We start from the raw sequence: 64,571 nt of genomic DNA, 5'->3' as shown, positions 1-64,571 counted from the left end.
CACTCCCCAACGGCGACATGTCCTTCGATACCGCACCTTGACCGACGGTAAGCCGCCAAAGTGGGCAGAACACCTGCTAGTGACTTGTGAAATTCTCGACATCGTTGATTGTCCGTTTCATAATAAGATGAAGAAACCTTAATCATAAATTTATTAATTGCAACCTTGCTTATATATATTCAGTGTTTGGTGTTTAATTGTACCACCCTAAAAAAAAAGTTTTTTATTGAAAAATGTAAGTATTTTTTTAAGGGGTTTAAAAAAGATGTTGCTTAGTGGTTGGTTGTCATACTTTTAGTTTTTTCCAACTACTAAAAGGTTGGTTGGGATTCATTGAATCGGAGAAGTAAATCAAGTACGAGGAGTTGTATTGTTTCAGTAGACTAGAATCATAGCATAGTTCATTACTCAGACTTGAGATTCCACACTCATGGTTCAGAGGGTAGATTTTAACATCCTAAAAATTCAGTATCAAATTGAAGATTGTGAAAGTTCTTCAAAAACTAAAAAAGGGGCTTTAAAGTGACTGGTAGACTTGATTCATATTTTTTTGGTTTCCTTCTTACTGAAACCAAAACTACTAAGGATCGGTTGAGATCCATCGGACCAAGAGCTCGAGTGCAATGTGGGAGTTGGTCCAGTCATTTGATTAATTATCATCCCGATGAGACCATGGTGAAGCCAGGATATTTTAGGTGAAAGGCACTTGAGTTCTTTGCCATTGATATGAGATTATATTTTGCAAAGAGAACTAATTTTGGTTCTTAATTACTTGGACAGTGCAAGTGTTAGATGGATTCAAGCTGATCTTTATAGCAAGAGAAACCTTTCTTCAAGAGCTAAGCGACCAAATAATTAAAGTAGAACACACTCTTATGAGAAATGAGAAATGAAAATGCAAGTTGCTATCGTGGATTAACCATTAAACCCTAATATTTTTCTCGATTTTCTTCAAGAGCAAGCCTTTTGTTAATATGTTTTCAGGAATCCGTGGAATGGAATCTCCATTCCGGGATAAAGATTCCCTTGTTTGCCGAAAGGAAAGTAGTTTGCTGGGTTTCTTTTTTTAATTTGTTTAATCTTACAGCAGTATGTCCACCTAAGAGACAATAAATCTATCCTAGGTTCTTCGTCCCACAGCCTGGGGAGGGACGAAATTTCCGGATTTTTTTTTTCTAGAATTGGGACCAACTACCAAGCACCTTGTTAAGTAAAAGAGACAAAGCAACCGGCGACCTAATCGCCACCTATCGGTCAAACAATCTCATTAAGAATTTACGTAAGTTTTTATTACACATCCTCGCTATTCGTCTCTTGGCACCTTCTCTTCGCAGAGTCTGCCGCTCGTCTTATGCAGAGAGATGTTCATTTTGTCATTCGGCTGCGGCGGCATCCTCATTCTGAGGGTGATGGTTGCCGTTCTGTCCTTTAACTTTTTTCTCACCCCTGTTATTTCGTTTTTTGTGAGTTGCATTGTATATTTCTTCTTTTGCTTCTATTTTGCGGTTTGTTATTATCACTAGGGGACTTCTTGTCCCCAATTTTTGTATCTAGAGATTTTTTGGCCCCAAATTTTGATATACATTATGAGTTTATGGGCTCTCTCTCTCTCTCTCTTTCTATATATATATATATATATATATATATATATATATATATATTATCGACTTTGCCATTCCAAAGTATAGAGCTTGTTTTTGCTGTCTAAGGTGTCGTTCTCGCCACACTTCAACTTACATGTTGTCGCTTTATTTTTATTGATGCTTTAACAATTTGAAATGAAAACTGACCGTCTAACAACTTTGCTCAAACCATTGCGCCAACCCCTCAGACACAAATTGGCTTTGTCCCAGATGGTTTACAAAGCCGCTCCCATATGAATGCAGTGACTGCTTTGGGACTCACTTCCACCTTCCCACAAAAAATCAGCCAGAGGAATTCTTGTTTTCCTCAAGTCATCACCATCGTTGGAATCAAGAAAGCCCGACGGGCAAAGTTTGATTACGAAAGCTTTCCAAGAGGCTAAACGCTTCATAGTTTTTTTGCGTCAAAGGGAGGTATGCACTGTTCGATTGTGGCGATTACATTGGTAAATGTACTTTAGACTTGTAATTAACCACAAAAAATATTGGGAGATTTTAAAATTTTTCCAAATTATTTGATGCTGTTTTTGAGTTTTTATAGTTTAGAAATTTGCATATTTTTTAAAGTGTATGGTTTTTGGAGGGAGTTCGACTAATGGAGAGTACAAGGATATTCTTATCACCAAGTGTAGTCACAAAAAATGTTGAAAAACTCCGTCGAAAAAAGGCAAAAAACACTTTTTTAATGCCAAAATTAAAAAAAAAAGTGAAACAAACGATTTTTGGATGTTTTTTTTCTAGTTTTAACCAAAAAATTAATAATCATCGCCGTTTGGAAAATAAAGAATTTCATAGTCATAGATATGTTCTTTTAGCAATATTGTGAACATCCTATTTTTATGCAATATTGAACCCTCACATGCTTTTCTAACTGTTGCTAATTTAAAGTTCAAGTGTTTTTCATCATTTAAAACAGTAAGATTTTCATAGTGTTCAACGTGCCTCTTGCAGTGTTGAGACCTGGCTTGCTTTTTCTTTTGCCCAAAAATTTTAGCCAGGAATTTTCATACATAGTTAGGAAAGAGCAAAGAAAAACGGAAAATGTAATTGAATTCATACATATTTCAATAACCATGTAAGCTTAGATAATGTATTCAGCACTCCGTCAATATACAATGTTCACCTTAGTGAGGAATTTTTTCTATTTTAAGAGATTTTTAAAAAATGGAGGTGGGTTTCTATTTATAATTTTAAGCACATAGAAATCTCGGTCCTTGGTGCCGATCCAGCTTTGGACCCTGGGGATAAAAGGAAGTGCGGGCTTCAGCTCTAATTGGAGTGGTGAGATTAATCTTCCTGCTCACCCGATTTTAAGAAAATTTTAAGTGGATTGTTGTGTTTGGTAAAATTTTAGAGTTGTGCCTATGAAAATATTAAATGTGGGCAGAGGACTTCTTAATAAAAAAATTTCAGAAGGCCCTCACGAAATTTTTCGTATTTCAAGGGCATCTAGTACTTTTTGGCCTGCATATTAGCCCATGATATCTTATAATTCGAATCGAATTTTCTTGGTACCTGATCTTCGTCCAGTGGATAAGTTTGCCGATGTAGGCAGATCCTTTTAGGGCATTTAATTACTCCGGATTTAAAATCCATGGATCTGATGTGGTGTGTTTTTGTTAGTATGGCAAAAAATCCACGATTCATCAAACTAAAGATCTTAGGTCAGGCTTAAGATAATTATTTTAAGTTTTCACATCTAGAAAATGTTGGATTTAAGGTCGGACGGGAATGGTCTTCTTCCTTTTATATTCACAGTTTTGAAATCCTAAAGGTTTCAAATCAAACGCCTCCTTAAATTTAAGATCTGGTTGAACCTAAAAAAAATTATCGTGAAAAAAGGTAATACGAGCTGTTCATAAGCCTGAAATGCTTTCTTCGCGAATCACGATCAGATAAAGAGATTAACCAACCCATTTCATTTGAATTGTAAAAGTAATCAATGAAATAATGGCTTTTCTCCAGATGGAACGTCCGACTGAAGATTGATCGGACGGTTAAGAGTTGTTGTATTGGATAGAATAGTTAGATAGCGTAAGGAGAAACGTTTTCTAAATATATGTATGAAAAAGGAGAGTTATGGGTTAGGGTTATGTAGTTATACCTAACTTGTAGAGCATCTATGGGAAGATCTCGTCATAAACGACCGGCGAGTTGCTCAACGGAACATGAGGTATGTGGAGGAGATCACACGCTTTGTCCCCAATGCTTCGTAAACCAAACAAGAAAACTTTCACATCAGGATTTTGGTGCCATTTCATACATCATAAAAGAAACACACGCAGGTACAAACACAATGCTTATCTATCAAATAAGTCGGAAATTTTGCTACATTGTTACGTCAATAGTAAAAATACGGTCAAGATGCCAAAGCACTCCAAGTTTTGACCCTGTACCTTGCATTCCCCCGAACGAAATGTTTTTCCTGGATCGGATATTTTTTTCTTTAGTAGATGATGCTACAAATAAATTTAACATACAAACAGGGTAGATACTAAGCATCTAATCAATCGGCGACAGCAAAACTCCACACAACGTGCATTTGTGCATTTCTATGTGAAATCACGAGCGAAATGAAACATGACACATCAATAAACTGCAAATCACATTTATTTTTATCACTGTATAACACCGACAAATTCGACCTTAACTCGTTATATCAATCCAGTAGTTCCGTGTGCCGAATTTGTCAGCTCGCCGTCCAAATAGCGTAGTTGTCTACAGACACAAGCCATGAAAAATAACTACTTGAATAAACTAATACTGAGCGGGACAGAAACAAACACCAGGCTGCATCCGCTTCAGGTTAGGTACGCAACACTCATCGGAACCACTCCAACAATCTGAAACTTGGACAAACAGGCTTCGCACAGTACGATCGTTGCAATCAGCAAGAGAATAGCTTTTGTGCATAAAAGCTGGTCATGCTACAGCAGTCAGGCTCCCTCGATTCCAATAACCTGAATCGGATCCAAATCCTACGTTGCATTATTTAGTTGACACCCACACGCGTCATTTACATAAAATCCCACCTGAACCAGAAAAACCATCTTCCCTCTCGTCCTCCTCCAGCACCTCCTTCTCTCTGATCATCTTTCAGCAGAAGAGATGATTAAGCAATCCTTCAAGTGGACTTCATTGACACATAAGCACTCTCCTGCAATCACCTGCTCCCCAAATCCATCCAGAAAATGTGCCGCCTGACAGGCGCGCCTCTCACTCAGAGATGACACCAACGCGTCTGCAGCAAAGGCTTTTTACGCTAAAATCGCCAAATGGCAGGCCTTGCCAGAAAAACAGATGCTTCGACCTACACCTGTAACCGTGCAACCATGACTGCCAAAGCCAAATTGCATGCAGGTACCACCCCCAACAAGGACCTCCGCAACGAACCAACACCCGCATACAATCAAAATCCAACGACTACAAGCCCAGCTGGGAACACCTGGAATGTGCTTTTCACATCCGCCTTTCGACTAGATCAGGAACAATTGCGCTTAATGTGCTTTCACCCAAAACCCTCACAGGTCGACGGTATATTACAAAGACATAAGTGCCAACATGCTCCATCAGCAGATATTACTATTTTCTTACATACCAACACTCAGTTTATTCTTCATAGCCAATACTCCGACGGGGGGAAATAACGCTTGACTTTTCGACCAAGTTATTGAAACGCAGTATACCCATTTTTATGGTTTTTCGTTTTTTCCATTTTTTCCATTTTTGTATTCACTCTGCTCCAACGATGACAGACCTGCACGGCAGATAGACACGCAACGGTTGGAACGGACCCTGGGGAAATCCACTTCGTTGTCAATCGCCAGAAACAAAAGTTTTGTCGATTTAACCAATATAGATCGAACAGCTACACTTCAGCTCTCCTGCATGAAAGAGAAGAAATTCAAAGGTGAAATTCTGAGTGACAGCAACACAATTTCATTACGTGTAAACAGAGGAAAATAGTGCAGTACCTGGCTTGGTGTAGAACGACTCCACCATATGCTGCTTCTCTTCACCCTCGTCACCCTCTTGTCCGTACTCAAAGAGCAGCCACCAACAACTTGGGCACAGGAGATCCAGGGAGAAGGTCTCCTCGTACTCGCCGTCTTTCACGCACCTTCCACAATGCACACAACGAGCAATGCAGAACGTGCATGCGCGACACGCTTTGTCCGCAGGTCGCTTCGTGTTACAGCCCTCGTCAGGGCAGTCGTAAACAAGCCTCACATTCTCACAAATCGGGCATATCTCGATATCAAGCTTGCGGCCGTCGTCATGGGAGACAGGAGAACAACCAAGGTGGTAGTACTGAGGTTTGAGAACCTCACTTGCTCCCCGAGTATCAACATCCAACAGTGGTAACAATTCTTCATACTGTTCATGGGTCATACCATACAGATCACCAAGCCTGAGCTGCTTCAGTCCATGATCAGTAAAAGATTTGAAGGACTTTAAGCTATCGATGACTCCCTCAACCGTTAATCGAGCGCAACCTGGAATGCTTATCTGCAAGAGAACAACCCCATTTGACCCTTTAATGAAACGAAACTTGAAAAATTAACATAGAAAATATGGCAAATAAGTAAAATTTTAAGTACAGTCAAATTAACGTCTGCATCTGCTTTGTATATCACACGTGTATGATACCAAAAGTAGTGAACAGAATGAAGACCAAATATCAAATAACAGTCGTCCAACAAAAACTTGAATGCGTGAAACTATAGGCATAGTTCTGGGACGCTCGCCAGCAACTTCAACTACTCAAAGAATTCCAGACGGTCAAAGGGACAATCTTTTTAAAAGACGAGACCACCGTCCAAAACTGACAAAACGACCTACCAAATGGCATTACATGTGAATAATGGGAAAAAAAACAGGTTGAGCAAGAACAGGATACTGCCACAGATGCTAATAATTGTTAACAATCAAATCTGAAGTGAAGGAAATGGTACAAGATACGGACCTTTGTTAGTCTTGGATTTCTTTCCAGGACGCGTTTCAGACCAGCATCTGTGATCCCCAAGCAATCAACCAGAGTCAAACACTGCAAATTGCCTTGAGCTTTGTCGGTCAGACGAACTAGAATATCGTCAGTCAGTCTCTTACTCAGTGGGTGACCCACATGTATTCGACGCCATAAAAGGGAATCGCTCTGCACAGCGTGATGGAGGCTTCTGCAAACCCCATCAACCGACAATAGATCCTGAAGGCCAAGATATCCCAAAGCAAAATAAATGGCCTCGTGAGGAGACCCACCATCACTATTAGATGGACCGGCACTGCATTCATCCGTCTCTGTGATCCTACAGCAATCACTAGGTAGATTCTCTATCCAGCATTGGTCATCCAGCAAGCCCTCATTCCTTCCTTGCGATACCAATGAGTTGAGGCCACGACCATAATCGACGAAATCCTCCGGAAAAGCCAGTCCGCCCATCCCAAATGCGGGGGAATGTGCATTAACAGGAGAACCCCCAGGTGGGGATTGGCATCGAACTGCAGTATCCCAAAGAAAATTCAGACCAGCGAAGAGCTGATAATCCCCTTCGATGACATCAAGACCATCGTCTCCAAAGATCATTGATCCCATTCTAACAAGCCCTTCAAGATCACCGTCGGACTTCCCTTCCAAATCCTCGAACCATCCGGAAACCGCTGTCAGAGCAGCAACTTCAAGATCGAAATCAATCTCGGTGTCGGAGAAGACGTCATCGTGATCCATCTCGGACGAAGCCGAGCAGCTAGAACAGCCAGAATTATAGCTTTCGATCCCAAATGGATCGGAAGGCAATATGTCAAGGATATCATCGTGTAGGTAATTCGCAAGATTGCTGACCTCCTTTCCCGGTTCCATTGCTTCCCCAGGAAATAGATTCGCGAATCTTCCGTGGCAGTCGCCGTAGTACCTTTCCGATGAAAGGAGACCGTTTGCAGTCCAAATCGAGGGAAAAAGATCGTCAGCAGCAGGGCCCCGATTGGAGGAAAACAGGGAACGAGGAGGAAAATTTAGAGTCATCCTCCAATGTATGATTGATTCCTTCCTCTCTCTCCCCCCTCCCTCTCTTTCCTCTGCTGTATCTGAAACCCTAGAATGCCAACCCTCTGCGACAACAGAGATCGAGTGCACCAGGAGGAAGAATGGAAAAGAAGAAACAAGAGCCGAAGATGGAGAATGATGTGATGAGTGGGAAACAAAGGGGGATAAAGAACAACTCTTCCGATCCTCCGCGCCAAGAACAACCTCCTCGAGAGAAAAAACACCCAACTTTTTCTCGCAGAACCCTCGGCGACGAAACCTAAATCCCACGCCAAGGCCAAAGAATAAAAGAAACAGAAACCCTAACTACGCCAACCCAGCGAGATTCACAAACCCTATAAGATCAGCCACAAGAAAACCTAATTTTTTGGATGTCCGGGAAAAAATATAAAAACACCAAAAAATCGTCAGCAGGTTCTCTTGCAAAAAAATGGAAACTACTCCTCCCACACCCCCGCCTCTCTCAAAAAAAAAAAAGAACTATTTCCTTTTTCTCTTTCTTTCTGGTCAACAAACCACAGCCAAACGAAACAACGATCTATATGTGCAAGTATATCAAATTCGACACAAACCTTTCACCGATTTTCCCCCTTTTTTCCTCCTCTCCAAACCGAAACAACGAGATACAAAGCGAAGGGAACGAGTAAAAGAAGAATCACACCGGCGAACCGGCAAAAAAGAAACAGCGAAGATTGGAAAACAAAAACATCCGACCTTTCGCGATCCTATCGCGAACGACAGCAATTGACGACGTGCCTCCAACCCAACTCCTCCAATTCCGATCTGATTCGATCACAGATGGAGAAAGACAGAGAAAGGGAACCCGGTGTGGCGAACGAGAAACAAGGAGCGACAGACAAGAGAATGGAGAAATGATGGAAGGGGGACTAGGGTTAGGGTTCACGATTAGGAGTTTCGGGGTTCAGAAGCTAAAATAGGGGAGAGACGCAGAGAGAGAGAGAGGGAGGGAACGAAGGAGGGAGCGAGAGCGAGGAGGGAAGAGAAATTTCTGGGAGGAGGAGGAACTAGGGCGTGGAGGAGAGGCAGAGACGACCCCTTGTTTTCTTCACCCTTCCTTCTTATATATATATATATATATATATTATATTTCTTCCCTCTTCAACCATTTCGTACGATATTTTTTCATTTCTGTTTAAGAGGCTAAGAGCCTTTCAAATGAGGAAAGCGTGAGGGGGGCATCTGAAATAGACGTAAATGGCGGGAGTAGAACTGAAAGTTCGACAAGGGCTCTCGAGTGGTTGGCTGGGGTCCGTTGATTTCGACACGTGTCGGTTCCTGGGGCCTCCTCCTTTTGGGACGTGGCAGTCGATTCGAAAGCCGCGAAGAGGGAGTCAGGGAGGAGGTTTCGGGTTTGAGAGGGAAACCAAAAAGACCGCTTCCTCCCCGCCCGAATTACCCGCCAAAATCCAATTCCCGCGAATTCCTTCCCTCCCCTTCCCCGCCCCGGCGCCCGCCCAACCATGGGAGAGAATGACGGAGAGCCAAATTTTGTTTATATGCAAATTCAATTAACATATATAACAATTTAATTATTGGATATTATTAGCTTATGTAATTTTTTTTCTATTCAATTAAAATAATAAAAATATCTCATTAGCCCGTTTTATGTATAAAAACCAGTATTTTATGGTGTTAAAAGAAGTCGCTTTTTCTAATTTCACTTTCTTCTTTATAGATGGATCGGAGCATTCTTATATGGCGTCATAAATAAAAACCTTTTAGTTTGCTATCATTAATTATATTTACCTGCACATCAATCTAAAATAGCAAAAGTAGTGAAAAAAAAGATAAATGTCTCTCCATCTAGAGACTGGATAAACGATTAACCCAATTAGTAATTGGTTAGTAAATATTTATCTTCTAAATAACAACCACATTCATAATTGTTTTTTATTAATTAAAGTTCTTCTCTTATTTCCAAATTTTATATTTTTTTTAGTATACATAAGATTCAGCTTACTGTTTTTTGTCGAGCATAAATATATATATATAGTTGACGAGTAAATAGTTAGTGAGTTTTTTTTGCCTTTTTGCTGATGTTATTTCATTGGATATCTAGTTTGTCCATAATTCCAACTTGCAATTACTTTACTTTTATCGCCGATTTGTGGCCCTTTTAATTAAAACATGTTAAAAACCCTTAATAAGCGCCACATCTCTTTCCTTTATTTGTCCATAATAAAAGATTATGATATTTGTATGAAACATAAAAATACTATGATTATACGCATTTCTGCGTAAGATCCAAATCCACCAACAAAATTGTCTGGTCAAACACGTGAAATGGACCGGTTCCCCAGCTTTCTCAGGTTTGGATCTAAAGGCCCATATCCATTAAACAGTAGCTTGTTCCTATTCTTTTGGGAAATTTGATTCGTCCGATTTGATGAAATCAGACTCAATTTCCGAAACTGAACTCAAATGGTAAGATTCAACGTTAGTTGTAATCGGGATGGATATTTACCAGTTCTCAGTATCAGATTTTGGTTTGAATTCGTATCCGACTAATGAACATATCCGTTTGTGCTACCAGATCCGAAAACGAATTTGAAATCGAGAACAACATTAGAATGCATCCGACCCATTTGGATTCCTGCATACTCTGCAAGCCTGTAGACATAAACTGTACGAATAGTCTATGTTCATTGGGATAATCCACCAATTTCGAAGGTTTGGATCTTAAAAGATCCAGATACAAATAGTTTGGTAAATGAAACTTGGATAAGCGGAGAGACGGACTGAACTTCGTTCTGGATAAACGGTGGGGTCCAAGATCTGGCTTTCGTCCAACGCCATCTCACAAGTATAGGAACCATTGGTCGTATCCGGATAAAGCGTCCAGTTCTGCCCTCTCATCTGGTGGGGCCCAGAACAGCTCTACACTGGGGATATAAATATTTCAGTTGCCCACCGGAGCAATTCAGAACCGGCCATCATTTTGTGAATATTTTTGGGGTAGTCCGTGAACTTTTTTTTTTTCCAAATTTGCATGCTAAATTAAAATATTATAAAATTGTGTGTCAAGCTTGCCTTGATAGGTAACTACAAACCTCATGGCAAATTTATATCAAATAATCAACTATTTACATATTTGTTATTATTAGTTATCCGTCATTAATTTATAATTACTCGTAGAATTTAAAGGTCGTTTGACAACAATACATACTATTTTTGGAAAAATAAAACAATAAAACTTGCAACAGTTATATATATATATATATATATAGAGAGAGAGAAAGAGAGATGTTAATTAGTTGTAGTGTGGGGCTGAGGTTAGGTCTAGCTATGGCTGGTTAGCTAGGAAGCTGGTCACGTGTACAACGAACCGCTTTTTTCCTGTGGACTGCGCCGAGCCAAACTGCAAAATTTGGTGAAACGGCAACAAAGGTCGTGTTGATACAAATTGCAAGGGCGTGCACTGGTCGAGCCCAAATTGGCACACTCCACACTTCGCCAAGCCTGACCCGATGAGATCGTTTAGACTTAGATTCAGGCTTAGTCGTTAATCTGATCGGCCTTATTTCTCAATCTAATGCGGTTTTCTGTAAAAATACATACGTGCATACATACACACATATTGATAGGCTGCTGGGTTAGACCTAGTTGCTGCAAACCTTGACAGAATAAACTGACCCCTCGCTGGGTGCCGGTCCTACAGGGGTTAGTCCGCGGCGGCGACAAGCATTAGTTGGACTGGCTGTTTAGACTGGGCGCGGAATTGACTGGAGCCCATGAGGGTGGTTGTTCGACGCTCACACCCTTCTTTGACTTCCGCCCTAAGGATTGGAAGGTTAAGTTACTTGGTGCACAAGGTTTTGATTGTTTGGTTAACCGGCAAACTACGTGGAGGGGAAGTAAGAAGGTCCCAGTTGGGTTCTGGATGGACCTTTTTGTGCACGGAAGCCCACATGATCGTTAGCCGTCGTATTATTGGAGGAATTGACAAACAACCCCTCAAGTATTGATAAATTTATGCATGCATCCTAAGTTCGAGAAATTCGAAATATTTGCTTGCAAATGAGTTAACAAGCACACGCTTCGTAAGGAAAGTTTTAATTTCAAGTTTATGTTTTGTCAATGTTTTTAAAAACATTATTTTCTATAAAGTTTGGGTAGAAACATATTTATGTCTTATATGTTATGGTTCATAATACGATACCATAAACATAAAACGACCAAAATGCCCTTGGATTTAAATTATGGGAAAATTCATCAGCTATGTCTGGAAGTTATTAAGTACACCATTGTTAACTTTATAGGTTGGAACAATTAGATGCAGTTTTCTAAGATTACAATTATCATTTTATTTTACCTTTCATGTTTTTACAATTTTTATTTTTTTTAAAAAGAAGTGGGTCTTTACGTACAAGTTAAAGCACATAAGAAGCTGTTTGATGCAAACACATATCTAAACTCGAAAGGAAGTGAAGCTTCGGATGTGGAATGATTAGGGGACGTTTGATTAAGGATCAAAAACATGTAGAGGAGGGGAATTGGTGCGGATTTCTCCTCCTCCATCAAACGCCGAAAAACTTTACCCGTGAAATGGATGGTTTTTTGGTTTAAACTCACCGGGCAAGGTTCCTCATCATCCAGCAGCAGAATTGCGCCATCTTCAGCGCTGTGCATCCTCCTACCTCGGCGACCTTCCGTCCTCAGCAGGCATACATCCACAGGTACGGAGCTTGATCTTCGCGGTGCTGATAGTGGAAACCGTCTTCTCTCTCACCCTCTCTCTGTCGTTCCCCCTTCTTTGTGCGCCCAAAATGTATGCCCAAAACCGTCTTATTCCTTTTATCTTTCCCCCCCTTTTTTGCATTTTTCTCTCAGTTTTCGAGTTGTGGACTTGCTCTTTCTCGTAATGCGTTGATGAAGGGGAGAAGGTAGATCATACAATGTTTTTCATCTACAGTTGCTTCCGAACCATTGTGGACTTGCTATTTCTTGATGTTAAAATGCACAAAAACAGTGAGCTATTCCAAGTGGTAACCATGCGTTAGACGCCCATTTTGGTGATCGCAGCTCCAATCTATGTAGGCCTAAAAATACAGCGTTATTGGCCATTGTATCACTTGTATGGTTATTTAACATTCTCAATTGGTAGATGCAAGAGATTCTCTGACTCCTGTTGTAGCGAGAGATAATATTCTTGATGCTTGGTGCCTGTGCTTCAAAGATGTGCTTTTTTCTGTTGCTTCTTCTGTTTTTAGTATGTTTAGTAGTGTGCGTGTGTATATATATATATATATATATATATATATATATATATATATATAGAACGATTGGAGTCCCTCCCTCTCTTTTGATTATTGGTGTCCCAATGAACAACAGCCCTCTTGTTCATGGAGATGACGAATGGGGATAATTTGGTGGTGGAATAGAAAAATCAATATTGAAATTTGATCAGATAACTTGATCTTACCCTGCTATCACTACAAGCGAACGAACCTAGTTGCTCAGGATGTGATGCAAGTGCAATGATGCTGTGGTAAATACTCATTTAACGATCATAATCTATAAGGAGTTACTATGGGAGTTACGTGCAATAAAATGAATATAAGCACCTTTGTCAAATCACTAAGTTTGTGCTATTGGCCTGTAAGATGGAAATGTTCACCATAGGAGATGTTATACATTTTGACATACTAAATCTTCATATGGATATGTTGGTGGATCTGCAGCAAGAATAATGGGCTATAATGAATTGATAGATGGGCACAGAAACACATAGAAAATCTTGTTAGACCAAAAGAAATCCAGTCCATCAGTCCATTTGCTGATTACTTCTCAGCATCGTCCTATGCTTTTCCTTTCCTAGATATCTTGTTTCTACTTTATGATGTTGTGCTACTTCTGTTCTTGACAAATCACAATGGAAAGACGTATGTGAGGCTTGTCTTTTGGCTATTCTTTATGTTATAATATTAACATAACAGTAATGTCCAGGAAATGGGACTCCTTAGCATCATTAGGAAGATCAAGAGGAGGGAAAAAGAAATGCGCATCCTTATTGTGTAAGATGTGACTTGGCAAGTTACCTTACTTTCAATATATGCCTCATCATTTCACAAATGCTTTTACTTTTTGTCGTCCTATAATAAATCCAATGTGGGCATTCTTTTCAGGGGCCTCGATAATTCTGGCAAGACGACAATTGTTTTGCGAATAAATGGTGAAGATACGAGCGTTATCAGTCCCACTTTGGGTTTCAATATCAAAACCATCAAATACCAAAGGTACTTTTGGTTGGATCCCTTTTTTATACCATCAAACATCTCAACATGCAAACAGAATATTGGCAATCTTCTTTTTAAATCCTACTGCGCAAATTCCCAAGTATGACAGATACATTTAGACTATCATGTTTGAAAAGAATAAATGGCTCTTGGTTGATTGGATTAAGACCACTCTGTCTCAGTTTTATCTTGTTTAGGATCTAAAGTTAAGATTAATATTTGAGGTCTTGCACAGCAAGTGGATCCTTCTTCATATGTCAACTTTTATAGGTGGAAAAATAGAGTAGTGGGATGATAAACCATGCACATAAGGTCCAAGTTACAGGTACTTCAGTAAGGTCCATGTACCCGTGTCGCCATACCCGTATCCAAAATAGGTACTTTGACACTTGGGTACCTATAGATCCAAACTGCTTAATTTTACTTTGATTTAATTTTTTCGACATTGCTTTTTATTCTATTATTTGGATGTGAAAATTCGATTGATGTTCATATTTGACTAGGGGGCTGCTTGGTTGTCCATATGTTTAAAGTTTTTCATAGGTTTTCTATTTTATTTATTTGTTTATGTTGATGTATATTCTTTATTTTGATACATATTTTTTAAGTATTTCTTCTTATTTATATATATATATACAGCCGTACCCCCGCACTCAAGTTTTTTGAAAATGGTCAGTACCCGTACCCGCAGCGGCACCCGTACAAGTACCTATGTGACATAGACATATAGATATGTATATGTATGTTATGCATGATGCGCACACATACATATACATATCTATACGTATGTGTGTGTGTGTGTGTGTGTGTATATATATATATATATATATATATATATATATATATATATATATATAGAGAGAGAGAGAGAGAGAGAGAGAGAGAGAGAGAGAGAGAGAGAGAGAGAGAGAGAGACCTGTGCAGAGTCTGCAGTGATTTGTGTGCTTTCCCAACCTGAAGACACCTTCTCAGACCCCACAATGGACTACTTATCTTCAGAAGATATGGTTTGTTGTGTGGGAGATGCTACAAAGATGATAGGTTCTTTGTACTTGTGGGACAGAATTCGTTTCTGAAGCTGCTGGTCTTCATGTTTGATGTCAATAACTTCATCTGCACTCCTCGTCCTCTCCCTGCCATCCAGAAGAAGGTTTAGACGGCAGTGGTCTAGATATTTTGTGACTTTGCCACCTTGGTGAAGAAGAATTTGGAGGATCAGGATAAAAAGGAAGAGATTCCCTGGTTACCATTACTTTGGTGAAGAAAATTCTTCTGCAAGAAGCAGATTCGTTGACTCGAAGTCTCCAAAGCAGCAGTCCTGCCAGAGATCAATTGGTGGAGCTGCTATAATGAGCACTCAAATGAGAAGAATGAGTTGTGAGAGCTTCCCCAAGTTGATTGTTAGTAAGAAGAATGAGAGTCTGGTCGATGCATTGGTTGAAACAAAGGTTAAATAGAGGTTAAGGTTTGCTGAAGCTCTGCATTTAAGGAAATGTGCACCTTAAAATTCTGCTTTAGTGCTGTATGTGGCTGTTTTATCTGTCATCACAAGAATGTACTTGGTGGATAGAAATTAAAAATTGCACCTCAAAATCCTCTATAAATTGCTGCACTTAAGTAAATAATGCATGCATTTAAGTTCTTGAGTTGCATGATTATCTTTCAATCAATTATGAAATCTCCTATTAGAAAACCACTTGTAATTGTATATAGTCTCTAATTATGCTTGTAATGGTCTTTCTCCTTATTTCAGGTGCTCCCTGTGTAAAGATAAGGGAGCTCCTTGTGAGGATACCAGGCATGTTCAGGACTATTGCCTAAACATTTGGGATATTGGTGGACAGAAGACGATTCGATCCTATTGGAGAAATTACTTTGAACAGACTGATGGTTTAGTATGGGTGGTCGACAGTTCGGATGATCGCCGATTAAATGACTGCAGATTGGAGTTGCATAATCTTTTGAAAGAGGAGGTCTCTCTCTCTCTCCCCCTCCCCCAAAACACCCCACATTACCCCCTGTGTGCATACACACTTCACAAGAAATAATACACAAAAGGGAAGTTTCATACTGGGATTTGCTAATTAATACCAACCAAGCATTTCAACAAGAGAGGCAATGTCCAAAATAGTGATGGTTTTATCTGTATGTTATTTTATTTGTGTATGTGAGTGCCTGTGAGCCTATGTGATGATGGTCCCTGTTGTATGCCTATGTATTTTTCTGATGATGTCTATTACTTCTCTGAGTTGGCAAGTTACTTGTGACAGAGATTAGCAGGTGCTTCCTTACTGATATTGGCAAATAAACAGGACATACAAGGGGCACTTAGTCCAACAGAGATAACTAAGGTACCAGAAATATACTATTGGATTGAAGGCAATTTTTCAGTTGCAGCTGCATTATCTTGTTCTCTGAATCATGGGTTTCAACCCCATCAAGTTACATCCCCCAGCTTGGGCACCTTTAGTTGGCTGCCAAAATTTTAATCAATGAAAGTGCACCGACTATGCGGGACAATATGATGATTTTCATTTAAACTACATTTGGTTCTGGTCCTGCCTTGTTGTAATCCATTACTGCTTTGCAGATGTTGAAGCTGGAGGATTTGGACACAAACAGGCATTGGAAAATTTTTGGTTGCAGCGCTTACACTGGGGAAGGTTTGCTTGAGGCCTTCAACTGGCTAGTTGGGGACATTGCCTCTCGAATTTACGTTCTTGAATGAATTTTGGATCCATGAACTGATGCCCTTGTCAGTGCTGCATTTTTTTAATCTTAGCATCGTTAGATGCGTGTACCTTTTTGTGTATGGAATCATGCTTGAAATGGAAAATGAAATTCAACTAAGACCAGTGCACGCTATTATTTGTGTATGTTTTTCACTTGTCTGCCTTATGAATGGTGGACTGGCTACACTGGATTATAACCAGATAAGACAGGACCCGGGGAAACATGTGGGTCCTCCGCCTTTGAAACAAGCTTCGCAAGGCAAGTTCTTGTCCAGGGTGGTGGTCTGAGTCGTAACACCATTGGAGCAAGTTGTCTGGTTCTGTTGCAATTTGCATAACCATTTAACAACAAACGGTATGGTGTGGTTAGTGCCGATTATTATTTTGATTATTTCGACATAACTGTCAAATACTAGCTGTGCTGCTCTGCTCAAGGACAATGCGGAAACATATTTGACTTGCACATTCCATCTAACAGGGGTGACTTGATCTTGGCGTCGTTGGTTTGAAAGGAGCAACTAGAACATATTGGTTACAGCAAAGAACTGGAACATGGAGTAAAGCAGGACTGAACAACTTGGATATTAGCGAATTATTTAAACTTGATCATTGTCATTATTTTCCTCCCTCCTCGTTATTGTCGTTATTCCCTGAACTATAATTTATGGAACGAACATGAAAAGTCAATGCTGCGACACCTGATTTATTTGTTATTGTTTCTTCTCTAGTTATCTTTAAGACTTTGTCGATCCAAAGGCCACTTAAACCTTGTCCCGACTGACATTGAGCATGAAGGTGACGCGGGCTTGGGGAGCCAGAGACTCAAACTTTTTAACTGAAAGCTCTCATTTTTGTTTGGTGTTCGGTTGACATATAACCTTGAAAGATCTTCACATCTGTATGTATGAAATTTATGATTTCTCAATCAAAAGGTCGAGAAACGGTGCCCATGTTTTCTCCTCATATACTGCTTCGCTTGTATCGGGTGTCTTCTTTTCAACTAAAGTTTCACATCCAGATGTGGCCAGCGTGAAACCATATTTCATGGAAAAGCCTTGCTATCAAGAAATGGTGTTTGAACTGCAATTAAGTGAAAATAGCTTGCATCCCGAGCTTTTCGGAAGTTCTTCCTCATATTTTCAAGCATGTAAACTTTCTTTTCTTTTTGCTACTGTGTTCTCAGAAAGCCTTTCTGCTTGGTTCTTAGTAATATATTCTCACGAAGCCAAGAGCTAGCAGAGACCATTATGGTGACTGCGTTCAAGGAGGCAGCTGCTGATGTACGTTGCATGAAAAATTGTGTTTCTGCATGATGCGCTGAAGCACCCACAGGCACATATATACAAACAAAGATGATGTATATATAGATGACCACATGACAAATTGAACAGAATGTTGGTGGGAAAAACAAACTGGCAACCTCTACGAAGACCAAACTCTCACGCTAGCTAGCTGATCAAACTTATTCTACAACTACTTGCAGTGGGATGAAAATGATCTGCCTACATTTACATAAAACACTGAGTGACCAGTCACAGGGTGGGTGGTATCCAGATATAGCCATGGGTCTGCACGTATCCAGCTTTCTTGAGTAGGTTATCCGCCTCATCTGGGCCGCGGCTCCCCACTTTATAGGGAATTGGCTTGATTTCTCCATCATCAATTCTATGTAGCAAAGGGGTGAATATCTCCCAGGCCGCCTGAAAAAGAAAATCGCTTACTATTTTTGCTTCTTGTCCACAATGAAATCATAGTCCAATTAAATGAAAGGAGGAGCACAACTTACCTTTAGCTCATCCCTGCGGACAAAATGTTGCTGGTCACCTCTTATTCTGCAAATACCAGAAAATCAAGTTAGCCGCTTGTGACATCTCAAACCTGTATACCAAAAAAAAAAAAAAGGAAACTTTGAAGTGTAAATGAAATATCGACTCGTTCAGGTGACTGGCAAATATTGTATACGGAGCGTGAGCCCTAGGGCTATTGAATTGAACAGCAACTCAAGAATATTATAATGAAGATTCATACAGTAAAAGAGAAAGTTCTTTTCTGGTTGTAACCAGTGTACATCCTTTGCAGGACACACACCAAGCATATATCCTAAGAGATAACAACTTAACCTGATTTCATCTCACCTATCATGAAAGCAATTATAGTAACTAGAAGCAAGGTCGGCATGAAACTCTTTGATGATCTGTTTGATTTTATAATGGATATGTAACTTGGTAAATCTTACTATGTGACATAGGAAAAGGAAAGAGAAAAGCTGAATCAGTTCCATTTTTAACCAGTCAATCAAGCTACGTGAAATTTCACATTGGGTTGTTCCATTTCCTTGTTTTGTTAAAAAACAATAAAGATCCTAAATGAGATATTGATAAGAGTAGAATGCAAAAGTCAACAGCATACGTATCCAAAATTAGCCGCTCATATGCCTCAGGAATTACAACTTCTTGATAACGTTGCCCGTAAGATAAGTCTAGCTCACTTAAGATAGTTGACATTTCCAGTCCAGGCCGCTTTACCTGTACAAATGGAACAATACATCAAAAGCTATGTTAAGAACCCACATACTCTTATTGATGTTCCACGAGCAAATAAGATTACTAGGATAATAGAAAGGTAAAGTCTAACTCAGAAAAAAACCATTTATCGAGTCCAATGTTAACATAAATCCGTTGTGGAACCTCAGATCAGACATAGAGCTTGTTGGATGGATGTAGTGCAACATGAAAAATGAATGGCAGAGTACAAAATATGTCAAGATTCAGACGCTAAATGATCTTATATAAAAGTGATTTTAAATAGTTTGTCAATGTCACAATACAATCACAAATACCAAATGATGTGATCATTAGGTAGGAGAAAGTCCCTTATCATTTTTTCCTGATTCTGAACTGCAAAAGGGTTCTTGGACAATGCTAGAAACAGAAAGCCAACCAATAAAATGGAGAAGAAATTCCCGGTAGCCAAGAGGACCAATGAGATCCAGCGTGTAAATATTACTGCTCTACATATCGGGATGAAGAAGATCGTATAATAGTTTACCAATTTATTTTATTGCATAAAACAGGGAGACAATAAGCTGGTGGGCAAGTCTTTTAAGCCCAGAAAATTATCCCATTCTTCCCTTGTCTAATGAGGCTCACAGGCTGAAATTTTGTAATATCAATGGGCATCATTTACCAGGTAACTAAATACCATAGCTAGCGAAGATTTGCAAGTTATAGAAACCATCAAGAAGTTGCTGCTTAGATCCTCACGTCCTTTTCGTTAAGTGCCACCAGTCTTGAAGCTAAATCAAGGGAAAGGAAAACCTAAGGTAACAGGCTTAGCCACTAAAGGATATTTAACCAGCAAAGAAAAATTCAACGTAAGAATGCATAAACCTATCTATGTTGTTGACTTGATATGGATCTAGACTTCAACCTCACGGAGGCCCATTATTCATAGCTCAAACAAGCAATTCGATAATGTATTCTCAGCACAATGAAATGAAAAAGCACATTGTGTACTGAGAACATATACAAAAAAGTAGCTAGGAAATACAGGGACACTTTGACAAGCCACCAGAATTTAGGAAACACCAGAAGTGACAAAAATTTAAAACAGTGGCTACCATAAAGACCTCTTGACACGTTTTCCCATATGAACCTTCCATAATTACTTGCGTGCATTTATCCATTCTACTTTATAATAATGCTACATCAGAAGAAATAATATCAAATAAAAATTTGACAATGCATCAGGTAAGCAATTGTTACTGATGGTTCAGAGTAGCATCAGCTTCCAACATGGCAAATGCTTGACAGGGTAGAAATGCTCTTAAGATTGAGCACTTACAGTTAATTTCATGTACATTGCCTCAGAAGGTTGAAGTCGAATGACAAATTCATTTCTGCCTTGCTTTTTGCCTGCATAAACCAAACATCACAAACCCCTCACAAAAGTGAAGAAATATATTCCTAAAAGAGAAACCAATAAAGGGTAAGATCACAGTGCAGATATAGAAGAGGAGATGTCAGTGTTTAGCTCATATTCAAACTGATAGATAAGACCAAAACCATTTGCTTCATTAATTTCAGAAAAAACTAAAAAAACATCTTTGATAAATAGAACCTTCCAATCTGTTCAAATTCCCAATATGATGCCATAAGATTCATAGTTGAAAGAAAAGTAAATGAACCAGCTTGCATGAATTAAAGGCATGCTATCATGATGCAACTAATGTAAAATATGTATAGTATGAAAGGCAAGATCATGAAAATAAACAAATTAAGTCCTGACTAAATCAATTTGCACATCTCAAACAGTTTTAATAAAACTTACAAACACTGACCTTATGATTAATGTTATAATATAGCCAACGCATTGAGAACTTCAAACGAGAAACAGTAGTATAAAAAAATAATACCAAAACCAAACTAGAATTACAGTCATAAACATGAAAGAGTGCATACTTTTCTACAAAGAAAAGAAGTTACTTTCTGGAAAGGAAGATCGGAGAATGAGGAAAATTAAAGGGAGAGAGAGCGCACACACACACACACAGAGAGAGAGAGAGAGAGACAGAGGTTTCGGAAACAAAAAAAAAGGAGTTAGCAAAGTTGTAGGAAAGATGGCACAAAGCCATTAGAGTACTAGGAAGGGAGCAAAAAGAATTTTCATAATAGAAAAAAATGCAATTGGCCCATAAAAATGGGTCTTTGTCGTACTATATGATAGAGATTCCAATGCACTAAATTGAACGCCTTCTTAAGGTCCAACCCATGAGAGGTAAGAACCTCACCACTGGGAAGCATCCATACGCTTCAAGTGGTCCCAGTTCCAATGCTTCATTGGTATTATCAGGACTCAACATCTCATCAGCCACAATCAAGGCAGCCATGATTTTCTATTTAATTTATGAATGTGACAAGTATAGATTATAATATAGAACTCCAACGCACAGTTGAAACTTCATAATGGTTTAATACATCAAGCATATAAAATATCAAGTAGCAAGAAATCAGGAGCAAACCAAGCCAGCTAAATCATGAAAAATGAAAGAATGTTAAAGAATCATACTCTTAAAGATGTCACCAGGCACATCCTTGAATTGGACGCGTATTTCTGCTTTCCTTGAGTTAAGTGCTTTTCCTGCTTTAAGTATAAACGGAACACCTGCAAAAATTTAAAATGGTTTTGTTAACAAACCTCAAAGGTACAGTAAATATGTCTACAGAAACAGATTCATTTAGTATCATTCAAAGAACGGGAATGACAAGTATAGAAACAGAACAAGTTAAGCATCATGCAGCCATGTGCTCAAAGTTGAAGTTCAAGAAAAACACATTCAACCTTCCATTTTTGAAAGACACAGAAATGGATGCGTTTACTCGCAGATACATCCATGCCACAAACATAGAGATATAAATAAAGACAATTAGAAAGATCAAAGTTTGCAAGTTCTAACTTGTACTTGAGTGTACATTTCTCAGGCCACTTTGCTGTCATATGAAGGTGGAGAATACAAAGGTAGTGCAGATCCAGATGACCTTGGTTGATAATCTGAAGGTAGACACAGACGGTTGTGCACGAGTAAATTCCATGTGCACACTCTTACCCTTCAAATGTCACATCACCATCGTACTCAACCATAAAAAGACCTAATAACTTCAACATTTAAAAACTTTTTGTCATGAGAACTGATACTGTTAATTCTTTTGTTAGACCTATAAAAAGATTTTCATTAGTGGTTGAGTAGAAAAGGCAAATGTCATTGACTAAAATTGTTCAAAATTCACGTGAGTTTGTGATATATTTGAACAAAAACCTTGTGAGTCACTAAATTGTTTCATGCTTAAATCTCACTATTAAAACCTTGTGAGTCACTAAATTGTTTCATGCTTAAATCTCACTATTCATGATTTTAGGAGTTCATAAGATATGGACCATGGTTATAATCAAACCAGAATGGGGGACAGCGTAGAACTATAGGTCATAAACTGAATGTAAATTTTGGAAAAATCAGTACAAAGTGAAAAATCTCCAAGAAGCATAATTTTAGAAAGAAATCAGCAAAATTGCAATAGCGGCCCATCACAGCAGGTCAAATAGGTAGTTGGCATATACCGATTCTTAGGTGCAAATTGAAGTGCAGGATAATATAAGAATTTGGTACAAAATATTGGGATAGTAGAAAAGTGCAATATATATAAGCTAAAGATCCTACATGCATCTGGATCCTACCACCCAGTTTTATCTGGCCACTGGGGCCTACTCTATGAGGTTTTTCACAACTCCAACCATAGGAATGAACTCTGCATGTCCAATAACACAGGAAAAAGAGTGAAGCTTATAAGGGTTCAAAAGTGACAGTCTTAGGTCGGTCAGCTTATAAAATCCCATCTGCACAGTAAAAAATGTTGATATTCATTTGTTCTCTAAATTTTTGGACATCCAAGTGTACAAAATATTTTGTAAGTAACATATAATCTAATATATACCTGTACTTTGGACTTTTTTGTAATTTTTTATTTTATTTTTTGTCTTGTATTCACTTTCTGTTTTGCATCCATCTTCATTTTTTTATTTTTTGTAGGAAATGTTGGAGTCCCCAAATTTTTTAGCCATTGGGTCCTCTAACTACTTATTACTCTCTTATTTAAAGCCTCTTGTAACATACTTCTTGTGTGACACTGTTATACCGCCCCTGCATTCTCTTTAACAAAGTTTCATTTTCATTCAGTCGTATGATTCTTTGTTGGGCCTTGGTGCCTCTTTGTGAGTTGCTTGCTGCTATGTTACCAGTTTAGTTTGAGTGCCTTGGTGCACTCATTCCTGACAGATTTCTCATTGAGAACTATAGGTTTGTATCTATACTGTAAGATTGTCTGCACTATTTAAAGGATTCTGAAAGATCCTGGTTTCCTAACACCAAGTTCATCTATGACATCAGATTTATGCAAAAGAGGGGGAGGGGGGGGGGGAGAGGGGAACTAGGAGGCAAAGTCCAAGGGTCCTGACACACACAATATATATATATATATATATATAGACCTCTTTAATGTGTTACACTGTTATACACGTGCTGCAATCAATGACAGACATATGTTTATATGAAGCCAAAAGGAAAAAAAAAAAAAAAGATAAATCCACACCTTCCCATCTTTCGTTGTGTAATCGGAGAATGACAGTCGCAAAAGTTGGGGTATTTGAGTTCTTTGAAACTGTTGGATCATCCTTATATCCCTCATATTGTCCAAGAACAACATCATCATCCTCTATAGGCGTGACTGCTCGAAGAACCTGGATTACATCAACAGAATAATTAGAGAGTGAACAAGACAAATTGGTTGAATCTTGACTCCTTATGACTGACAGAGTACAGCAGTAACTTGCACACCTTTACTTTCTCATCCCGAATATGCTCAGGTTTAAGAGACACAGGCTTCTCCATTGCAACTAAACAAAGAATCTGAGAAGAGTGGCAACAGCAAAAATGGTTAACTTTAATAAACTTGAACTTCACTGACAGGCATATGAACAAAGACAATAAAATACAAGATATCTTAACGGGCACTAAAGAAAGCATAACAGATTATAGCAAGACCATATCTGAAGATTAGCAGCCAAATGAGGAAACGTACAAACTGTTGAAATATAAGTTATATAACCAATCTTCTGATATTCAGTTACTACCATATTCTTCACAGGCCACTATAACTTTTCCCCCCGAGTTATTTTCACTTTCATATTGAACATTTTTCCTTCAACTTATTACCGAAAATTTCAGCAAACACATCATTTGACTAAAAAATGATGAATGTTAAGTCTGCATGTGGGTGCTGGTGTCAAAGAAGGGCATTCCTGATTTCAAATGTAAAACTGATCTTTGAAACTTTTCTACATAAACCAGTATGGTCCTTGTTATCCAAAATGAAAAGCCTTTTACATTGGGAGCAGTAAGTTTCCTGCTTGATTGTTAAAATTTAAACGCTTTTCAAACAGGAGAACCAAACTTGCATCTTAGCTCAATTTTAGAGAACATAAGCATAAGAACTTAGAATAGAAAATAAAAAGGGATTCTAATTGTGAGATACTTATGAAGCAGTAGCTGGAAGTTGATTCATTCAAAAGACAAATATCAAAGGAGGACAACAATACGTCAACTCTATAAATTAGCAAAGACCCTTTCCAGAAATTTTCCAATCATTCAACAATGAAGTAGATTATCATGAAAAATATTCTCCACAATTCTGTAGTTCATACAAGTCATATGTACCTGCAGCAAATGATTCTGAATGATATCCCGGATAATTCTGCAAAAGAATAAAAAATGTGAAGAAGTATTTGAAGGCATAGCCTCTCCTAACTTTTCCAACATTCAGTGCTAAATTCATTAACAAAAACAGTAGACCAGAAATGAACACCACACAAAATGATATAACAAAGTCATAACTACTCTCTCCTGTCAACGATAAAGATGGTTGATCACTACTCCACATAACTAAATAAATGCCATTAATCAAGGGTACCAAGTTCTTGCCACAGGATAGAGATTGTATACTTAGTGCCCCAAAGGAATTAAATAACAGCTGCATTATTCTAATCACTTTCTTAAAACAAACTTATGGTAAAAGTTGCTCTGACGTAAAACTGTACAAGTCAGGAAAATAAAGACACCATCCTGATGTCACTTCATACATGAAAGTAGAGGCTGCTGAGCCACAAAAATTTCCTAAAGCATTTAACTAATTACAACCATCTTACAGAGGAACAATGTATATGCATGGAAAAAAATGATATGTACCCATATTCATCAAAATATCCACCACGTCCTTCTGTTCCAAAATCCTCCCTGAAGACTATCTGTGAAGAAAGAGAAACAAAACAAAGTTTTGAAATATTCATGCAAGGGGTATTATCTGAACATTAAGTACATACTACAGTTTCACTAGAACTATGTATTCATTCCTAAATTGAAAATCTACAGTTTTTTTGTAATAAAGACGCATATCTTCGGGGTAGATATTCTTTTCGAGAGAAACAAAGTCGATATGGTAGAATATGATTTTACAATGCCACAAAACAGAGTCCAGTCTATTCACAGATAGAGGTCCAATAGAGAGGATTTAGAATATCAGCTTAAACATCAAAGGAATCAGTTCATAGAGAATTAGAGAACTATTTACCTGGATGTTACTTATGTTATCGCGATTCCAAAGGGGCATAAACAGACGATTGGCAAAACGAAGAACCAACTGCAAGTTTCAAGTTGTGAAAAAATGAACACTACTTATATAGGGTGGTATTTTATTGGGCACACTGAACTCTTGATGTGTAACTTACCAGGTTCTGCACCAACTCCTTTCCTAAGTAATGATCAATACGATATATTTGGGGTTCCTCAAAGAGCTGTCCTAGTTGAGAACTCAATTGCTCTGAACTGGCCAAATCCTTACCAAAAGGCTTTTCAACAACGATTCTAGTCCAACCACCCTGGTCGGCTGAAAAAGGAAATATCACAAGCTATTACAAAACAATATTGTCAAAGCATGTTGTAGCAAGAGAAGAGATTGTACTATATATATTTGAACAGAAAAAAATAAGTATGCAAAAAATCTTATTTTCCAAATAAGTAGCCCTTAGAAACATTTTTTATTTTAGCACAGAGCTAGGATCTACCGAAAGTGTATTTTTTTTTATATGAAATGAATGACATATCATGGTGTTTAAAAGAAAAATAGCACGGATATTCATATGCATGTCAAAAATGATTTCAGTGAAGAACATTGACAGTGAATATCTTGTTTCACTTATGACGGCTACAAGAATGTACAAATAACAGTCTGTATAGAGAAGGATGAGATTATAAGCATCACTGAAATATGAAGAGATGGAAATAGAAATAGACAATGACTCTAATCTAACCCACATAAGATAGATATTTAAAGGTCCGATAAATTGTTAATCACCTCGATTCATGCAAAAATGCCTTATCATTTTGCAGACAGGTGGATAAACTGATGGAGGGAGTGCAAGATAAAAGAGTCTTCTAGAAGATCCTTGGTTACTCTTTCTGGAAATCTCATGCTCAGAAATTTCCTTATCTAGATGGACAAAGCCAGACTCATCATCATATGAACCAGAGACGTACTTGATCTGGAAAACATCATGCCAGAACAATTAATAGACACCCAAATGGCAAAACTTGCGAGCAGTGCCACAAATATCAGGTCATTACCATCATCAAAAACTTTGTAACGACTTCTGAGGTCGCAGATGAATCTCCATTTCCACTTTTCAGATATCTGTAAATTCATTTTCATGACAAGTCAAAATGAGATTAGTGCACGATGTCAAAGCAATATAACTTCATAAGCATATAGCTAACTGGGGACAAGTGCATTGCCAGAACTTATCAAATCACATAAGAGAGAAAGAGTCATATATAATCTAAAACCACAGAAGTTATAACCATCTCTTTGAATGATATTGGATCCCACTGAAAGGCAAGACCTTAGAAGAAAAAGAAGTGAACAACAATGACAACATTTATAGACCACTAAATAAAAGTAGAGCATTTACAAACTACAAAGTACAAACTAAGCAAGTTATCAACTTTCATGTTCATCAGGTTCTAAAAGCCATCTCTCAATGCCCTCCAAAAGCAGGTCTTTTATGCCTTGGCCATGAAGTAGACCCGACGCAAATTTAGACAGCATATAAGGCATGCCGAGCAGGAGTTGAATGTGGAAATGTAACCAAAACCGATGCACTATTGGGCAAATCTTGTTTGATCTGTTCACAAATCAGAATGTTCTCACTGGAATTAGTTTACTAGTTCAAACTTAGACTATTACAGTTTTAAAGATATAGTGCCAAATTGATTTATATAGGCATAGGGATTTCGGTTAAACTAAGTTAGCTATTTCCTCATGTGAATATAGTAAACGGGGTTAAAAAAACAACCTGGTTTGAAACATCAGAAAAAATGGAATACTCTCATGAAGCTCCAGCATTGAACTTTCTAAGCGGTAAAACCATAAATGCCATTGCTTCCTCTCATTCTTAGAGCACGTTCAGCGCTCCAACTATAGAAAGATCCATACATCCATTTGCAGTTTTGCACTGGTATGCATGTAAGCTTCTGTTGGTGTGCAGAAACATTAAAAATTTCGGGCAATGGATTATGTTTTAACACAGGCAGACCATGATAGCCACTTGAAGCAGCATAAGAGCATAACAACTACTTCACTAATCACAGGTTCTTCCCCATCTCCAACAACTTCTACTTCACTGGAGCAGCAAACTGGTACTTGTATTCTAACAGTTGTTGCAATAGATTAATTTTCATGCTTCAAAGAATTTAAATCAATGTAATGAAATTCCAAGAAAACATTAGCAAACATCCAATAAAATGCAGAACACAATCATAACATACGCCTGGTGCTTCGACATGCTGAAATATCAAAAATCCTATTGATGGATATGTAAGAAAGCATTTCTCTTTAATACTGAACGGTTTATCATTTTTTCATCCATTTCAGATGAAAACAAACAGCTGAAGTTGGAATCCTTGGAAACAAAAAGCTTACCCACGTATCCGATTCCTTAGATCATCATCTGAAAGTTTTGTCCTTGCATATCCAAATATGTGAACTTCATTTTGTTGCAGGAAGCCCTAGACAGATAGTGTCGCTATTATTAATTGAAATTGAAGTTCGGAAAACGTCTATGAGTACAATTTCCTAATGGTCATAAAAGAAGGGAAAGAAAGAAAGTTGAATCCATGTAAAGTTATAAACCAATGAGAAAGAATGATTACAAAGAACAAATTTAAATGTTACAGCAAACATAAGGAACTGAAAAAGACCATGTCCACCTGAGAAGACAAACCAAATAGATAGTAGAAAAAGGCATAAAAAGAAAACGAAATAAGAACATTTCACACTGCACACCTTCAGATTGACAAAAAACATTGATGGATGCCATACAAAGTGAAGAGATTGACAGTGAACACATATGACATATGGCTGCTACACTGTATTTGTAGATTCATTACAAGCTTCATATGATTGTGATGTGTGCAGGCACACATACATTTGACAGATATAATAACCTATTTATATGCTTAGGATTTTCTTCTTTCTCTTTGTTTATATCCTCCCTTCCTAAGTTTCTGTGTCAGTTCCAACATTACTGAGCATAAGGAGAGGTAAACAACATGACCTTATAAGATGTGCAACATTTATATTTAGCCAGAAAGCCTTGAAACGTAACACACCTATTTCATATGACACCATAATAGCATGTGACAATGCCTCACATGCGGAATGTTTTCAATACCTTTTTGTATTTGTTGTAACCTTTTGCAATAAATGTTACAGGAGGGGTATAGAACGTAGTTGCTGGAAATCAGAAATAGAGCGAGCTTAATTCATAATGTAACACACACACACACACACACACACACATATATATATATATATATATTATATGTCCATGTCTGTATTATAACAAACCTGCTTAAATAGATTGAACAGTGCTGGAAATGTCTTCTTCTTGGCAAGATCACCGGAAGCACCAAGGACAATAACAGAAAGGCAGCCAATTTCTGATGCATTCTCGGTTTCTGTTTTCTCAGAAAGTGGTTCACCCCTCACAGAGTCTCCATCTGAGAAGGAATCATTTCTCATGGTAATAGCTGGAGCTCTGGAGCCCATGGCAACAGTAGAATGGGGATTGAAACAGCTTTGTGATCACAGTGGAGTATGTAACCTGCAGTTTATATAATTCTCCTCAAATTTTATTGGAATGACGCTGAAAAACATAGACAATAGTATCTAGAAGTAAATTGATCAATCATCTCAGAAATTACAAAGGAAAGATACATGAACATACCGGTGAGATCTATGACTCAATCAATTCACTGGGTGAAATTACAGAAACTGAAGAAAAGATTTTGCTTGTAACATGTGACCCATTTGTAAAGCTCTTGTACCAATGATTTTTGAAAAGCTAATAGGCACTTTATTGAGATGCTAGAAGTCAAAGATCTGTCTATTCCACATCTACTATGCCCCTTTTGTATACTCTCTCTCTTCTAATGGTAGTAATAGTGTCTGCACAAGGTTCAAATAAACGATTCTAGAGGAGGAATTTATATTAATTGGGAGAATGCAGACACATATATGATAGGAGATCTGTTGAATGTGAAGACAAAAATCTTCAGTGAAGACATTTCTTGGTTGGATCACGAGTGCCAGATGCACTAGTCCTGTGGCGTTTGGCCATGATCCCCACTCGATCATTGTAGGCCACCAGTAACCCGCTCCCAGCCCGATATCATGAGACATGGTGTCACTAGTAAACTCCAGACTGTTAACGAAAGTGTAACCAAGAAAGGGACTTCAAGTAGCAGTGACTAAATTTTTTTCAATATTAACATCACAAATTTACAGGAAATCTACGTTTCAGATCTTTCTCTTGCTGGCTCTGTCTTTCTTCTCTTCTTAAATTTTGCAGATTACAAGTCTTCTCACACTATCTAAACAGAGCTTGGCGCCTCTATCTTTCCATGAAGAATAAATGCATATAGGACTATCGTGCTCCTTCAGTTGCAGCAATTTCGTGAACTGAACTTTCAAACCACCATCAACTTGCAGCAAGCCATACTATACACCTCCAGAAAAGACTCGAGAGAGAACCAACAAATACACACAAAACACTCCAAACTCAACAACACACACAGAAAGAAAAGCCACCACCATAAACCAAAGTTAAATTCCACAACCACCAAAACGACAAGTTTACAGATCCAGCAACTGCCATTGAAAATTCTTTGCGCGAAGTGACGAACCATCGACCAACCAAAATATCTAAGATGCTCAAACGGAAGCACCAGGAACAGGTCACTCCACAAACAAGCCAACCATACCAACCAGGTGGACCATGAAGTGAAAACCAAATACAAGCAGGATCAAAGCAAAAAAAAAAAAAAAAGTAAACCTTCTTCCCTTACCTGAAGAGAAACTCAATTGGGTGTTGTTCTCCTACCCGCGTCCTACCAAGAAGAATCAGTGATGCCGGTATTTATAGATCCACAGCAAAGTGAAGACACCAGCGAGCCGCTGCTCCACCAACTGGGAGCCGAGCCGCCGAGGTAGATCGTTGTACCACCCGCTAAGAAAGTCCTTAATGACGAATTTGCCTCCAGGACTCACAGCAATGGCTGATGTGCCTCTCAGGAAGTAGGGGGTCGTTGTGGGTTGGTGAAGGCGACTTTTGGTTGGTGCCATGATCATGACATGCGTTGTCTTTCTACCGGACAGGAGTTCGAATCCCATCCACAAGGTCAGCCGAGTCTGCAACTAAACAAGTCGTCTCTTTTAATTTTCTTTAAGCCTACGATGAACAGATTTAGACAAGAAGAGAACGGCAAAATTGAACGCGATCTGCTTCACACACATTCCGAAAATTGAATCGAATCAGTCTGACATCGGCCTGTTTAAGCTGATTTTCGAAAATCTTTGCTCTACTGTTGCGTTGCTATCCTTCTTGTACATATGACATTATTGATCTAGTTTCATGGATTCACCACATCATTTTGATCTTTCTTTTTATCTACACAATCTAAGGCAAGGAAAATTCCTACCAAGTTTACACAGTAAACTTTCTGACCTGCTTTTAAGTTAAAGGATTGAATCTTACTTCCTAGTCGAGTGTGATTTTACTAGCATCTCAAGATGGTTCAATGATACCAGCCAAGGTTAGGAACATCACATTTATTACAAGGTTGGACAAATGCCAAAATCTAGCGTAGAAATAGAACAGCATCCAACAACCTGGGTTGGGTGGATAGAACAAATAAATGCTGTACAGGCCAACGTTGCTAAAGTCGTTTTCTGAATCAAACTGGCCAGCCAAAACGGTTAGAGAATCAGTAAATCGAATCAGAATTATTTGTGGATCAGAATCATCGGATGAAGTTAAAATTTAAATTCCTACTAAGAACTCGAAAAGCAAAAAAGAAAAAATAAGAAAAAAATATGAAATAAGAGTAGTAGAAAATTACACGTCTCTAGTCGGAACACTATATCAAATAGAAAAGGGTTCAATTTAATTTTAACTGGATTGTCAGATCCCTCTAGGTGTATAAGCTATTTTTTTTTTCTTTTATCTCAGTTAAATATTTACATGTCTTTTTCAACTTAAATTTCTTCCTCGGCCACCGCATCACAAACAATTGACATGAACTACGATCCATTCAATTGGATGGTGGAATTTAACACAACTTCAATTATATTTCTCATGAATTCTGAGCATGACCAAGTTCATAAACTCCAATATTTCACTAAATTTGGATCCTCGTTTGAGGTTTTAATTTGTATAGACTAGTTTACATGATTAGTTACTTTTGTTTGTAAAGTTTATATTGTGCCCAACACAAGTTCCACCAGGCACACACCGGGCTAAGGTCAAGCAATTAAAAAACTCATACGTATTTTTTTAATATAAATTGATGGGAAAATGTCTAAAAATTGAAAAAAGATCAACTTTTATTTTTTATAATTCAGATAAGAAAAATGGCATCTTCAAACATGATATTAAATGAAAGCTTTTCTAGGGAATATGCCGCATGTGCTATCAATCTTTTGACTTTGGAAGTATTTCGTGGCATGTCTAATGCCATGCATGGAAAGGCTTGAGCTGAAAAATCTTAATATTTTCTTCGTCATCAAAGCCAGTTGGATCGAACAAGGCTTTGATTCTTTTATATTAAAAAAAAATAACGAGAATGACTATTCATGCACGTTTGAAGTATTTTTTTTTTTTTTAAGATGGTAGCTGTTAGCTAACGGCACAGCTTAAATTTTTCAAAGAAAATTTTGATGGGACAACAAGAGATCTTTATTTAGATGAATTGGTACATCCAGCGAGGGGAAAAAACAACAAATATCAAATTACACAGTGCGCAGGAGATGCTTTCAACTAATATAATAATGTATTTAAGATTTTTTTTTATTATAAAACATATTCTCTTTTAAGCTGGTTTTACAAAACAAGCATATTTTTTGCTATCAATTTTTTTTTTAAATTTTTATAAAAAAACATCGATTAACAGATCACATTTATAAGGTCAAATTGAACAAATACAATTATACTAATTAAAGTAAATTGTTTGGTACTTTTGTTCAAGAAGTAACTTATTTAGTTTATGTCAAATTCTGACTTTATAAGTTTCGAAAATTTGAAATTAGCTGACTACAAAAAACACCATAAGCTTTTGTTAGGGTCACTATAAACCATGTCTATGCGATAAAATGTCGCTAATGCTTAGTAACAAGGTGTTTTTAGGGGCAAATTTTTAAACAAATTTGTCATTAATATTTGGCAGTCGACTGATTTCAATTCCTCGCATTTTCTCATACATGACTTATATGCTAATAATTTTTTTTTAAAACCTGCCATTTTTTAAATGTATAATATCGCTATTCTTGAAACCTATTTTACATAAAGGTCCATTAAAATATTTACATCTCTAAAAATGTCATGACATGTTTGAGCCCACTCATAAATCAGAAACAAGTTTAGTTGTCTGAGCTGAGAAGCCTAACACCCATACAACCATATTCTTTTTAATTAGTGAAAAAAATGTATATTATGTAAAAGCACTGTATAATGAATTATTTTTTAAATATTTATACTTTTTTAAACGGCGGAAGTAGGTAAGCGACCTGCACTAGGCTCAGGGAGTGAATTTTTTTTTAATTTGAACTGACCGATGTGCCCCTCTTTATATAGTTTTGAAAAGCATCTAAAGAAGAAGATTCCGAGGGCATTTTCGTCATAATGAAGGGTAGTTGGCAGTGACTGCTGGTCCGCACGAGTTCACGTGGTTTCCAGTCCCTTGGGCAGACATTATTGTCCGTCCTCTTGAACTGGTTTCAGTTCCAGTACCTCGCTTCGGATCCGATCCAATCCAGATCTATTTAGTGAGATTGGTCGTGAAAATGGATCTGATTAATGGGTTCATTGTAGGAAGTTTCAGCTCAATTGATGATTGCACGTGGATGCATGTGAAAGTCAGATGTCATGTCAACATAACCTGATTCACTTATATTGTGTTCTCAAACACGAAGAAGGTGAAATTTTCTCTTTCTAGACAAATTTTCCCTTCTAATGTGCACCTACTTAAATTTTCTCTTACATTTTCTTTACCCAGCTATGCTCTTTGCACTTTGCATCTAAACACTAATACATCAAATTAAAGATAGAGATGCATGGTTTTTCCTTCTAAAAAGGATATATGACTTTCTAAAAAACAGAATCAAGAGGGACAAAGATCCTTATTATTAATCTCAGAATAAAAAATCAGTTAATTAGAAGCTTTCGACCAAAACGCAATTCATTGATTTATCCTTCCCACGAAGATTCGGTCAAGAATGTCTTCAAAAGAACATGATCGTGGAAAGTAAATAGGCAATCAAGCTCAAGCTCTCTCTCTCTCTCTCTCTCTCTCTCTATATATATATATATATATATATATATATATATATATATATATAATTCCTTGTGTATTCAATAAGAAAGGCATTTTTAACCTACCACCAACCTCTCTCTCTCATGTTCATTGTGTGAGTACATTGAACTAAAAACAACCCTGAGGGGCATACTGCAAATGGGCAGGCTTAGGGGCATGTTGAAGGCGTGTCTTCAGTTCAAAACCCGGTTATGCTTCTTGGGCCACAAGGATAATGAGTCACATATAAAAGTTGAAGTATGCGGTGAACCGCGGGCAAGGATATAGAAAGAGGTTTCGGCTTTTGCCTAGACAGTGGAATAACCCTCTCACTCACCCAAATATGTGAATTAAAAAAAAGGCTCAACTCTTTTTAAAAAGATTTTGACACCAATTTATTTATTTATTTATTTTGGGTCTTAGGCTGCCGTTGACTGCATTAATTAATTAATTAATTGTGATATGAACAACGAACCCTATCTCAAACACTTTTTATAAAGAGTATGAAGGAAAGGGAGTACCAGGTGTCCTATTTCATAAAAAAAAGTTACCCACATCACGTGAATTTTTTTCTTGTTTTACTGACTGTCCTCTGCATTAGATGGGGAAATTAAATGCCATTTAAATTTTCTACATCCAAAGTATTGGTTCAGCCTTGAGTTGGATGTGATCCGTTATTTTTATATTATTTTAGAACTTTAAATATTATAAACTCAGGATAATGTAGCAGTCTTGATCAAATTAGACAAACGAGATTTAACTGGAATGTAAAATAAGCAATTAACACTTGGCATTTACAATTTGCAAACAAAGAAAACGTATAGAAGGTTTAGCTGAAAACTGAGAAAGCAACAGAACGTTAGGTGTAGATTTGAAAATCAGCATATCACACTCAATTTATATTGTTTTCATGCGCCAATAATTACTTATAAGGAGTATAAAACAAACACCCATAAATAATTAAGAAATTTTTTTCCCTCTACGACATATATATATAGATAAAATGCATTGACTTGTCAGTCTGTGGGGAAGTAGGAAATCTAATGTTCAGAAAATATTAACATCAAAAAAGGTGTCAGAATGCATTAATTAAAGTAGTGTGAATCAAGCAGGAAAGGGAAAACCTAATGTTAGGAAAGTGAAAGAGGGTTTTCTGGTAACTATATATATATATATATATTCTGGAACACCAAGTATTTGCAATCAAACACCATCTTCCTCTTTCAACTGTTGTTTGAAGTTCCTGCCTTTTTCAAGCAAAAAATACTTTCCAAAGTCTTGAGCAAAACATAAGTTCTTGAACAAGATACTATTCTTTTCGGCTCTCTCTTCAGCCCGATGTGTATCCGTTTCCGATACAGCCTTTTTAGGCAGATAAAATAATAAAATAACAATAAACCATGAAATTTTATTACTTAATTTATTGCAGTCGATGCAGGTTTTCCAGTGAAAGTTGAAGGCCGACGTTGATGGATATTGGCTATTTTTTTCTGTCTGTTTAAAATGAGATCCAGAAGATCCAGATCCAGTTTCACCTGCCTCAGGCAAAACACCAAATTGATGTCGGTGTCTTACATGTTGAGATCTGCCTTAATTGCTCATCCTACCGCTCCTCATGTGGTGCCATCTCAATTGGTTTGACTGCCCAAGTGGCACTCCATTTTGCCAGCAAATGGATAAACCACCATCTTCTCACTTTCTCCACCCCACCAACAATAGTTTGTTATATATATATATATATATATATATATATATATATGGCTCGGCTGGTTGAGCCAACCTTGCATCGACTCGCGCCAATCCATAAAAAACAAGCTGATATTATGGTGTCCTGAATAAGCACTAATTGTTCGAGTGTCTGATAAATATTTCTAGGATTTCTTTTATTACATATCATTCTAAGAGATCTATTATGCAGAAGTGCCTCTTAACTTACAACTTAAGTTACGGTAACTATTCATCTTTCTCAATTAAAAAGTTGCATAATTGTGTGCTGTCTAACTTAGTATAGTTGGTCGACCTGTGGGGTGCATAGACAACAGGCTCATAGTTTGATTTCTCGCGAAAACATTCAAACTTCAAAGCAGCTCTGAAGCTTAGAACAGAAAGAAGAAGAAAGTGGCTTCACCTCTCGCATACCGCCTGCGTTCTGTCTAACTTCCATGTTTGGCTACACCACTAATTCATTTTCGAAAAATTACATCTTAGAAAATTCACTGTCACCGGGAGTTGACGTTCGAAACTTGCTTTAGATATTAATACCTTTCAAACTTCTTCAGAAAAGGCAGCATAACGGGGCCGGCAAACTTATTTTTCTTATATATTATGATCCGAAGGATGTTACATGTTGCATGATGTCATTGAATGTGACATACTCCATGATGTCATGGGCAGGCCAAACCCAATTCCACGTCTTTTTCCTTCTCGCCACACGATGGGTTACTTTTCTCTGAAGAAATTTATTCAGCTGGCCATCTTTTACCCACTGAATTTTGATTGAAGCCTCATGTTTCTGTATTTATGCGTTTTACAGCTAGCATAGGACTCGATTATCTTCGCATCATCAGAAAAAAAGGGACCCAATTTCAGTGAATGTTGGCCGAGTTTATATGTCATGCCGCAGCTGCACTTCCAATTGTTAGTGCAAGGGGCTGCTCCTAAGGGGAATGAAGGAAATATATTGCACACTATTAGGCTTTAAATTATTGAGCATTAAGAAGGAAAAGGAGATGTGGGTATGACATTTAATTGGACAAATATGAGTTTCAGAACTTACTCCTCTCTTAATAATCCCTCAGACAGGAAAAATAATACAAGCTAATTCAATAAATGACATTTACCTGCTGACATGAAATCTGATTGGACGCAAAATTTATATTTGACTAACAAGTTGGCCGTATCAGCATTGTATTTTTTCTTTTAATGATGAAATTATATCCAACTATAATAGCACTAGGCCAGATTTCAGTTTGCTTATATGCAAACTAAGATCGCAAATGGATTGAATAAAACAGTGGGGTCCTTTCCCTTTTTAGCTGAAAAATAAGACATAAAAGCATGGCTCAACGTCAACAAGAAATATTTTTCTGGGAATAACTTTCGGATTGGTACTGATCCATTTCACATTGGTACTGATGACAACTTGTTATGTATTCCCCTTGGTCGGCATTTCATGCAGGCACGTCCTAAATCTCAACTAAAGGCTGTTCAAGAGTGGAGCCCGGCATGCTCACAAGCGGAGAGGCAAACGATTACGTACAGATTTAATCTCAAAATGATGGATACGACCTGCAATTATCTGTTGTTACAAATCGGAGGTCATGTATAACTTTTCCCTGCAATTGGGCAACGGAATATCTTGGAGGAGTGATTCACAAGATTTGGAAAATCAATGCGATTGGAGACTATTCTTCAACGAGAAATGCAGTGGCAGCCTGAATTAAGCAACGAGCTGAGACCCTTCTTTACAACAAAGAATACCTCCAATGCTTCTGCGCTGCTTCTGGTAGAATACCATTCACAGAAGCATCAAACTGCTCAAGTCAAGTTGGCAATAACAGTAGCAATTCCTATAGTTTATAGCTTTTGCCAGTAACTTGCTTTCTAGATTCCTCTCATGGGGATATCACCTTGAAGGCAGTGGAGATTATCTCATTGGATAAAAGAAAACCATCGGGGTCACTCAACCTAATGAACTTGATTAGTCCACATTTTCTCGACTGAAAATGACTATCCCAACCATTTTCAGTAGAGCAAAACTGCAAGAATTCTTCTACATTCACCACTCTTCTCTCCTCATCCAGAGGAGTTACATGCCCGCTCTCTACATAAGGCTGGAATGCTCTGCAGATCTCTAGTACAAGGCTCCAACCAAACTCTCTTGCAAAACAGTCAATATCCAAACCTCTTGCCAACCTTAGTGACAACATTACAATATCCATCGCTCTCTCTTTCCTCGGAGCATCATCATCCTTGTGCTCCAGAACTAGTCCATTTTCAGACTCCCCATCAGCCAATCCTTCTACAAATTCTGCATACTTTCTCATCCTCCTTGGCCTTGTAAATCTCACACCACCAACATAACTAGTAGAGCCAAGTCCAAATCCATAATAAGGTTGATTCGTCCAGTAAGTAAGATTGTGCTTGCATTCAAATCCTTCCTTGCAATAATTGCTAATTTCATAATGAACATACCCAGATCCCGTGAGCATCTCATGAGCCATTCTGTAGAACTCTGCTGATTTGTATTCACTAGGCAGCGGAAACTCGCCTGCTTGATATACATTTCCAAATTTGGTTCCTTCCTCAATTTGCAGATCATAGACCGAAATATGAGATGGCTGTGCTTGGATTGCTTGTTCCAAGTTCTTCTTCCAATCTTCTGCAGTTTGATGGGGGAGCGATGAAATGAGGTCCAAGCTCCAATTTTCCACATTACTTGCACGAATGATGTCGATGGCTTCATAAACTTCCTTCAGTCCATGTGATCGTCCACATAGCCTGAGTGCCTCGTCTTGGAAGGCTTGCACTCCCAGTGAAAGACGATTAACACCCAGTTGGATGAACTGCCGCAATGAATTGGCATCAAAAGTTCCTGGATCAATCTCCATGGACATTTCGACGTCTGGCACCAATCCGAACTTACTGGAGAGAGTTTGGATTATGGTACGGAGCGTTCTGGGTGGTGTGAGAGAAGGCGTCCCACCACCGAAGAAGACAGTCTGAAGAGGCAGTGGTTCCATGTAAGGAGGGGTCGATTCTATCTCGTTACAGAGGAGCTGGGCATAGTTTGAGATCCTCGGATCGTCATCTGGACTGGGACCAGAAGTGCCAAGAGCTATGACAGGGAAGTCGCAGTAGTAGCAACGCCTTCGGCAAAAAGGTAGGTGGAGGTATGCGGATGTTGGAGGGGAGTGAGTTATGAGGCTGGCGGTTGAGTCATTTTCGCAAACAGTTGGTTCGCTGCTGCGTGCGGGCTGTCCATGAAAGACCGATGATGCGTTTCGACAAACAGTTAGTGATCTGTAACAGCTGATTGGACGACTCCTTGACAGAAAGCTGTAAAAACCAGAAGAATGTACAGAAGCAAAAAGATGGGAACAGCTCAAATGTATCAGCATGGTCTCTCTCGCTCTGTGTGACTGAGTTGGGATTAAGCCAGATTACGAGTTACGGATTCTAAGCCTAGACAAGCTAGACGTGGTATACGGAGTACCTTTACCCAGGTTGAGACCTTTAGAAGCCCATGCCAACTTGCCTCAGCGAGAAAAGCTGGTCCGCGAACTCTCCTTTCTTTTTTCTCTAAAATAAGGCGATTTTTCACTGTTTTGAGTATTTATAGACCAATTTTATCCATTTAGATCTGTTTCCGTTTTAAACCTGTGAAATTTGGGTTCCGGTCCATTTCCCATCTCTAGCATTAGGCTTCGGAACTTGGAAGTTTGTTTATGCATTATTCACATCATGAGAGAAAATTACCATTTCTTTCGCTCCCGAACTAAGAGAGCAAATGTGTCAGATCTGGTATCCTGTACCCAGATCCAGTTTCCGATGCTAGCTGCTCCAGATCCAATCTGTACGCATTTTCGGCTCTCAACCTCTCAATTTTATAAAGAAACTTGAAAAAATGTCTGGTGATCACAAATTGGATCTTGGGAGGAGCGATAACCTGTCCTGCGTTACGAGAACATCTATTTGCTAATTGTTTGATTTTCCCTTCAACTAAGACAAAGGTCGGAAGGAGCCCATTCACGAGACAAATCATCTCTTTAACATGACATCATATTCGTGCTCATCTACCATAATGCCCATCAGTGTATTAAATCTTACTTCACAAAAAAAAGTGGTTACTCATCCTAAGGAGATTGGTGCATTGGTCGGGGCAATGACTGATAGATAGACAGCCAATCTCCAGTTAATTAGCTAACCTGATCTCATTGTGATAGTTCATTAGTCAACCCTCTACATTGTGATGGAAAGATAAAGCATGACAAGAGCATCACCCCGACACACCAAAAACAGTTCTGAACCCTGAGAGATAAGAGGAAAGGAAGATGCTTCAGCCTTCCTATGCTAACACAGGTAGGCCTGGCAGGTCTCCAGCAGCGGTTGGGATGGTGAATAGGTGCATCTAGCATACTCTTATCGACCATGAATTCTCATCTTCCAGAGTATGTTGAAACACCAAATTTTCTGCGGGTAAGCTGCTCGACTACCAAACTTGTTCGTTTAAATGTTTCTTTGGCATCTAGTGCACTTAAGGTTTTCTGGATATGTTCTGTTATAAATACCTGGTAGCAGCATCGCTGGTCCATGACTTGCAGTGGCACATCAAGTACCAAGGCAAACTATGAGAAAGGGAAATGCTTAGAAAACATACGATCATCACGGAGAGAGAGCCTTTTCCAGCAAGTGTGATGCTGGTACAACTAGAAGTGCACCGACCAGATTGCTGATGGATCAGTTGCTAATCCAACTAAATCATGTTATTTATACATTAAAAAGCTTATCGAAAAAAAAAATACATTGAGCTATGCAACCTCACCGACCACCAGGACTATGTCGTAATCTTATCTAAACATGGCAGAACCTCCTGCCCTAACTGATGATTCAGCTTATTGGGAATTTGGAACCAAGGATTTGAATGATTACATATCCTGGAAGTGCCCTTAGTTAAGCACTCTCCATCGAAGAAGGCAAGACTTCTTCTGATATCCTGTTCAACTGACCTTGTTGAGATAGCCTAGTAAACCTTGCTTAGATGCTTGCGGAAGTAAGCGTCACTCCTAGATCCGCATGATGGAAGCAGTACTCTTGCCGGGATCACCATTATAATTAACTGTCAGAAAGGTACCGCCATTGATCCCCTTTGCCAATCTACCCGGGTTCAAACACATGCATTGCATCATGCTTTCTTCTGGCCCGAAGGACAGAACCTATACATGTCAAAGACAGGGCGATTATGTCGTGGAGTGCTAGGTGTACTACTTTGCAGAAGGGGCTAATCAATTTATGACCTTCTCCAACTATCGCAATATGAGATCCCATAAGCAAAGATTTTACGCAGCATTGGCGGTAAACAAGGTGCTAAGCAAATAGCATATCTGATTCACAATTGAACCCAAACGAAGGCCTAAACTATTGGCAAGTGCAAAATTTGTATGTGAATGTGGATATAGATATAGATATTATGTATGCAATGAAAAGCATTAAACACTACATTACTCTCTGTGTGTGTGTGTGTGTGTATAATGCAAGTGTTATGTATATGCATGTGTACATGAAAATGTACTTACCTTGACAAAAGGAGCAAGATCTGAGGGAAGAATTAGGATGTCTGGAATTGATTGGATTTGTAAAGCTTCAGGCGTAAGAGAAAGATCCAAAGGCACCCCAACTGATGGCGGGTAGAGAGGATAGAAGCTGCATGGTGCCACAATATTAGTTACCTTTAGAATTAGCAAGTTATGCAGGTTAAAATGATGTTCTTGCAGACCTCCGCTGGTTTAATATGTGAGTAGCTAGCCGACCAAGACGATCACTTTGTGTTCCATCTGTAGGCAACCTAGATATTTCCTCACTGCTAAGTTGCTTTAGGACATCCATTGTGCAGCATCCGACTGTGACCTGCAGGATCTCAAGTTTTATAAAGACGCAACAAAGAAAACTGGGATGAAATAATCAAATATTCACATGTTTGAACCAAACATGCACAATGTGTAGCCAAATAAGAATGCATTTTTGCAGATGAAAGTAAACAATCATTCTAATCTGTGAGCATATCACAGAGAAGTTGCTTACAAGAGGAAACAGAAAAGTATTTGTAAAGCATATACAGGTAGAACTTGTATCACCATTTAACAAGTCTTGTGTGGTTCTTTTCAATTAACAATCAACAGATTCAAATACTGAACAGGATGTGAATTTCATGGACTGTAATGATTTGTCATGGTCTTAACTCCCAATCAGATCATGATCGCCATGAAAAAGGAAAAAATTATTTGAAAATTTCCAAAAGTGCAGTAACTTCATGATAAAAATTATTACATGAACTGAAAATTATTACATGAACTGAACATTTACCTCATTTGCACTGAAAATCCCTGGGTTTGAAAGACACGAGACCTATACCAAAACAAAAAAAACAGGCATGTCAACTGATTCGTAGAACAAGCTTACTACCATTACCAATGGAAGCAGACATGGCTATGGGTAAAGAAAATGCTTACCTGGTGATTGTGGTTCTTGGATGTGCTGATGTCGAATGGAGGCTGAGGTACATGTGAACATGCTGACCATTAATTTCACCAAGATACAAACCAAACAGAAAGTACAGGAACAAATAATTCAATCAACTACCTGAGGAAACACAAAGTCATGGTTGGCATCGCGTGTAGATGGAAGGAGAATAACACGAGCAGAAGAACCCATATCCTCACAGTAATCTTGCAGCTGGAATTAGATGGGAAAAGTGTTACAAACATCAACACATTAGGTGCTTAAATAGCAATATTTTGAAACACAAACCCTTTCAAGTATCTCCGCATCAAAAATTTCATCAAAGGTTTTATCAACAGTCCCTTTTTTTATTTGTGGATGCTCTGAGTCAACGAATGGGCCCAACTGCCAAAAGTTGGAAGTCAATCAAAGGACCTAACCAAATAATAGAATAAGACAGAAATGAGATTTATATCAATCTAACTCACCAATAGCAAATGAGACTGATTTCTTCTTGCATAACTAAGGAGCTCCACAAATGGCTCATAAAACAAATTATCAGAAGTACAAAAAGGGCCTGCTGCAATAATCTGCAAGAAAGCCACATGCAATTTAAATGGATGAGAATAGAAAATAAACAAAAAGGAAATATGACTTGATGACAATCAGGTAGAGGATTTTGGCAAAGCAGACAATGACCACAAACAAGTTGCACAACCAACATAACACAAGCATCATGTTTGTTCACCTAACTGCACAATTGACCAGAATTATTGGTTCCAGTGCATATGCAGGTGGTGAAGGTTATAAACTTATAATAGATGATGCCACTAAAACTTGTAGCTGGCACTTGGAGGGATAAAGGAGCAGTATAATACCAGTGATAGTTCTCTTGGTGCAGCAGAGTCGGTCATCAAATCCGGCTCTGGGTCAATGGCAGGCCTTTTTGCAGGTGGATAATTTACATGAGGAGGACCAAGTAGGGGGAAAGAGTCAACAAGCTTTGATACAACAAAACAGTGACCACTCGGGTTGTGTCCTGTAACTCCAACTACCTGGACATCAGACCAGGTAAATATCAGTTGACGGACTTTGCCATTTTCTGGATGTAAGCAGTGGCAGAAAGGCAATCACCTGACCAGGAAATACTGAATACTGAACTAATTTCTGGAGGTCAAGACGAACGCGGCGCCCTCCAGAATGTTCGACACTATTAAAGAAGCAAAATAAAATTAAAATCTCAAGCGCCCAATCTTTAGTACTTGATTATTGAGGATGAAAATTTTCTAGATCTGCAACCCAAGGTGAGAAAAAGAGCAGAAAACAGTTACATACCTGCACTGTAATATGATTGATTTCTCATTTAGACGACCATCACCATCGCAGCAGACCATTCCAACACTAAACAAGTTATTCTGAAATTAATTGATATCAGATTGTGTCAAATTACCTCAATTGGCTACAAGCTTACAACAGATAAAGAGACACGTCAGTTAATAAATATATGGAGGGAATCACCTGTGAGGCAGAGGTTGCATCAACTATTTCATCAAAACTTCCAGAAGCTAGAAGAGCTGTTGCTAGCCTCCTGATCCGGCCTTCAAGAGATTCAAACTATTACGAAGGGAAAATAAGATATACTCTCTTAGCGAGGACAACTACTGCTGGTAAACCTACAAAAGAAAAGAGACAAGTGCAAGCATATGCCTTTTACCCGATCCTTAATCCTATCATACATGAATCTGCAACCTGGCTTTGGCCCCAATTCTCGGACATGCAATGAACACCTTTTTATAGGCTTAACTCTTCTAATGACATCATCTTCTGAATCATCAATTTCCCCTTCTTTTCTACCATTCTCGACTTTTGGAGGATTGAATTCAAACTGCAAAACAAACTTATTGGTCCTTTGCCCAAAAGGGGTCATATGATGCACTTTGGTTGCAGAAGGCTTTCCAGAAGAAAGTTTTCCATTGGTTCCTGGAGTGGCCACTCTTGAAGGAGATGAAAAATCATATGACTCATCAGGATATGTGCCACTTATCCTGGCACCATCAACCTCTTCAATGCTATCTTTATGTTCATCATTTAGCAACCTAAAACAACAGAAAATTTCCATTCAAGAGACCACATATGCAATCACAATCAGACATAGGTATTCTCCACTGCATGAAGACATTGACAATTATTGTCATTTGATCACAGGAAAAAGGAACGAAGATTCAATAACATAAATTCTGGAGCCAAACACAAAAATGGTCCATGTTCTCTTTATCATGCAGAAGCATAATCACAGTAACGAGACAAGTCTGATTGTTCAACAGTGCTAAGTGCTAACTAAGATGAACTAAGCTTGTTATTGGGTCTCACAACATGAAATATGTCAAACTCAAAATCACAACTAGGTGACAAATCTGATTGTTCAATAACAATGATTGCTAACATGATTAACCTTGCTACCAGATTTCACATCAATAGCAATGGTCATAACCACATTTTTAGTTATTTACTAAGCTTGTCATCAAAGTGCATTGGTTTTTGTCCAAATGATGGTTGATCAATCCACTATATTCCAGTAAAGGGAGGCTTCTTGCAGTCAATGGAATGCAAAATGTGAAAACAAGAACATCACCATCACGTTTTATTTCAGATTAAGAAATAATAAGAGGTCAGGGAGTAGGTAGAGATATTCAGGTATGTGCACAGTTCATTAGGCTCTACTTCAAGTTCTAACACAGGACCAAACGCTCAACAAATTGCCTATTACCCTGCCTAAAACCCTTTTTGAGCCATAGGTATGTGAACAGTTCATTAGGTTCTACTTCTAAGTTCTAACACAGAACCAACTGCTCAATAGATCATCTATTACCCCCACCTAAACCCCTTTTTAGGTCATCAAAAATTCCCTTTGAACCAATTTGAAGAGAGCATGAGAGCTCGGGTTCACCCATGTAAGTTGAACAACACATATTAACCATTTCAACTCGGGAATAAGATCACATCTACAAGAATGCATAAGCTCATGTGATTAAACTAATGTACAGAACAGGTCGGAGTGGATAGAAGTTGCAACTGCATCAGACCACTTACTAATAGGCAGAATTTTGTAGTATACAGATAAAAAAACGTTCTCATAGAATTTCTGGATTAAGCTGAACCACAAAATTCTTTTTTGCATGCCAAAAAACAGAAAATTCTGAAAGCAATGGAAAACTAACTAGACAATAAACAAGGAATACCATGACCCCGTAGAATTCAGATGATCAAAAACCAAAAGGAGGGAATCCGATGGTTCTTACATATCAACATCATTACTGTAATAAGTGTGTAGATAAGGCTCCTCCTCACGGATGCTCTCTTTCTGCTCATTTTGTATAAAAAGTAGAAAACCATTCATATAGCTATCTTGCACCACGCCTTCTGCAATTTGCCTGAACTCAAACCATAATCGGAAAAAAAAAAAAAACAAAAAGGAAAAGGAACACCCACATCAATACAGAGGACCACCAAGTTACTGGACCACATGACAAAGACCAAGTCTTCAAGGAGAGTTTGATAAAAATTGCATAAAATGGGTAGCAGAAAAAATTGAAGAGAAAGGAAGCAATACTGAATTTGGGGCCAAAGGAAGAAGGGAATAGATCAGAAGAGATCTGACTTACATGTTTAGGTAGTAAACCTCCCAGCAAGAAACGAGTTCTGAAGCACTCATCTTGTAATTTATGCAAAATGTCACACCTGATAAAAGAATGGGCAAGGAGAGTTAATACTTTGAACACATGCACACACACAAAGGCAAGGGGTGGGGGGAAGGTTGACTCTTCCTACATTTCTTGAGGATCTCCTCTTCTTCTTTAGCATCAAGGGAGAAACCATTGTGAGCAAACTCTGATTTGATCTCTTCTTCCATAGCTCCTCTGCACACACACACACACACACACACACACACACACACAGAGAGAGAGAGAGCAGGAAAATTAGGCAGCAAAAAGGGGGAAAGCAAAGGAATCAAGAACTCATGTCTCACGGTACATAAACTGCATGCTGGTGATCATGGAGTTAAAACAAACATCAAGCCCTACTGTGATATTCTGCCAGCTATTGTGGAAGGCAGTTGGTTCCAAAAAATTTGCAACATCAACAAACGTCTGAAAAAGAAAATCTTTAAAATGCCATTTCTTTAGTTCAATCTCTTTAAACCTGACTCTTAATCCGATCATCACTTGGAAGATTAGTAAAATTAGCCATAAGCAAGCGAAGACTCCACTCCACTTGCATACATACATATTATCAAATTCTTCTAAACTTATTTTTCTCTTTATTAGTTGTTATCAGTCTAGTTCTAATGCCATATCACATGAAACATCAACATGAACAAGAAAAAGACAATCTGTTTGTCTGTGGGTGTCAATTTGACTGGGTTCAAGTGACATTTTCCATTAACAATGTCAATTGTTTGTCCAAAGACACAAGCAAGCTCCAGTTTTTCCATATTACCCATAGTAGAATCACCATCTGATGCATGCACATATCTATGGAAAAAAATTATATCCATATTGATAATTGCACGACTAGGAAACATGAAAATAGACCCAAAACCACATTCCAAAGCATAGAAAAGACTAATCTCAGTAAAAGCACTAACAAACAGTTTAACATCCCATCCACTGCCATATCATATGAAAAATTCTTCCCATTGTTTGCCATGGGTAAAATAGTTGGCTTGACTAGCTAGCTAAAACTTATTTGCTGAAGTTTTATCTTTGTAGAAGTAATTAACCAGCAAGGCTAGTTCACAACACAAATTTCACCACCAAATAGTGAGATGAGAGAAATAGCGTTGCACAGCAAAAAAAAAAAAATCAGATACAATGCCATGTGACACTACGGAATGAACAAATGAGCGACCAAATAATTGGAGGCAGTTCCTTGCTGAAAGGCTAAATGAGATCAATTCCTCAACTAAATGGAATGTTCAATCAATGGCATCAGAAAAACTAGAACTTAAAAAAAACTGACACTGCCACTGAATTACAATATTTGAAAATGCAATATTCAACCTCTAACTTTCACCAAGCAGACGGGTTTCTAGGGTTTCAGAGGTGCAGATATACATTTTAGTTGCTGTCTTCAAGGACTTTAAAATTATCCAGAACAGCAACATGGAAAATGCATTAAAGTTCATAACGATGTCCAGTATGTATCAGCCAATTTTCTCTTTTTATGATTTCAATATGTTTAAATTATTTAAAATTGTTTTGGAAACAAAAATATATGTGCTGAGTATGCTTTGAATTTAACATGGACTCAAATTGATTTAAACATAAACCAAGACGGCTCATATGCATGCTCTGATTTGAAGTTGGATTCATGGGATTTAAACAATTATGTCAATAAATCAGACTTATGGTCAACTTGGATCAGAATATCGATCATGCGATCCCAATTAGATGGAATTTCTTTAAAGTATAAATTCTGCTCTGCACTTTATAACTTGCAATCTGCCATGGCAGTCCCCCCATTGCTTCAAACGGTCAAATTAAGGCAAATAATAAACATATGTGACAAAGGAACATACAGGAAATTCTGCTTAATTTACTTGCAAAGATCAAGATAACAATCCCAAACTCTTTCGTGCATAGAAATATTCCAAATGTTGAACAAAAAGAGTAAAATAAAATACGTGTGCAAGCCACTGCCCCCACATGCAAACGTGTAAAGAGGCATCTAGATATATATGTGTTGGCATATAATATAAGTTGAACAGAATTTAGCCATATAGGAGTTACAAGGCAACGGGCGTTCATCATGGGCATCTCCATCCGTCGCTATGAAGGCAGCAGAGAGATCAGGGTCAGCGCTTCAGCCCCTCTCCTCCGGCCAAAAGCACAGGGCGAGAGAGAGATTAGGGGTTGCATTTCAGCCCCTCGTCTCCTGCCGAAATAGTGTGAGAGAGAGACTAGGGTCTCTGTTTCAGCCCCTATTCTCCGGCCGCGCCACACACATATACAGATATAGAAAAAGAGAGAGAGAGAGAGAGAGAGAACCTCGTCGGAGTCTGGCAGAGGATGGCTCAGGCAACGGTGAACCCAGGCGGGCTCTCCGGGCACGCAAGAAAGAAGAAAGGCCGTCCGGACGGCAGGGCACTCGTAAAACCTTCTCCCCCATCCCGCCCGTTTTTCTTTTCTTTTCCTTTTCGCGCCATGTGTTTCCCGCCAAAATCTGTGTGGATCTTCGGATTAACAATCACTATTTTGAAGGTCTGGGAGTTTGAGATCCGGGGCTCTCTTTCGTTTCCTTGTGGATCTGAGATCCCCTGATCTCAAATCCTCTTTTGGGTCGAGACCCACTGTTCAAACAAATAGTAGAAAATGTGGATCTCAAATTCACTTCCCCCCCTAAAAACCTCTCATTTGAGGACATCGAGGATCCTCATTTTAACAAACACAAGGTCGTTAAGTTTTTGAATTGCTTCCATTTGCAATATTTAGATATTAGTCGCATGCCACAAGAAAAGGTACTTAACTATTATAAATTTAATGGACTTACTATAGCTGATCACATCATTTGCATTTGTATGCATGCTTATGGTGATGAATGATCGGTTTATTAATGGTGGTGCCAAGGATGATTATCACCTCATCTTCTCTTCATTTCTCGAGTATCTTAGAGTTTGTGCTTGCATATTTCAGTGGACAAATTCATTGAAGATCGTGAGCCAAAACTGTTTGGTTCATTTTTCTTTCCATGGTGGTATATGAAGGGTGAACACATTCTTCAATTCAAGTGTCAGGTTACCATTTTCCATTCTATGATCTTCCCTTCAAAGACAAAACCGTGCCACAAGTAGGAACTAGGAAGGTAATGCGGCTTTGCACTTTCTCAGCTGAAAAAAGCAGTTAACTCTTGAAAAGGATCAAGATTTCAACCCAAATCTACTAAGCTCATTAGTGATGAAAATTTGATCACCAAGCAGGTGTTGATCCATGGCCCTTGCACACGCATTCAGGCACAGGACACGCGGTCACGTCCTTGCGCTGCCTGCCGGCCCTTGGTTCCGGCTGACCAACCGAGTTCCGGTGTGCAAGCTTCATGATGTCAGCGAACTCCACCTCGGGTAGTGGCGCCGCCGCTGCCATGGCTCTTTTATTCGGCTCTATGGATTTCCGGTGGCCGGCAAAAGCTCTGTGGCCCTGGACATTTTTCAGCTTGTTATGTCAATCAGCCAGTTTTGAGTCACTAAAATCATAACTCTTGGCAAGCAAAATATGATATGAATTTGGAATGTATTAATTGGATTTTACGACTAAAACAACATAAAATCATTAATCTTCTGCTTCTTATCAAATCTGATTTGAACGCTAGAAGCCCAGAATATTTTGGTATACCATTTAAACGACCGAATATTTTTGGGGAGAGAGAGAGAGAGGACCTTCATGGCCTGGGCCATGCTCCCATCGTGGGAGGCCATGAAAACATGGCTGGCAAGGAAGACGGTGTAATCTACGGCATCCAGAGCAGATGACCTGTTCATCAACGGTTCCAATTCGCCGGGGTGGGCAAGCGCCTCCATGGTGGTCAAGTGAGGGAAGCGGTCGGCGAGAGGCTCGAGGGCATGGGAGCCACCGAAAGGGGACTCGCCGCCCCAGTAGACCCCAGCACTTGCCGGCGCACCCAAAGCCTTCAGCAACCTGCACACAGTTTTCTCAGACCAGACCCAAGCAAAGGCAAGCCAACCGGCTGGCCAATTTCCAGCAGGTTAAGTACCTGGCAACGTCACCAGCGTTGAGTGGGCAGAGACCAGACAGTCTGCGTTGGTGATGGCTCATGTTCAAGCTGCTGCTAATGGCTTCCGGCCGCCTCCTCCGGATCATGCCGGCAATCAGCGCATCGTGTTTGGAAGAGAGACCCGGCAGGCACCCAGTCTGGATCCAAACATCCTTCTCCAGCCTCAGATGAAGTGCAATGTAAGGGCCGTCCGCCCGCATCCTGTCTGCTAACCTGCTTCCTGTCTCCCTGATATCAGCCGCAAACCTGAGTGCCTGGAAGGCCACCTACATGCCAACAGAAACAGGAAGCGTATTCTCAATGTGATCAGTAAAGAAAGGCCCTTTCACCTGATGTCAGTTCTAAATTAATCACCAAAATCGGAGCTGTTCAAATGAGAATATGGTTCCAAGGGAAGAAGGGCCTAAAGTATACAGCTTGCTTTTGGAAGAACAGATACTTGATCATGTTTACCTTCCAAAGTAGCAGTCTAATGAGAAAATGTAAAGTGGGAATTACACCTTACACCGAAGCCTTTGGAGGTCTAGAGGCAGATTTCTGGACAGTTTTAAGTATATCCCCTTCAAGAGCAGGGCTCCATGCTTGTTTAACTAAAGAAAAAGAAGAGAACAACGAGAGCACGAAACAATTAGGACAATAAAAAGTAATAACTATGTTATTAACCGCAATATATAGAAGAATTAATGTCACATAAACCATCAAAGAAGCAGAATTTCTTCTCTTTGAAAGCGTGACGTTTGGAGACATAATGACGGTTTCTGGTTATTCCACATTTTAGATGCAGCAAATCATTATTGAGGTCATGCAGAAAATACGTGAAAAAGATCTCAATTCCCACAAAGGAGGAACAAGTTATTTTGAACTGTATTAAAAAAACAACTAAAACAAAGTAGCAAACCACACGATGGAAAATAGAAAATCATCTTCCTCGACTTGGAAACGGAAGAATCGCCATTCAACAATCCCTCACCTTTGGTTTGAATCTTGATCTAATCCATAGGGGGGTAGCATGAAAAGGAATGCGTTCTGCAACTGCTTTGTATCCCAAGTGTGATGATGGGAGTGAAGAAACTATCCGCACGTCAGATTTCAATGTTTCTTTGAAGTGCTCTACGTCGAATATGTCACCGAAATCAGCACTGCATATTCAATTTGAGAACTAAGAATCAGCACCTTATATTACAATCTCATAGATAATCTAATAGAACCAAGAACGTCAAATTTAATACTCAACATCCACACATTGACGAAAAAAAGTGCAAACGCTAATAGCACCTTCAATGAGAATGTATATCATTGACACAAATAGCCGCACCACAAACAGTTAATAGAAAGAGTCTGAAGCAAAAATTTGACCACCAAATTCAGAAGGCCTCCAAACAATTATGCAAGTGAGTGGTTCCTTTACACAAGATGAGGTGATTGATCTTACGTTTCCTAGTCAGTTTAAAGAACAACGAGAGAGAGAGAGAAAGAAAGAGAGAGGCATGTTAGAGTTTTTAAAAATTTTGGTAAAGAGAAAAATTTTATATATATATATATATACACGAATCAACTTCTGCCTCAATGACCGATATCGGTTTACTCATAAGATCTCTGCATAAGTTGAAATCTTGGCACCATACCAAAAAAAACTTAAAACTGATAATCCGTGGTACAATTGTCACATGAAAAATGCCAGTTCGATCTGAAATATCTTATTCCAATAAAAAAAATCAAATATTACTTTAATGCAAATCGATTTCTGTAAAAATCTCGCTGTCAAGACCTGCAAAAATAAGCAGACTAGCTCAGAGTTAGTTGTCACTTTCACGAAATCTGGCGCGCCAAACCAAAGTAACGAAAATAAAGGAATTAACCAACTGATGGTTAAATTGTAATGTAAGGGAAGATCTTCATCACCATCACCACAAGAACCACCAAGAAAACAAAAATGTCTTCCTTTGTTTACCTGTCGTCTTTTCCCAGAGAATTGGCCTCCAAGATCGGCAACACCAGAGCTGCACCAAGAATTCTTGCTATGACAACCGCATCAACAATCTCGTTCTTCTGTTGGCCCAGTTTCCCGGACACAACCACCATCAAGAACCTCCTTTTCTCCGCGGCAATTGCACTGGAGGCCTTCCTGTACTCGAGGCTAAACTGGAGGCAGGAGCGGAACCTGCCGCCGTCCGGTTGCTGCCAGAACGCCCGCTCGTCCAGCGGAAGGTTATCTACGTCAAGAGCAGGAGCCAGGGTCTTTGTGTTCTTGACAGGCGATAAGACGGCCTTTGACCGGAAAATGAGGGAGGAGGAGGAATGGCAGGTGGAAGGTGTTTCGGAAATTGAGATGAGGAAAGAGAACTTGAGGACCGCCAAGAAGATGGAAAAGATGAAGAGGAAAGGGAGGAGGCAGTGGCGAGGAGGAACCAAACGCGGGGAGGAGGATTGGCCAGAGAAAGATGGCTTCCAGTGGAGGAGAATGGAGTTGAGAGACAATGAGTTCTTGGCCGCTGCCATTCCCTTCCTCTCTACAATCTCTGCCTCCCTCTCGCTCTCTGAAAATTTGGAGGGAAGTGAAGCTGGGGAAATTACATATTCATCCTTGCATCGTAGCTTATTGGCATATTCATGGTTAACTTATAGTTATTGACAGATTCTTGCCCACCACTTAAGGAAGGATTACAAATTAGTTTTCTGGTTAAACTTGTTAGTGGATTTTTTTTTTCCAAACAGTGAGAATTGTCCACCTAGAAAATAAAAAAACGAACAAATTGACCTAAACGAAATGACATGCAAGTCTTTTCAGATGACAAAACCATATTCTTGCCTGCATGGCTATGGCAATCTGACAGCATAATTAAATTAACAAGTGGATGAATCTGTCTTCAAAGTGCAAATGTTTAGGAATATATTTGACAAACACAATAAGACAGATATTATTTCTCAATTGTTTATATTTTAGAGACAAGCAATCAAACCTGAATCAAAACATAGCCCCTGAAATTCCTGACTTGTTAATTTTTATGAACATCATCACAAATAACTTTTTTGATCAAGTTGATCTCTTTGAATATGAGATCTCATTGATAAAAATGAAAAAAAAAAAAAAAGCTACAAGTTTGGTCGCGATTAGGATAGCCATCTAATGGAGAAGTTGCAGGCTCGCGTTTAACGATTGCGACGAATAAGCCATCAAAAGTTCAATAATAAAAAATAAACCTTTAGTCAAATTAAATCCCATGAAGAAAGAAAATGGGATCAGCATTTTTCAGACATAGTGATTTAGATTTATGCGGGAAAAGAAACATGTAAATGTGATCTAATTGACACCATACAGCAAAATTATAAAGGACGCTCACTAAGCAAGAACACTGTTTGTTCTTAATGTGGCAGTGTTTGTCAAATACTCAGTTTAATGAAATATAGGTGCCCAACGGCCCCAATCTTTCTTGCTTGTTGGTTTGTGATGCTTAACTTTTTTAAATAAATCATCCGTTTTCCTCACTTTTCATGCCTGCGACTACTGAGAAGCTCCCGGAAGTTGTATTGTTGAATGTCATCAGAGTGTATCCAGGTTTATAAAAAGAATCACCTCAAAAATCATAATTCTCATTCTACTATTCACATGAATCAAAACATGGGCAGGGGAAAGGCTGACTATTCGTCTCCCCTTGAATCACAGGAGCCACACTTCTACATGATTCCACCAACACAGTCACACTCCCTAACTCTAACCGATAGGTAAATCATAAGAAATGAAATCCATGGTGCACCAATTGTTATCTGCATTGCTGCCCTTGCCTACCCTTCCACATTGCAGCCCTTGCCTACTCTATGAACATTAAAAATTTCTAAATTTACACAACCAGCTCTCGCTGCTTTCACGGTATCATGAGTGAGGAGGATCTGCTACATTATAGTGCAATTGCACTTGGACTCAAGCTTCATAGGTTTCGTGCTATCAATTTGCTTTGGTACAGTAACATGATGGATTTTGGTCTCATAGAACTTCAGTTCGACTTCAGCCTTGTTGGATTCACCATCATTTGCTTGTGACTGTTGTTTCACTCTAGGCTTTCGCGACCTTGTCACCCTCTTTCCAGATAGAACACTTGGATGCCTGGCATCATTTTCGCTAGATCTGCCCAGGATGGTAACAGTGGGTCGAGTACTTTCCAGAAAGGGAGCTTTCTCCCTTTCAATAGCGATGGCTGCAGCATTATATGCCAGATTATGAACGATGGAACTGCAGAAGAGAATAGTATCTGTGGCTTCCTCCAGTGTTATGCTTCTTGACAAAAAACCATTTGGATCCTCGAACTTTGATGTCTCTTTCTCTGTCAACAACGGTAAACCATGAGAATCAACCCAAGGGATCTCAAATCAGTCCAGTTTGATATGCAGGACAGAAACTCGAAAAGATTCAAAAAGAATGAGAAGCTGATGGTTGAATAAACAAGCATATAACAAAAACCTAGTCCAGTGGTCCTTCATGCATGAGACAATATTCCTCAACCAATAAGTTGCCAACTTCAACACCAACTACAAATATATAGTTCTTCCCTAACTATCAAATATTAATTATAGCCAACAATTCTTCACACAATCATCTACTATACAGATGCAAGATAAAATATTAGCCAAATAAACCAAATTCCAGGCATGTGCATTAGCATCCAGTTGAAGAAGAGTGTTCAGGTTTCCATAATTGACAATGAATATTTTGTTGAATTCATCACTACAATGTCGTAGCTACACTAATACCTTACATTCAGGAAAGCAGTTAACGAGAGAGAGAGAGAGAGAGAGAGTGAGAGATGGATGACTTAACAGGGATGCAAAAGGTTGCTTCAAACTTAATGTGATAGGTTATATTGCTGCATTTTAAATCCTCACCAAAATTAGCTACCACTAGTGAAAAAAGCAAGGAATACAAAGCAAGGCATAACAATGAACCAAATACAAGAAAACATTTGACAATGCAGAATTAAGGACAAATTTTGTCAGCTCAATGGTAAACAAGCTAAAAGAGGCCCGACAAAGCACAAGAAGAGCTGGCATATGATAATCTACCACCCAAGTCTGTCTGCAACTCTGCAATCATAACATTTATTACAAGGAAAAAATGAATCGCCTCACATATCATGCTCCCTTACATAAATAATGCTATGTAGGACATAGTATCTATTTAAAGGGTCAAAAGTAGTTATATGCTTAAAGTTCACGTTCTGCTGCACCATCCTGTCCAAATAAGGCATTTTTAGAGTGTTGACTGCAGGTCCCTTTTCGCAGTTTCCAACTTTCCTCCCTTTCAGGAACATGCACTCAACCAAGTTCACAGCATAGTCACAAATATCATTATAAACAGTGAGGTTTTTCTTGGGTTTTTTCTGGCAAAGTTAAAAATCTCGAGAAAAATTCAGCAATTAAAAAAATCCTAAAAATTAGGATAAATAAAATAAATAAAAAACTAACAAGAAAATATAAAAATAACTTGATAAAAAATGATGTTTTAGTAATGCTAGAAATGAAGATAAAATTTAACGTAAGTTTTAAACTTTAAATAAAAATGATGTAAAAATAAGGAGAAAAAACACAATAAAAAAGTGAAAAATGAGAAAAAAAAACGCGAAAAAAAAGGATTTTTAAGTTTTTTTCAAAAAAAAGGAAAAATATGGCTTTTCTCATCTTCATTGTTTTTAACGTTTTTATTGGGGTTTTTTTCTAAAAAAGACAGGGTTTTTGTGACTATTCATAGAAGGATGGGAATTTGGAACTGAAATCTGAAACCTCAAGTAAGAGAAAAGCAACCCAAGCAGATCCTCCAGCTAGAAGTGAAAGCCAACAATGTCCTCATACAAGGTTCAGGCACTTGAGGGTCACAGAATGACGAACAGAAATCCCAAAATCTTCTGGCACTATGGAGACCTTTCTCTTTGCGGCAAATGAACTTTGCAGCATTTGTTGGCAAAAGTAGGTCAGCCATTAGAATTCCAATAATGTGGCACTTAACCTGTTTCCTTCAAAAAGAACAGCTAAAATATACAGGTTCATTGATGTTGTTGTTCCATTATGAATGAACATTCTGAAGGTCAATGATTTTTCTCGTGATATAGAAAAACTTTTTTCAAGTGAAAAATAGACACAGTCAAATAGAACATCAAAGTGCGCACAGAAGTTCCAGTCAGCTAACTTTTGACATTTCTTCGAATAAAATTATGATTGATTCAATTATTAGTTGTGCTTGCTATGTAAAATTGATGTTAACCATTTACTTAAATATAAGTGAAATTTGGCATCCTAAGAGAAAGATGAAGGACAGAAGTCAAGCTACTAGAAATTAACACTTTCAAAACACTTTTATATATTAAGACATAAATAACAATTGCCTAAAATGCATCCAAAACGTTACAGTGTGAAGCATTACAGGCCATTGTTTCTGTGTTATGAAAAGCTAAAAGCAACACATAAAATTAAGATCAGCAAATTTGATGCCAGTAAATAAAGACAGACCTTTATAACTTGAAGAATTATCCAGGTTGCTTGGTTCTACAACATCACCTGGTACATCAACTTCCTCGGGTGCAGAAGTGGCAAGCTCTAGGACCAAAAAATCTTTGGTAGATTGGGAGGTAGAAGAGCCAGAAGGTGACCTTGTAAAGTTGTCATGTCCATCTTCTGGACCCCCACTACCCTTCAAGCACTCCCCAGGAACAGAGTCAACATCAGTCTGAATATCCATACTGCTCATCATGCTATCATCAAAAACTGCAGAAGGTTCTGCATTCAGAACTAAGAAATCCTTCTCTGAAGTATGCCCTAAGTTGTTAGGACAGTGTCCTTCAGCATTCTCATCTAAACTACAGTCCTTGTCCACTCTGCATGTTTGATCCAGAACCTTGGCCTGTGACGTGTCACCCTGAGGGGCAAGCTCTGAACTGCTAAATGTCCCCAAACCAGATGGATCCAAAGGTAGTACTTGCATACATTTGATACCAAGTTCATCTTGGTCATGGACAGGAATATCAACTGAAAAGGAGCTTGCAGCATCTGAGGCTATCTTATCCAACACTGTACATTTTTCATCCTCGATGACCTTATCTGCATCAGCCTGGACAGCATATTCAGAATTACCTTGATTAACACTGATAGAAGAAACTGGTTCAGCTTGCTTATTTATTTTCATATCGGTTCGATTTTCCAAATCAGACCTCCTACTGGACTGCCTCTGAAAACGTGCATCCATTTGCCTTAATGAAGTTGCATCAGTGGAAGAGGAGCAAGATGCATTACTCAGACTTCTCATGCCATTGAAGCCACTGGTCACAAATCCAGGATTATCCCAAGACATGCTTGAAGCAGATAGTGCCTTCCCGTGAACCACAGGTCGTTTTACACTGCTTGACCTTGTGAGCAACAAGGACATACCAGCACCTTCAGAGGCCTCAAGTCTCAAGCTTGGATGAGCATTTCCATTCCCATCTTGCGAAAGCAAGTTACTATCATTTTTGGATTGAATGACATTTTCCTGAGACTGCCCAGGATCTATCATTTCTGCACTAGGTAAACAAGTCTGCGCTGCATCGGTCATATATTTTGCTTCGCCATTTTTTTCCACACTATCCATTGGAAGCTGCTCCATTTCTTTGTCTGCATGAAGTTCAACATATATTTCTAGATGACCTAGAGTATCATCCAAGAAATCATCATGGTGCAGGTCCGCACAAGTTCCAAAGACATTGGCTACAGGAGTCGATAGTTCATTTTGTTTCTCCCCATTGCTTAAAAGTTTAGAATCCTGCTCTTTTGTATGAACAACCATGGCTGCATTGTCAGGCAGTTGCGACTGACAACAAAGAAACTCATCTTCCTCAACACAGCTTTGACAAATATTTAAGTTCCTATCCAAGATTTCCTTCACAGGACAGCTTCGCCCACATTTAGAGCAAGTAGAAAATAATCCACCCAAGTTTCCAGCTTCAAGAATCGACCTGTCCAGTACAGTGAACTTAGCATCCAATTCACAAGTGTCATTAACAGTGGGAATTTCAGAGACACTGTCCTCATTCCCGTTATGTATTTCCAGACTACTGACAGCATTAGATTGCTGATTAGCCCCAAACTTTTCCATATCAGCATCTTGAAGCTCTGCATCAGGTACTTCTTTTCCTGATTCATTTTCATTTTTGCAGGTCAATGCTTCTTCTTGGACATCAGATAATGGAGTCTTTTCCCATCCACAGGCCAGATCATTATGTTCATGATCACCTCCAACAGTATCGAGTGAAGCTCCAATACCCAAATCAGAGTTCACATTGGCATTGGACATAAGAGTGGAATTGATGGAAACCAAATGTTGGTGGAAATCATTTCCTTCACCAAGACAGAATGAAGCAGATGGGACACTAGATAGCAGTGGCCTGAACATGCTCTGAGGACCTTTCCGCTGATCCTGCCAAAAAAAAAAAAAAAGATTTAGTCAGAACGAATCCCGAAAAAGAAAAAAACAAAAGCTGCCTAGAAGCAATCAAGACCAGCAACACTCAAAACGTGTGTTAGTAAGCCTCAGCTATGCAGATATTAGAAGATGCAAAGTAGAAAGATTATCTTAACCGTGAAGTTTCAGCACTAGATCTAAAATACATGCAAGCCAAGTGCCAACAAGAGCTCCACCCACCTGTTTGAGGTGAAGACCATTAAGTTGAATGTTCAATACCAAAGTGCATATCCTGACAAGGTCTGCCTAACCCAGCTAGCCAATTTGAAACAGAAAAGACTGAAAATGTGTGATGCAAAGCTTAACAACGATATTATGCATGTCTCCAAAACCTAAAACATATTACTGCCAGTTAAAAGCGATCTCACTATACGAGACTTTGCGGGGCCCATTTAAGCATGTATTTCAGTGTTAGCATGTGCTTCTGCAGTGTGCAGTCTTGTGTAGTTAGAGTATATAGTTTCAGGTAACACTCTTGAGGTAACATGGTGCTTCCCATGATATGGAATGCAGAGTTAGCAATATGGGTTTGGATCCTTAGAAAATGAGATATTCACATAAATGAGTTGCACAAGCTTAAATGTTAGAAAGGTCCTCCTCACTCACTCTGAAATGCAGTCTCTTGTCAAATTCTTAGCCCAAGAACTGACCAACTGTCAAAATTAATTCATACTCCATGCTTTTTCTAGACTACTGGCTCCTTTAATGGACCATTTTCTATTTGATGACGGGACCCCTAACTAAAACTATTCTATCATTTATAATTCATGTACAGTGCTTGTACATGGAATGAAGGAGCTTGCTGCTTGATCATTTTATTAAGAAAAGAAATACTAATTTGAGCTTATTTTAGAAACTTGAAGACATAAGCATTTGTCAATTGCTGAAAATTTACTATCCATATGCTCACCATTTGACGCATTGCAGAATCAAAAGACCGTTTTGGAGCAGAGCTTGATAATATTGGCCGAGAAATTCTTTTTGAATAGATTGAACCTTTTGGTTTGGAAAAAGGTTCATTTCTCCTTGCAATTGAGCGACCAGAAATGCCTGGAGAGATCACTTGCTTGTCAGGTAGGACGGACTGCATGGACTCCACTTCATCTTCACAAGATGAACCTACAGAGCCCTTACTATATGAGCTTGTGTGGTCATGATCATCGCTATGTTGAGAGCTAGCACTTCTAGAAACTACTGGTGACGTTGATTGCCTTCGATTCTTATTTGCTATGTCCCTCCCATTCCTTGATGCAGGAGATGCCCCTCTGACATATGATGCAGCACGATCTGACAAAGAAGTCCGAAGATTTGGAGGGGCATCTGAAGAGAACCCTGGAAGATTCGATGGCCAAGCACTTAATTTAGGGGAGGCAGAGTTCCCACGGTTAGCCTTTACGGGTGAAAGTCCCCTTTTGTAACCACTGGATCCAGTACTCACTCTTCGAGCTGTGGGAGTCGAAGACCTTTCTGTTTGGCTGTGATGCATACTTGGTGGAGTGGAAGGCCTTCTTGGTGATGTTGACGGACGAATAAAGCTAGAGTTGGGAGCAGAAGATGGTCTACCTCTTGACTGTACACTGCCGCTAGTTGACCTAGGTGATGGGCTTAGCCTGTTTGGACTTGCACTAGTTCTACTCTTCTGGCTACTGCGACTCTTCTCCACCTAAGATTACAAAAAAAAAAAAAAAACCAACAAAAGGTTAAGTACATAAGTGCATTCCAAATATCAGTTATCTCAAATGAATAGCACCAATGATACCATTGCAAATATCCTGTACATGCTTTTAATGTTATGTGTATTGGCATGCATGTTTATGTTTTTGATGCATTCGTGTGCGTGCATCTGCTTGCAAAACCTCATATGTAATGCCTAAAAAATGAAGTTTGCAGTGCTCCTCCAATAAGTTAGATAGCAACCGCTGTTATTAGCATCAGAATGCAACAGAGAATTCCCAGAAGGAAAGCCAACATCTTACAGCATTTGATCTAGAAATAGAGATGGGCTGGCTCTGTGGTCTTCCTCTCTGTGCAATATTAGGAAGAGTAGTACTTTCGTCATCCAATGAAGGGAACAGCGGTGTATCAGGAGGAGTCAAAAGCCTATATCAGAAATTTCACAAAATCACCACGGTTAATTTGAAATGAAAGGAGAAATTGATAAGCACCACTACAAGACAAGCAAATTTAGCACAATTGTTTAACCAAACAGCTAGTGCAAGAATGTCGTCGAAACAATGGAATCCCATAAATTCATGTTTTTTCACCAATAAATAAGAAACCAATATACATAAAACAAGATATCCAAACTAAGCAGTTCCATCTGCATGTTCAAATCAACAAGTACTTTGACCAAATGAAATATAATTTCCCAGGTTGATGCAACAAGAGATGGAACTGCTCGCAATGTTATGCATAGTTGTACAACCGGCAGATGGTTCTTAACACAACTGCAGGCATTGAGAGAGAAAAATAGGTTCTGGAAACTTTTAAATGCAACCGATGTAGTCTTCAAGGTTTTAAAGGCAAAACCTTTGGTGCTTCGGTGTGAAAATTTTGAACACAACAGCCTGCTCATCTTTCACTTTTCCCATGCTCAACACACCAAAAGAAACAAAAGATAATGGTCGAGTCGTCTGGTGCTTCGCATCTCCTCAGAAGACTCTCAATGAGGAAAGTTCAATTGGGTCGATCAGTAGCAATTAAAAAAGAAGAACGATAACTTTTTAACGACATGAACTCAACTGCCCCATCTACAGGTCATTCAAATGGGCACACCGTTGAATTTCAAAATAGTTGTAAACTTAACCACAAGGCAGTGTACTGACGTTAATAGGTGAATGAAACTCCACGCCAATCATCCAAATAACTGAATAAACGAAGTAAAAAAATTACAGAATTTTCTGAATGCTCAGTCCTAAACGAATCCAATCTCCAATTACTCTCTATCGTGGCCATAAAATACACGGCAATTGATGACCGCATTAGGCGCAAAATGCATCATGAAACCTAGAGTATACAAACAGGACCTCACCAATCATAGTCATTCTTTTCGTCCTCCACCTCCAGAAGATCACTTCCATCTCCTAGGGCAGGAACCGTCACACCCAGTTTAAAATCAGAGAAGTGCTTCAACTTCGTCGCTGCGAACCAAGTAGATCAATTGGGCAAAAGAGGATCAAATGAACTGGGGTAGAAACAAAAAACAGATTACACAATACGAGATGGGCATGGGAGAAATTACATATAGAGTCGTCCATATCCTCGTCGGCGCAGGTGAGCAAGAAATCGTCCCTCTCCCTAGCATCCATATCGTTGAAAAGCGCCAGATCGTGATCCTCCTCCCTGAACATCAGCGGAGTCTCGAAGCTTCCTTGCCGCCTGAGACCCTCCGTCTTCGGCGACGGAGAGCGACGAAACGCAGGAGAAGGCGGCATTTGCACCACCAAGAAAGTCCCGAATTCTCGGTCAAAGCGTTTCCGAACCCAAAATCTCCCACCCCGTCCCCCTCCCCACCTCTTTGCTCGATAACCGGACCCCCATCCTCAAACAAGTGAACCGCGCAAACCCTATTTCCCGATAAGCCACTAGGATCGCCAAGTTCTGCCAATGTGGAGCGTAATAGAAGCCCAATAGGAGAGAACCGACACCACCCAGTTCACTCGCTTCGCCATGAGAGCAGACTTTTAGCTCGCTCAGATGCCAAGCATTGGTTTACTCCTCGGATCCGAGAATACTGAACTCCGAGCAATGGCAAAGCAGGAGGGGACTGGAAATAGAACCCTACTCTTCAAATTCCCTCTGCCTGAGGAATTCCTGGAGTTCCTCCGGTGTAACTCATCATTCACCGACACGTAGTCAGCCACTCAGAGAGAAAGAGAGCTAAAGAATTGACGAAGTCTACCAATCTTCTGTTCCAGGCGCCCGCACACGCGCACACCCCTGGCTAGAGAAAGAGAGAGAGTAGTGAGAAGCGGACGAAAATTATTCAGAGGACCAACAACGCCACGAAGAGCGAATAGAAAGAAGGAAATCCCTCTTTTTCCTTTTCCTTTTCCTTTTCTTCTCCGATTCGATCCTCTGCGATTGCCCCTCGGTTTCCTCTGCCAAGTGAGAGCGTCTTTTCTTTTTTCCCCTTTGTTCTGACAAAGTTCTCCGTTCTCCTTTTCACCTTTTCTTTTTTGTTTCCGTCTTCCCTTTTCCTCCCATCTTTCTCAATCTTGCTTTTGTTCCTGTAATTTCTTTCGTTCCGTAATTTGTCTGTGTTTGTCTCTGTACCAGGTCTGAGCTTCCCTACAAAAATAAATAAATAAAATAAAATAATTACTCATGTTGACTCGAGTGCTGAATGCGGTGTTTCACCCTCACCTGCAACTATTTATTATTTCATAACTTGTAATAAAATATAAAAAGTTTCCAAATGCACCTAAACACTTAAATTTTATCAATCATCAAAATCGCACCTAACTCTTTACCGGTATTAAATAACACCATATCTTTCTAAGGGATTAGAAAATGAAAGTTTTCCGTTATGGTTCTCAATTTATTAGCTATTTTTGAATTCATCATTCAACTTTTATTTTTTTCCAAATTCATATGCCAGTGTCTGTTTTTTTTTTTTTTATAAATTAATGTGACCGGCTAAAAACCGAAGCCCCCACCAAATCCATCGTCTCTTTACAATACAGAACCTTTTTTCAATGTTTATATATTTTCAATTTTTATTTGTTGATTTTTTATATTTTAAAAATGTTATTTGATCTTTTAAATTACACATACATTTTGTAATAAATCTAATTCACAGACGATGCTGATTCCAATTCGATCCACCGATTTACTAATCCTCTGGCTTTTATGTTCCATTTAAAAACTAATAGCAAAGAAATGATTTTATGAAGCTTTAAAAATCAACTCTCAACTTGTTTGGCTTGTATAATTTTATAAAATTTGGACGTGAATCTTGCATCCATATAGTGAAATTCACGGAAAAAAAAAAAACTTTCACTTACACAAAAAAACTAACTATGTTGTCGCCATAAAATCAAAAGTGAAATGTCGCTGATTCAACGAACAAAATCATGCACACCTTGTACAGGATATCAAGCTATTAGACCGGGGGATAGATGTGTTGAAACATTTAAAAAAATAATAATAAACTGGGGGATAAAACTGAAAATTTGATAGTAGAAAGCATGAATATGAAAAATTAAGAACAAGGCATGGCCTATTACGAAAAGATGTTACCAAGTTCCATACATTTACTTTTGTAGGTTAACTGTTAACTTGATGACCTATAAAAAGATACCTAACATTTTGATACAGTTAAGTTTTGATATCTTCTACCATTAATAAAAAAAAATAAGAACTTGTCTGAATAGTAATAAAAGAAGCTCAATAAATTGAGTAAGTTAAAATGCATTAGCATTGTTGTGTATAATCAAAGAAGCTAACGAAAATCACTTAACATTATTAACTGAACTTAAATTAGTGGTAATTTAAGTTTAATTGACAGAAGATTATTTGCCGCATAACATCCAAAAGTTTTGAGTATGAATTTCATTCTCACTAAAACAAGATAATGTTTTCGGGAAATTTCTAAAAACACGCTTTAAAAATTTAAAGCGAAGATAACCAAAAAAAACACAATTAAAATTTATTTGGTACCAAATAATATGTTTATTTTTAACTGTTAAGCTAGTTAAATTACCAGTTGACCTTAAAAGTAGAGCCATTGATATGGTATGGTCCATAACACCGGATTGTGCGTTGGTATTTGAAAATGACCAAAATGTCCTTGGTGATAGAATGGGGGACCCCATTATAAAGCCAACCAAAAAATGTCTTTTTGTAAAATGACAAGATGCTCCTCTAATCAAACGGTAGGAACACGGCTTCCCGTGTTAGTTAAC

At 38.7% G+C, this 64,571-nt stretch overlaps 7 protein-coding genes across 9 annotated transcripts; 1 reads left to right on the top strand and 6 right to left on the bottom strand.

The window, feature by feature from the left end:
* Positions 1 to 4,235: 4,235 nt before the first annotated feature.
* Positions 4,236 to 8,742, bottom strand: LOC116247866 (F-box protein SKIP14-like). The gene is made up of 3 exons (XM_031620264.2): positions 6,610 to 8,742; positions 5,618 to 6,152; positions 4,236 to 5,527 (listed from the first exon to the last, which is right to left on the bottom strand). The coding sequence occupies exons 1-3, from the start codon at positions 7,660 to 7,662 to the stop codon at positions 5,490 to 5,492; spliced, it is 1,626 nt and encodes a 541-aa protein (XP_031476124.1). The 5' UTR covers positions 7,663 to 8,742; the 3' UTR covers positions 4,236 to 5,489.
* A 3,384-nt stretch (positions 8,743 to 12,126) lies between these two features.
* On the top strand, positions 12,127 to 16,790 carry LOC116247003 (ADP-ribosylation factor-like protein 2). 2 transcript variants are annotated; one of them, XM_031618946.2, is made up of 6 exons: positions 12,127 to 12,380; positions 13,651 to 13,718; positions 13,830 to 13,940; positions 15,694 to 15,913; positions 16,253 to 16,291; positions 16,531 to 16,790. In XM_031618946.2, the coding sequence occupies exons 2-6, from the start codon at positions 13,654 to 13,656 to the stop codon at positions 16,666 to 16,668; spliced, it is 573 nt and encodes a 190-aa protein (XP_031474806.1). In that variant the 5' UTR covers positions 12,127 to 12,380; positions 13,651 to 13,653; the 3' UTR covers positions 16,669 to 16,790. The 2 variants fall into 2 exon arrangements, with proteins under 2 accessions (XP_031474806.1, XP_031474805.1); XM_031618945.2 differs by having other exon boundaries at positions 12,132 to 12,380; positions 16,211 to 16,291.
* A 1,223-nt stretch (positions 16,791 to 18,013) lies between these two features.
* On the bottom strand, positions 18,014 to 30,874 carry LOC116247763 (glucose-6-phosphate 1-dehydrogenase, cytoplasmic isoform-like). Its single transcript, XM_031620066.2, has 16 exons — positions 30,681 to 30,874; positions 29,182 to 29,437; positions 28,255 to 28,340; positions 26,901 to 26,967; positions 26,632 to 26,818; positions 26,006 to 26,163; positions 25,849 to 25,917; positions 25,467 to 25,525; positions 24,939 to 24,975; positions 24,060 to 24,131; positions 23,815 to 23,962; positions 21,740 to 21,835; positions 20,516 to 20,586; positions 19,082 to 19,197; positions 18,459 to 18,504; positions 18,014 to 18,372 (listed from the first exon to the last, which is right to left on the bottom strand). Exons 2-16 carry the CDS (start codon positions 29,380 to 29,382, stop codon positions 18,205 to 18,207), a joined length of 1,581 nt encoding a protein of 526 aa, XP_031475926.1. The 5' UTR covers positions 29,383 to 29,437; positions 30,681 to 30,874; the 3' UTR covers positions 18,014 to 18,204.
* Positions 30,875 to 37,244: 6,370 nt separating this feature from the next.
* LOC126409791 (uncharacterized) lies at positions 37,245 to 39,486 on the bottom strand. Its single transcript, XM_050076167.1, has one exon. It carries the CDS (start codon positions 39,299 to 39,301, stop codon positions 37,796 to 37,798), a length of 1,506 nt encoding a protein of 501 aa, XP_049932124.1. The 5' UTR covers positions 39,302 to 39,486; the 3' UTR covers positions 37,245 to 37,795.
* Positions 39,487 to 40,632: 1,146 nt separating this feature from the next.
* Positions 40,633 to 48,598, bottom strand: LOC116246801 (uncharacterized). The gene is made up of 17 exons (XM_031618666.2): positions 48,446 to 48,598; positions 46,227 to 46,315; positions 46,061 to 46,136; positions 45,698 to 45,829; positions 44,113 to 44,494; positions 43,917 to 44,012; positions 43,734 to 43,813; positions 43,533 to 43,608; positions 43,277 to 43,453; positions 42,887 to 42,988; positions 42,708 to 42,803; positions 42,540 to 42,632; positions 42,410 to 42,451; positions 42,264 to 42,305; positions 41,677 to 41,807; positions 41,477 to 41,603; positions 40,633 to 41,116 (listed from the first exon to the last, which is right to left on the bottom strand). Exons 2-17 carry the CDS (start codon positions 46,306 to 46,308, stop codon positions 40,967 to 40,969), a joined length of 1,884 nt encoding a protein of 627 aa, XP_031474526.1. The 5' UTR covers positions 46,309 to 46,315; positions 48,446 to 48,598; the 3' UTR covers positions 40,633 to 40,966.
* Positions 48,599 to 49,085: 487 nt separating this feature from the next.
* LOC116246999 (O-fucosyltransferase 37-like) lies at positions 49,086 to 52,686 on the bottom strand. The gene is made up of 6 exons (XM_031618941.2): positions 52,138 to 52,686; positions 51,157 to 51,325; positions 50,687 to 50,776; positions 50,166 to 50,452; positions 49,831 to 50,089; positions 49,086 to 49,591 (listed from the first exon to the last, which is right to left on the bottom strand). The coding sequence occupies exons 1-6, from the start codon at positions 52,683 to 52,685 to the stop codon at positions 49,364 to 49,366; spliced, it is 1,581 nt and encodes a 526-aa protein (XP_031474801.1). The 5' UTR covers position 52,686; the 3' UTR covers positions 49,086 to 49,363.
* A 1,057-nt stretch (positions 52,687 to 53,743) lies between these two features.
* Positions 53,744 to 62,886, bottom strand: LOC116247704 (uncharacterized). Of its 2 annotated transcripts, none has more exons than XM_050075983.1 (6): positions 61,907 to 62,886; positions 61,697 to 61,805; positions 60,642 to 60,765; positions 59,576 to 60,328; positions 56,730 to 58,620; positions 53,744 to 54,505 (listed from the first exon to the last, which is right to left on the bottom strand). In XM_050075983.1, the coding sequence occupies exons 1-6, from the start codon at positions 62,097 to 62,099 to the stop codon at positions 54,078 to 54,080; spliced, it is 3,498 nt and encodes a 1,165-aa protein (XP_049931940.1). In that variant the 5' UTR covers positions 62,100 to 62,886; the 3' UTR covers positions 53,744 to 54,077. The 2 variants fall into 2 exon arrangements, with proteins under 2 accessions (XP_049931940.1, XP_031475822.1); XM_031619962.2 differs by having other exon boundaries at positions 56,682 to 58,620; positions 61,907 to 62,884.
* Between the last annotated feature and the right edge of the window lie 1,685 nt (positions 62,887 to 64,571).

This window comes from Nymphaea colorata, chromosome 2 (genome assembly GCF_008831285.2).
Source record: "Nymphaea colorata isolate Beijing-Zhang1983 chromosome 2, ASM883128v2, whole genome shotgun sequence".
In the NCBI taxonomy this organism is placed as follows: domain Eukaryota; kingdom Viridiplantae; phylum Streptophyta; class Magnoliopsida; order Nymphaeales; family Nymphaeaceae; genus Nymphaea; species Nymphaea colorata.
This window is presented reverse-complemented; position numbering and strand designations above follow the sequence as displayed.

Excerpts from the sequence above, each read along its gene's own strand:
- LOC116247003 (XM_031618945.2), top strand. The coding sequence starts at position 13,654 with ATGGGACTCCTTAGCATCATTAGGAAGATCAAGAGGAGGGAAAAAGAA. Across the intron at positions 13,719-13,829 it reads GAAATGCGCATCCTTATTGT|GGGCCTCGATAATTCTGGCA; the intron begins GTAAGATGTGAC and ends CATTCTTTTCAG. Across the intron at positions 16,292-16,530 it reads GTCCAACAGAGATAACTAAG|ATGTTGAAGCTGGAGGATTT; the intron begins GTACCAGAAATA and ends ACTGCTTTGCAG.
- LOC116247866 (XM_031620264.2), bottom strand. The coding sequence starts at position 7,662 with ATGACTCTAAATTTTCCTCCTCGTTCCCTGTTTTCCTCCAATCGGGGC. Across the intron at positions 6,153-6,609 it reads GAAATCCAAGACTAACAAAG|ATAAGCATTCCAGGTTGCGC; the intron begins GTCCGTATCTTG and ends GTTCTCTTGCAG. Across the intron at positions 5,528-5,617 it reads GTCGTTCTACACCAAGCCAG|GAGAGCTGAAGTGTAGCTGT; the intron begins GTACTGCACTAT and ends TCTTTCATGCAG.
- LOC116247763 (XM_031620066.2), bottom strand. The coding sequence starts at position 29,382 with ATGGGCTCCAGAGCTCCAGCTATTACCATGAGAAATGATTCCTTCTCA. Across the intron at positions 24,976-25,466 it reads GGATATTTTGATGAATATGG|AATTATCCGGGATATCATTC; the intron begins GTACATATCATT and ends ATTCTTTTGCAG. Across the intron at positions 21,836-23,814 it reads ACACAACGAAAGATGGGAAG|GTGTTCCGTTTATACTTAAA; the intron begins GTGTGGATTTAT and ends AAATTTTTGCAG.
- LOC116246801 (XM_031618666.2), bottom strand. The coding sequence starts at position 46,308 with ATGGAAGAAGAGATCAAATCAGAGTTTGCTCACAATGGTTTCTCCCTT. Across the intron at positions 46,137-46,226 it reads AGAGGAGATCCTCAAGAAAT|GTGTGACATTTTGCATAAAT; the intron begins GTAGGAAGAGTC and ends TTCTTTTATCAG. Across the intron at positions 42,452-42,539 it reads ATGACTTTGTGTTTCCTCAG|CCTCCATTCGACATCAGCAC; the intron begins GTAGTTGATTGA and ends CATGTACCTCAG.
- LOC126409791 (XM_050076167.1), bottom strand. The coding sequence starts at position 39,301 with ATGCTGATACATTTGAGCTGTTCCCATCTTTTTGCTTCTGTACATTCT.
- LOC116247704 (XM_031619962.2), bottom strand. The coding sequence starts at position 62,099 with ATGCCGCCTTCTCCTGCGTTTCGTCGCTCTCCGTCGCCGAAGACGGAG. Across the intron at positions 61,806-61,906 it reads GGATATGGACGACTCTATAT|CGACGAAGTTGAAGCACTTC; the intron begins GTAATTTCTCCC and ends CTTGGTTCGCAG. Across the intron at positions 60,766-61,696 it reads GAAAAGAATGACTATGATTG|GCTTTTGACTCCTCCTGATA; the intron begins GTGAGGTCCTGT and ends TTTCTGATATAG.
- LOC116246999 (XM_031618941.2), bottom strand. The coding sequence starts at position 52,685 with ATGGCAGCGGCCAAGAACTCATTGTCTCTCAACTCCATTCTCCTCCAC. Across the intron at positions 51,326-52,137 it reads TCTCTGGGAAAAGACGACAG|TGCTGATTTCGGTGACATAT; the intron begins GTAAACAAAGGA and ends TTGAATATGCAG. Across the intron at positions 49,592-49,830 it reads GCATGGCCCAGGCCATGAAG|GGCCACAGAGCTTTTGCCGG; the intron begins GTCCTCTCTCTC and ends AAAAATGTCCAG.